The sequence below is a fragment of the Camellia sinensis genome, chromosome 5 (assembly GCF_055761805.1).
Source record: "Camellia sinensis isolate YWXY chromosome 5, ASM5576180v1, whole genome shotgun sequence".
In the NCBI taxonomy this organism is placed as follows: Eukaryota; Viridiplantae; Streptophyta; class Magnoliopsida; order Ericales; family Theaceae; genus Camellia; species Camellia sinensis.
In genome coordinates this window covers 200,303,243-200,375,331 of record NC_138965.1, presented here as the reverse complement: position 1 = coordinate 200,375,331, position 72,089 = coordinate 200,303,243, and the positions used below count along the sequence as shown (strand labels likewise).

The 72,089-nt window shown below is 33.1% G+C and overlaps 4 protein-coding genes across 10 annotated transcripts in view; 3 read left to right on the top strand and 1 right to left on the bottom strand.

Annotated features, from left to right (window-relative positions):
* Positions 1-30,423: 30,423 nt before the first annotated feature.
* On the top strand, positions 30,424-31,543 carry LOC145791143 (uncharacterized). 3 transcript variants are annotated; one of them, XM_082871153.1, is made up of 3 exons: positions 30,424-30,563; positions 30,707-30,787; positions 31,120-31,543. In XM_082871153.1, the coding sequence occupies exons 1-3, from the start codon at positions 30,550-30,552 to the stop codon at positions 31,283-31,285; spliced, it is 261 nt and encodes an 86-aa protein (XP_082727279.1). In that variant the 5' UTR covers positions 30,424-30,549; the 3' UTR covers positions 31,286-31,543. The 3 variants fall into 3 exon arrangements, with proteins under 3 accessions (XP_082727279.1, XP_082727280.1, XP_082727278.1); XM_082871154.1 differs by having other exon boundaries at positions 31,103-31,238; XM_082871152.1 differs by having other exon boundaries at positions 30,435-30,591; positions 30,681-30,787.
* Positions 31,544-45,000: 13,457 nt separating this feature from the next.
* On the bottom strand, positions 45,001-57,337 carry LOC145791142 (nucleolar-like protein). Of its 4 annotated transcripts, none has more exons than XM_082871150.1 (16): positions 56,999-57,337; positions 56,782-56,916; positions 56,345-56,489; positions 53,595-53,677; positions 53,412-53,471; positions 53,082-53,294; positions 52,821-52,949; positions 51,242-51,925; positions 50,645-50,837; positions 50,338-50,531; positions 48,994-49,098; positions 48,736-48,875; positions 48,280-48,561; positions 47,821-48,147; positions 46,616-46,706; positions 45,001-45,323 (listed from the first exon to the last, which is right to left on the bottom strand). In XM_082871150.1, exons 1-14 carry the CDS (start codon positions 57,239-57,241, stop codon positions 47,883-47,885), a joined length of 2,871 nt encoding a protein of 956 aa, XP_082727276.1. In that variant the 5' UTR covers positions 57,242-57,337; the 3' UTR covers positions 45,001-45,323; positions 46,616-46,706; positions 47,821-47,882. The 4 variants fall into 4 exon arrangements, with proteins under 4 accessions (XP_082727276.1, XP_082727277.1, XP_082727274.1 ...); XM_082871151.1 differs by having other exon boundaries at positions 46,637-46,706; XM_082871148.1 differs by having other exon boundaries at positions 53,589-53,677; positions 56,999-57,329.
* A 3,227-nt stretch (positions 57,338-60,564) lies between these two features.
* Positions 60,565-62,559, top strand: MRH6 (Adenine nucleotide alpha hydrolases-like superfamily protein). The gene is made up of 3 exons (XM_082871147.1): positions 60,565-61,051; positions 61,153-61,244; positions 62,113-62,559. Exons 1-3 carry the CDS (start codon positions 60,742-60,744, stop codon positions 62,395-62,397), a joined length of 687 nt encoding a protein of 228 aa, XP_082727273.1. The 5' UTR covers positions 60,565-60,741; the 3' UTR covers positions 62,398-62,559.
* Positions 62,560-69,473: 6,914 nt separating this feature from the next.
* LOC145791140 (E3 ubiquitin-protein ligase At3g02290-like) overlaps positions 69,474-72,089 on the top strand; it is a 5,156-nt gene continuing 2,540 nt past the window's right edge. Inside the window, exons 1-3 of one of the 2 annotated variants that reach the window (XM_082871145.1) lie at positions 69,474-69,684; positions 71,060-71,195; positions 71,825-72,089. The exon at positions 71,825-72,089 is cut by the window's right edge and continues 117 nt beyond it. In XM_082871145.1, the coding sequence (XP_082727271.1) occupies positions 71,076-71,195; positions 71,825-72,089 (385 nt within the window). In that variant the 5' untranslated portion in view covers positions 69,474-69,684; positions 71,060-71,075. Of the gene's footprint in view, positions 70,924-71,059; positions 71,196-71,824 lie in introns of both variants that reach the window. The other variant, XM_082871146.1, reaches the window with a different exon arrangement.

Genomic DNA, 72,089 nt, shown 5'->3' with positions numbered 1-72,089 from the left:
ATAAAATAAATCATAACTAATAAATATGGCGATAATGTAAGAGTGTATTCCCACCAAAAAATAAATCTGTGTTTTTGAAATTGTTTAACTTTATTGCCGACTAATTGTTTTTTGGTCACTAAAAATAAGTATTTTGCCGACCACATTTTTGGTCGGCAAAGATCAAAAGTAAAAAAATTTCATTAATATTTGGCGACGAAAATACTAGATTAGTCGCAGAAAAGTTACCTTCGCCGACAAATCTTTTTAGTAGCCAAATCTTAATCAACGGCGACTAAAATATTAGTCGCTAAATGTATTAATTTGGCGACTGATTTTTTTTGGTTGCTGAAAATAAGTTTTTGGCGACCAAATTTTTGGTCGCCAAAGAAAAAAATAACTTTTTATTTTCCATTCAGCGAGTAAATTGTTTTAGTAGCCAAAACTCAATATACGACAAGTAAAGTATTTTTTGGTTGGGGAAAATATGTTTTTGGCAACTAAAATTTTGGTCGTCAATTCCATAACCAACTTGTTTTTGATCTTCTGCGACCAACTTATTTTTTGGTCGCCAAAATGTGACCTTCCGCGACCAAATTTATAGTTGGTCGCCAAAAGCATATCACTTTCTGCGACCAACTCATTTTTTGGTCGCCAAAATATGACCTTCTGCGACCAACTCATATTGGTCGCCAAAAATAATGACCATTCGCGACTCCTAAATATTTGGTCGCCAAAAGGTAATTTTTAGCTACCAACTTTTATATTGGTCACGGAAAGTGGTCACTAAAAGTGTAGATTCTTGTAGTGTTTATATAAAAATAAAAATAAAATGATTTGATAGCCGATCACATTTGTTATAAAAATAAATAAAAAACTATACTTTCAAGAACAGAACTATTATTTTGCATACAAATGGTGGTGTGATGGAGCAGATAGGGTGGCAATGGTGGTAGGGTGGTGGCAGTGGTGACAATGGTGGTGTGAGGTGGTAAATCGGTTTGTCTAGTAATGTCTGGGAAAAAATAGTGTGCTCAAATTCTAAATCACAAGACGAAAATGAAATTGTTAAGTTTCCAAATGAGCCCGAAATGTCACATCTAACTATAATCATTTTACTTTTTCTCTCACAATCATCAAATGAACTATAAAAATAAAATAAAATAAATAAAAAAAAAAAGAGTCAGTTATCATGCCAAACATAATTTTTTTAGCCAAGTTAAAATAACTAAAAAATTATAAAACCCACTAAAATAATCAAATTCCCAAACGAACCCATTATTAGTTCAAATTCATCCTACAAAGCTCTTCAAATATTTAAATTAGGGCAGAATTCATTTTTTCCCCTTATAATTGAAGGCTAAGGCAATTTACCCCATGATTCAAATATAAACGTATTACTCATTGTGATTTTGAACTCATTTGCAACGGTTAAATGTTTTGTCTAAATAAAGGAAAAGTGTATTCTAACACCCTACCATCGCTGTGTAAGCTCCACAATTTTTTTTTTTTTTTTTGGGGGGGGGGGGGGGGGGGTTTGTGATAATGTTTTGTCTAAATAAAGGAAAAGTGTATTCTAACACCCTACCATCGCTGTGTAAGCTCCACAATTTTTTTTTGGGGGGGGGGGGGGGGGTTTGTGATAATGTTTTGTCTAAATAAAGGAAAAGTGTATTCTAACACCCTACCATCGCTGTGTAAGCTCCACAATTTTTTTTTTTTTTGGGGGGGGGGGGGGGTTGTTGTGATAACGGAGTATCCAGACATTAACCGAAACATCACTATGCAAATCACTCCACCAGCTCATTAATGGCATTCCGCTTGACCTCCATTGAAATAATAATGTTATATGTACCAATTAATATACTAATTAGTGTATCAATTGATGATGTGACATAATTTAAGAAATTTTTGAAATTTGTAATGTGATTAATAAGTGGGGTCAATAATAATATTATAACTAGTATTGATACACTAATTAGTATATTAATTGGTGCATGTAGCACCACTGCCATTGAAAACAAACTTTTTTTTTCTTTCCTATTTAAACTTTTATAATTATCTCATAAACCCCACAACAAAAATTATTTATATAAAAAATTAATTTCATCAAATAATTATAAATATGAGAATAAATCATATTTTATTTTATGAGGGGGCAAGCTGCCACAGTGGTAAGGGCGCACATGTGACTATGTGGGTAAGGCGCACGGTCACGGGTTCGATTCCCCACTGGGTGAGTGCTTGCAAGGGGTACACGGCTTCCCCGGGCTACTTACCCCGCAGGATTAGTTCTGGCTTCCCGAAAAACTAGAGGATTGGGGATACCTGCGTTATCAAAAAAAATCATATTTTATTTTATAAAATGAATAGTAAATACAATTACACTTAAGTCATTCATTTTATAAAACAAAATACAATTGTTTCTTTGTTTATAATTGTCCGACAAAACTAATTTTTACATAAATAATCTTCATTACAAGACTTATGAGATAGACGGTTCAAATTATCAATACAAGTCAAAATTAAAACCCATAAAAAAAGTATAAAAAAATATGAAAATAAAATAAAATATAGAGAAGAGCTTATAAAAGGAGAGTTGAAGCGAATCTATTTATTCCTCGTACTTTCCTTTTTATTCTTCCTTTCCCCCATGTTTTTGCTTACAGCTCAAGCTCACTATAAAAGGAGAGTTGAAGCAGCTCGATTCCTCGTACGTTTCTTTTCATTCTTCCTTTTTCCCCATGCTTTTGCTTAGAGCTCAAGCAACTTGGAAAGGGTTGCCATTGTTAAGGAGCATCCAATTCCAATCTATTACTATAGTTTTGGCATTTCAAAAACAGTTTTAAATCTTTTTTTATTTTTTATTTTTAGTAAATTTTTTTAAATGTTTTAAATAAATTTTATTTTTTATTTTTTAAATTCATTTAATCTAAATATACTTAAAAATTAAAATATTTATAAAAAAACTTTTAAAAAATTCAATATATTTTTATTTTTTTATATTTATTTATTTTTTTAATATTTCTTCATAAACATTTTACTTTTAGGTGTATTTAAAAAGTAAAAGAATTTCTTAAAATATTAAAAAATTCACTAAATAAGATCGAGAACAAAAAATTCAAAAACTATTTCAAAACCAAATCGAGTCTTGAAATCCCCCCCCCCCCCCACCCACCCAAAATATATGCCAACATTAACCATTGTGTCTATTGAGTGGTGGCTAGCATTTCCATAAATAAATTATATTTAGACTACAATTTTAATATAATTACACTATATTCTCTTGAAACATAAATCTCAATTTTTTTTTTTTGACTGTGAGTTAATTAAACAGATAGAAATGATCACATTATCTTTTTTAGATTAAAATGCCCATTTACCCTTTATTGTCCTTATAGGCATTCAAATACTTAAATTTCGTATTTAAATAATACACACTAGCAGGCGGCACACGCGATAGGTGTGCAATTTAGATAACTAATAATAAAAATAAATAATAAAGAATTTAATATCATAGTATGTATGTTGCTTAAGTAAAAAGTATATTCTTAATGATACCTAAGGTCTTGGATTCAAAATTTGCTTACGCTATGTCTAATAATTTTTTTAGTTTAGTATATATAAAGTTGTCACGTGGCATGAGAAGAAAAAGGTTTTACTAAACAAATTTAGGCCTTCACTTAATAATAATATAGATTACTAGTGGTAAACTCGTGCTATACACGGGACTGATTTAATAATGTATAAATTTTTTAATAATACATTAAGTTCTAATTTAAATCATAAAATTATATTATCAATTTCATAAGTAAAGACAATTTACTTATTTAGGCCTTCATCTTATCAAAATAAATTATAAAATTATACTTCAAAAATTATATTATAAATTTAGGCCTTCATCTTATCAATTTCATAAGTAAAGACAATAATACTTCAAAACAAATATTCACAAAATGTTATAATCATCCAACTGATATATTTTTCTTGAAATAATAAACTTGATTTCTAATTAATGAAACTGACAATAAATAAGATGCTTCTTAATGAACCTAATTTTTAAAACATATATATTTTAAAATAAACTAATAATAAACTGAATGTCATAAATCAAATCTATCTATATTTGACAAATATTTTTGAAAATATTTGGCATGCTTTTATTATTTATGTTAAAACTCAAACTTCAATTGTTCTTTCAAGTTTAATGCCCTACAACTTAGTAGGATTATGTTAAGCATAACCAAGCTCAAGCTCAATCATCACAAGCTTAAGTCAAAAACCACAGCTGAATCACAACTCAAGCCACAACACATGGCTTCCTCTGTTAAGAGCAGTTAGACAGTTAGACAGTTAGATGAGTTGTTGGAACTCTAGTTAAAGTGTAACTGTAGTTAAGTCAGTTAGTTAGTTAGTTAGACTTTTATCTTTATAAATACAGTGTAATCTGTAGATGAATTCATTGAATAAAATGAATCAAGTTCTTCTTTATGGTATCAGAGCAATAAACTCTAACGAGTACTGATCCTTATATCTTCAAAGATCTTCTAAATATCTTCAAACGATCTTTAAAGCTCACATCTTTCATGGCCAATCTATCATCATCATCATCAATTCCTTCTAATCTTTCTTTGCTCGTCTCCAATCTCAGTTCCTTCGTGACTGTGAAATTAGATTCTACAAACTATATAGTTTGGAAGAATCAAGTGCAGAACATATTGCGTGCAACAAAACTCATTGGTTTTGTGGATGGATCACAGGTTTGTCCTCCATCTGTGATAGTTGATTCTGCAAAACAGGAGGTCTCAAATCCTGAGTATGAAAAATGGATGTGTATAGATGCTCATCTCCTAAGTTGCATCACAACTACTTTGTCTCTAGTCATCTTCACTTCAGTCTTTCATTGTAAAACAAGCTGTGAGGTATGGATTGCTCTTCAATCTCGATTCACTTCTCTTTCTTGGTCGCATATTCATCAACTCAAGAACAAGATGAATAATCTCACCAAGAAAGGCTTAAACATGGATGCCTATCTCACTGAGTTTGAGACCATCGCAGATCAACTTGCTTTGGCTTGTGCACCAGTTGATGATGAAGACATTGTTTTATACACCTTGAATGGCCTTCCAGATGAGTACAATGCCTTTAAGACCACTATTCGTGCTAGACTTGGTTGTATTTCTCTTGACACATTGTGTTCCTTACTTTGTTCTGAAGAAATTCATATTGAACATACCACTAAATAGTCTTATACTTCTGAGCTGCCTTTTGCCTATGCTGCCACCACCAAACCTTACACCAATCAAGGTGGATCTGCTAGAGGCCGAGGGTTCCGCGGTGGTCGATATTCTCAAGGTGTTCGTAGAGAAGGAAGACAGCACCTCTCAAATTCTCCTTCCACATATCAACACTCTCCAATCAGTTCTGGTTCTGTATGTCAGATTTATGGTAAACCAAATCATACTGCCTTAGATTGTTGGCATCGAATGGACCAAGGTTTTTAGGCTTCTACCAGGCCATCCACACCTAAAGCCTATGTGGCCTCTACTCCATCTTCTTCTCAAAATTCATCTCCTACCTCGTATGTGGATTCTGCAGCTACTAGTCATATCACTAATGACTTAAATAATCTCTCCAATTATCAACCTTATCATGGCAATGATCAAGTTACCATTGGTGATGGTTCTACTCTTCCTATTCAACACATTGGTAATGGACTCCCCCCTACTCCTTCTCTTCCACTACGGCTTCATAATATTCTTCATGTCCCTCATATTTCCTCTAATCTTCTTTCTGTGCATAAATTAGCCTCTGATAATAACTGTTCTATTACTTTTTATGCTCATGGCTTTCTTGTTCAGGACAAGGTTACCAAGAACATACTATATAGAGGTCATCATTCTCAAGGTCTTTATCATGCTCCATTACCTACTCATTCTCACTCTTCTTCCATGACTTCTACAGTTGTTCCATCTCAGTCCTGTTTTAGTACCACAGCTGCTCTTGTCTCTGTCCCTGGTACAGCAGACAGTTCCAGTCCCAATTGGCATCTCAGACTTGGTCATCCCTCATCTAAGAAGCTTCAGCACATTGTTAACACTTTTCATTTGTCTTCACCTGCTTCATTTGGTTTGTGTACTGATTGTTGTGTTTCTAAGACACATAGATTACCATTTAGTTTGTCAAATTCTACTGTTGATAAGCCTTTAGCTCTTATTCACTCCGATGTTTGGGGTCCTTTTTCTGCCTCTCTATCTGGTTATAAGTACTATGTAGTTTTCATAGATGATTTTAGCAAGTTTACTTGGCTATTTCCTTTGTATTACAAAAGTGAGGTGTTCTCTAAATTTCTTGAATTCAAAGTGTTGGTTGAAAATCAATTTTCTACTTCTCTTAAGATTCTTCGCAGTGATAATGGAGGTGAATACTTATCTATAGAATTTCAAGCTTTTCTTAAAAATAAAGGCATTTTGCATCATCTTACATGTCCTCACACTCCAGCGTAGAATGGAGTAGCTGAACGTAAGCACAGACATCTCATTGAGACTACCATTGCATTAATGCATCATGTCTCTCTTCCTTTGCATCTTTGGTTTGAAGCTTTAGCCACATCAGTAATGCTCATTAATCGCCTACCTACTGCTAAAATTAATTTTCTCACCCCTTTTGAAGTTTTGTTTCACACTCCTCCAGACTATTCCTTTCTCAGAACTTTTGGTTGTCGATGTTTTCCTTGGTTAAGACCCCATACTCAGCACAAGCTTCAACCTAGGTCTATTCCTTGTGTTTTTATTGGTTATCATCCATTAGTCAAAGGTTATAGGTGCCTTGATCCTATTTCAGGTCGCATCTATCTCTCTAGACATGTCCTCTTTGATGATACTTGCTTCCCTTTTTCCTCTTCTTCTGCTGCTGTTCCGACCTCAGCTCCTTCTGTTGCTCAATTGCATTCTTTTTTCTAGTCTTCTCCTATTTTTGCTGTGTCTCCTTCTGCAGTACCTGTTGTTCCAGCTGTGTCTCTCCCATCTGTAACCCCAGCTTCCTCTGCTGCCCCAGCTTCATCTGTTGTGTCTGCACCTCCTGATTCTGTCTTGCCTCAGTCTGCTACTGTTGTTATTCCTACTGGTTTTGTCTTGCCACACCCTTCTACTGCTGCTCCAATTTCATCTGCTTTATCTGCAGCTTCTCCTTCTACAGTTCCTATTTCTTCTCCAACTCCCATACCTATTTCTTCTCTTCATATTGACTTACTCTTGTTACCATCTACTCCATCCTCTTCATTGAATTCTCACTCTATGATCACAAGATCTAAATCTACTTCTCTTCCTCATCTTTCTCATATTCCTACTGAGCCTACTTCCCATAAGGAAGTTACTTCCTCTCCTAATTGGACTTCAGCCACCAAGCTCAAGGTCAATCATCACAAGCTTAAGTCAGACACCACAGCTAAATCACAGCTCAAGCCACAGCACGTGGCTTCCTCTGTTAAGAGCAGTTAGATAGTTAGACAGTTAGATAAGTTTTTGGAACTCTAGTTAAAGTGTAACTGTAGTTAAGTCAGTTAGTTAGTTAGTTAGACTTTTATCTTTATAAATACAGTGTAATCTGTAGATGAATTCATTGAATAAAATGAATCAAGTTCTTCTTTAGATTATATTACCTGTCTATTGTTCTTTCAAGTTTAATTCCCTTTTTCCATTGTTGATTATGAAAACTTACAGAGCACTTAATTGCACTTAATTGCATTTGTTGATTATGTCCTTTTTCCACATGTACTGAATCAAGTAAGTATTTACCTCTCCTCGTGTTGGCACACATAGGCTCCAACCAATTGAAGTTTCTTCCTAATATTTAAGAAAGGAAAGGTAAACACGGGTTGTTTTATCTGACCTCCCATTTGACTGTTTAAGCTATATATATATATAATCCAACCCCTAGTTGATAGACTGGAAGAAACAGTATGAATTAGGCTTGATGATTATATTTTATGCTTTTTGATTATTGCATTGAAGTGTATGATTGGTTTGACTTTTATCTTGCAGTATTTACCATTATATAATTTTGAAACTCAAAAAATATTTTTGACTTCTTTTGCTAAGTGCTCTCTGCAGGTACTGTTTCAGACCCATTGATTATTATATAATTTATATTAGATCTGCAGCTCTTTTCCAACAAGTTTGCCTTATTGTACTGAGTGCTTGATACATGCACTATTTTTGATCCATTATTTGTAGATCTTCATGATGGATTAATGAAGAAATTAATTGTTGTAAACCAAGGTAGTGCCATAGAATTTTAGTAATTCAATAAAGGGGGAATTGCACTAATGACAGCTATTCATCATTATTTACAACGTGCCTTCAGGCACAGGCATACGCTAGTCTATCTATATTTGATAAATTAAAGCTCAATAAATATCGCTTATCATCTCCAAATGCCCCAAAAAGTACCTGTTTAAAAAAAGAAGAAGAAAAAAAAAGCGTAATCATTTTTTTACATACAAATAAACTTTTTTTTTAAAAAAATAGGTATATTACCTTATGAGGAGTGTTGATTTAACTGTTCTTATTTTTGCATTGTTGCTCCACTTCATTGCCTTCACAACCATTGTTTTGTTGTTGTTGTTGTTGTTGTTCCACTTTGTTATTTTCATTACCAATGAGTTGCTCCACTTCATCCAATGCTTGTAAACAAATCATATAATTTTCAATTTCCTCCAATGTAACTATCAATGCTCTCATGTCTGGAAAGTTTTTCTTTTTATTTTTTTATGAATATCTTGTCTAGGCCATGAGGTTCGAAATGTGTTAACTATAGCATGAACTAATATTATAATGTGAGGCTGAAAACCTTTTTTCCTAAGCTTATAAAACACTTGCTCTTTATATAACATATGCTGTTGTACTGTTAAATTTGGAGTCATCTGCTCTTACTCAAGTTCAATCCATAGAGAATAGACTCCACGCTCCTTCTCCATTAAGCATCCATTAAGTTCGAGGCATCTTTGATTTCATCCTTTTGAAAAATTGTTCTCTTTACTTTATTCCAGCTCAATGGTAATATTATTTCCATCAATTTTTTTTCACTTATTTTTTTTCCTAATTTTTGCATTGCCCAACATATTTTGATTTTCCAATCATCAATATTTTCTACTGGTAAATCCTCTTTATGCGGTATAGTTTGAAATTCATTTATGGCATTTTACATGGCCAAATGATGGCTACGACGCAAATTCAGGTGAGGCCGCATATTTATCTACATAACAAATTTAACACATTTGACTTACAATTACACAAAGAATAAGATAAGCAAGCTCGAAGGTGCCTAGAATACAAAAGATAAAGAGTAAAAAATCTCAATAAGTACCATTGTTTATTGTAGATATATTAAAAAAAAATTAAAAATCTACTATACAGCATCCATCTATTGAGGAGCTAATGTAACTCCTTGTAAAGAAAATTATAACACAATAATTTTAGAATAAGAAAAAGATAACGTAATCAAATTATTGTTTTACATGGAAAAAAAAAAACAAAACAAAACAAAGGAAAATGTGGTTTCTATTTTGATTTATTGTTAGATTTATTTTAAGATTTTTTTAAATTACAAAATCAACACAAAACAGTGTCTTTTGTGGATTTGTATTGGATTTTACATGATAGACATCTAATTGAGAGAATTGTAGGTGATAGATATGCATGAGTAAATTGTATGAATAAGACTTGTGGATTTATTTTTTTTTAAAATAACGTGATAGACATTGGGTATTTATAATTTGCATATATGTTTTTAATTTATTTAAGTTAGAGATATTTGAGAGTTTTTTTTAAATAATATGATAGACATTGGATAATTGTGATTTTTTTTATGTCATTATGTGATATTTAAGTTACAGATAATTGTGATTTTTTTTTTTTAAATAACGTGATAGATATTGGATACATATTTGTAGGTTTATATTCTTTTATTAATTTATTTAATTGAGAGTGAGATTTATTTTAATTTATTTAAGTTATGTGATAGACATCTAATTTTCTTGAATTTTAGGTGAACTACGTTTGATATGTAAAGGAGAGGGTTTATAAAAGTTGAAGAAAATATCGGCACTGTTATATGAGAAGAAACAAATCAAATATGATTAAATTGAAGAACAAATGCAAACCACAAATTAAAAAGTAAGTCCAAACTATGCAAAATGTAATAATGGAGAAGATGAAAAGATGCGTAGATGAACTAAAAAATATTGAGAAAAAGAAATATATACATAAAAAAATAATAAACACTGGGAAAATGCATATGAAGTAAGAAATAATATTAGGAGTATAAAAATGGAGATGAAAAGATGTGTGGATGAACTGAAAAATATTAGGAAAAAGAAAACAAATTGAATTTGATTTAGATGTGTAGATAAATTGAAAGATATTGGGAAAAAGAAATATGTACACACAAATAATAAACATTGAAAAAAATGCATATAAAATAAGAAATAATATTAGAAGCATAAAAATGAAGAAGATGAAAAGATGTGTAGATGAATTGAAAAATATTGGGAAGAAGAAATATTTATATACACGAAGATATAAAGTACGAAATAATTATATACACGAAGATATAAAGTATGAAATAATATTATACCGACCTTGTAATAATTTTTGCAGATCATCAAACTTAGAAAATGTAACAATAGAGAAGATAATATGATTTTTGTAGATCATCAAACTTGCAAAATATAATAATGAAGAGAATGAGTTAGTCTGAGTAAAGATAGGTAGACGAAAGAAAAAAAGATGTGTAGATGAAAGAGAATGATTGAATTTGACTGAAATATGGGATAAACTGAATACAGAAACATGTGTAGGAGTTGTAAGAGTTATAGGTGATGGATATGGATAAATATAGATGTGGGAGTTGTGGGTGATAAATGTAGATGAATACGGATATAAATGAATATTTTATTATTTTATTTTTATTTTATATTTTATTATAGGGAGAGAGAGTGAAAAGGCCTGAATAGTAAGAAGAGAAATAAAGAGAGGTGAAGATAGGTGCCGTGAATTTTTTTATTTTTCTAAAATTAAGAGAATTTAGAAATATGTTTTTGGATTTGAGAACACTACATTTGGTTATATATATCATCAAACTTAGAAAATATAACAATGGAGAAGATAATATGATTTTTGCAAACCATCAAACTTGCAAAATATAATAATGAAGATGATGAGTTGGTCTGAGAAAAGATAGGTAGATGAAAGAAAAAAAAGATAGGTAGATGAAAGAGAATGATTGAATTTGATTGAAATATAGAATAAACTGAATACAGAAACGTGTGTATAAGAGTTGTAGGAGTTATAGGTGATGGATATGGATGAATATAGATGTGGGAGTTGTGGGTGATGAATATAGATGAATATAGATAAAAATGAATATTTTATTATTGGAAGAGGGAATGAAAAGGCCTAAATAGTAGGAAGAAAAGTGAAAAGAGGTGCCAAGTATTTTTTTATTTTTCTAAAATTAAGAGAATTTAAGAATATATTTTTGGAGCCTTTTGAGAAAACAGTACATTTGGTTATATATATATATACTAGTGGTAACCTGTGCTTTGCACGGGTAAGTTACAAATGGTGGTAAACAATACAAAATATGTTAAAAATTAATAACAAAATTCTATGATATTAATTTAGATAGGTACTTAAATAATAGATTTGATTGATCTCACTAAAAAAGAAAGGTTAGAGTGAAATTCTATAAATATATGATAAAAATAAAAATAAATTAAGTTTTAATTTGAAGATAAACTATAAGAATATAGAAAGTGAAAATAAGATAAATCCTAGAAAAAGAATAAACTTAATTGAAAATTATGAGTAAGAGTAGATCTTGTACATATAAGATAAAGATTAAAAAAATAAATAAATAAGTGTAAATGTGAAGATAAATTATAAAAAATATAGAAAGAGAAATTTAGATAAATCCTAGAAAAATGAGATAGAGAGAAATTTAGTAAATATCAAATGAAGATTGAAAAAGAAAAAAAAAAATCGATGTTGAAATTTAAAATTTAAAAATTCAAAAATAAGATAAGATAAACTTGATAAGAAAAACAATGTCTAATATAACTCTAATAATAGAAGAACTGGAGAGAATAGTAGTTTAGAAATTAGATAAGAGTAAAATGTTATATATAATTTTTTAAAATTAGTAAGTTAAAAATTATATAAGAGTTAAATGTCATCTATAATTTTTTAAAATTTAAATTTTGTGTAGTTAAAAAATAAACATTTATGTTATCTTATTATACAAAATTTAACTCTATTTTTAACAGTTTTTGTATTCTAAAGCTATTTAATTACAAACAAAATTCAAGGATCCCTTTTTATTTTTTTAAATTTGTTTTGTGTCTATAACCTATAAATTTTAATAACTTTCATATTTTGAAGCTACTACATAAAAAAAAATAAAAAATAAATTAGTATCACTTTTTTTTTTTAACATCTTAGTTAATTTTATTTTTACTTTAGGTTGGGAGTTAGAGTAAAAAACGCCTTAAACGTAGTCGAAAAAGGCCATTTGGGGGGCAAAAATATAAAACAGCCCCTGAACCACTCTATGGATATCATCGGTAGCTTTCTCATGACAAATAGGACCTGTGGAGACAGACGGGATGTAATTAGCACACATAGGTTGGGAGTTGGAGTAAAAAATGCCTTAAACTTAGTCGAAAAAGGCTATTCGGAGGGGCAAAAATATAAAATTGCCCTTGAACCACTGTATTGATGTCACTAGTAGCTTCCTCATGACAAATAGGACCTGTGGGATATGCCAATCCTAATTTTCTAATTTTTTATTTTTTTAAAAAAAAATTAACCTCAGCATTTATTAACTTCTCTCAACCCACAAGACTTTTTGACTTCTGTCATAATTATTGCAGTACCTTTTCCAAAACAAATAATTTGTATATTAAAAAAATTTAAAACAAATATAAATATCTATATCTATATCTATCTATTTATTTATATCTATCTTTAATCCACAAGTCTTGTGGGAGTTCCAATATCTCAATCTAAATTTCTTGATTTTTTTATTTAAAAAAAAAAAAAACCTTAGCAATTATTAATTTCTCACAACCCCCAAGCCTTATCCTTATAATAACACTTTAATGTATTAAGAACAAGTATAAAAAAAATTCCTTGAAAAGTCCAACACATATGAATTCCTTGAAAAGTCCCAACACATGTGATTATTATCTCTCATAACAACACTTTAATGCATTAAGAACAAGTATAAAAAAAATTCCGTGAAAAGTACAACACATATGATTATTATTATCAAAATATTAAACTTTAATATAATATAAAAAAACAAGACATTTAATTCATTGAAAAGTCCAACACATATGATTATTATCAAAATATTAAACGTTAATATAATATAAAAAAGAAAAAAAAAAGAAGACATTTAAAAATCACAATTCACATATATATCCCATGATTAGCATTTATTATCTTTTTTCAAGCCATGTGTCTTTCCACATGCCTGCATTTATTGATTTGGTCAAAATTCTCTAATCAGCATTTAAAATCCCCTCATATAGATAATTATAGATACAATCCGTGCATAGTTACTGCAGTGCCCTTTTCAACTTCTCTCACACACTATGGTTAGTGATAAGATTGTTAAATTATTTTTATAAAAAATCTTAAAAAACATAATTTATATCTAAAACAAATATTAATATTTATAATTATCCCGTGCATAGCACGGGTGATAGGCTAGTAAAAATATAAGCAAAAATATTTTAGAGCTACTACATAATTAAGTTTATTTACGTCTGAATTTAAATTGAGTGTGCTCCTTATAAATTACAATAAAATCGAACACATAAATTAATATAATTGGAGAACAAAATATAATAAAAAATAAATGGGATTGAATAAAAACTTCTTTCAAACTTGTGAATGTGTTCAAAATACTCTTCTCGATTGGTACAATTTTTCTTTAAAAAAATGGCTGAACTCCAACTGCATCACAAAAATCACTCTTTATATTGGTCTTTTAGCCCTTTGTTGCCATTGCTACTATTTTCATGTACATTGTAGTTGTAAAATTTTAAAAAGATGAATAATAAATTTTGGAGACATAAGTGCATCTACTACATTATTATAATTTCAACAACTAATTTAGATTATGAAGAAAAAAAAATTAAATACGCCAAATAAACTAAAACTAAAACAAACAAAAAAATCTGCAAAAGAAAAAATAGAGCAAAAATATTTTAGAGCTACTACATAATTAAGTTTATTTATGTCTAAATTTAAAATGAGTGTGCTCCTTATAAATTACAACAAAATCGAACACATAAATTAATATAATTGGAGAACAAAATATAATAAAAAATAAATGGGATTGCATAAAAACTTCTTTCAAACTCGTGAATGTGTTCCAAATACTCTTCTCGATTGGTACAATTTTTCTTTAAAAAAAATGGGTGAACTCCAACTACATCACAAAAATCACTCTTTATATTGGTCTTTTAGCCCTTTGTTGCCATTGTTACTTTTTTCCGGTACGTTGTAGTTGTAAAATTTAAAAAAAATGAATAATAAATTTTGGAGACATAAGCGCATCTACTACATTATTATAATTTCAACAACTAATTTAGATTATGAAGAGAAAAAAAAATTAAATACCCCAAATAAACTAAAACTAAAACAGACAAAAAAATCTGCAAAAGAAAAAATAGAGCAAAAAACATAATATGAGATTTCAAATATATATTTCTTTTCACATAAGAAAAATCTTGTATAATTAGTTAAATCAACTATTTAATTTCTCTGCAGGGTTCTTCTGTTCTCCAATTTTTTTGCCTAATTTCATATTGTCATGGAAGTAATGTAACACCCTCAAAATAAACCCAAAAACAGACATCCATGATACAAGAAAGAGATATCACATTTCATAAATCAGAGTATTCTTACATAATGTATTACATGTTGACAACAAAAGTAAATGCTCTACAGGCTTACAACTTTCCAAGTCAACACTTGGTTACAAAAAAGAGAGTACTAACTCTACACAAAATATGCCCTTAGCTTGATATACATGTAATACAAAAAGTAATCAAAAAGGTCTCTCAGCCACTAAGCCTCCCAAGCTACGTCCTTGGAGGTGGCATGTCACCTGCACCTGAAAATGATGTCCCAAATAGGGTGAGCCAATGCCCGGTAGAGATATGCTAAACATAATATGAGCAATAACTAAAATATTAGCACTTGATAAATGTTTAACTCATATAAACCAACATACAGTACAATCCAGTTCCATAATACTTTACTTATCCAATTCTCAACTTATAAACACGGTCCAGAACCTGGCCAAACAACTTAGATGAGATTACATCTCATGCCAACAATACTCCAAACTACCATTTTTACGAAAATTTCGGCCACGGGATTTGGCACCCATGTGTAATTATTTTCTTGTGGCCATTTTACGGAAATTTCATCCGCGGGACTCGGCACCCATGTATAGTTATTTTCGAATTGCCATTTTACGAAAATTTCATCTGTGGGATTCGGCACCCATGTATAATTATTTTCGAATTACCATTTTGCGGAAATTTCATCCGCGGGATTCGGCACCCATGTATTCAAATACTCATCATATACAATGACCAATCAATATACATATTTGTTGTATTATTCCAATCGTCATACTCAATGACATACTCAAATTGATTAGTTTTAATTCACCTAATTATCATGCAGTGTCTACAACAATCAAGACTATCCTCCACCGATAGCCCAAAGCAGTTATTTCTAAATAGCTAATAAATGCACCAACAGATAAATTATCAATAATTCTCAAAGATGAGCGATTATTAAGTCCAACTTCACCATTCTACTACATAATGAGCCAATTTCATTATTCTCAACTCAATTTCATATTTCCATAACATTCCCAAATTAATTATATAAATTAATTCATAACAAAAATTAGTGCTTTCTCCCCTCTTTCTCAACATTGACCAAAAGGCTCAAATATCAACAATGACCTCACTTGAGACCCAAAATACACATGTATTGTCCCAAAGAACAAAACCCCTCTTTAAACAATTGAAACCCTAACACTCATAGTTACCCAACTTCAACATCATATCAAAATGACTAAAAGTTTATATCAAAGACCATAAAAATGAGTAGTTATCCCTACCTTAAATTCAAAGCTCAAAGGAGGAGGTGAAGAAAATCGAAAGTGCTCCAAACCCCAAGATTTTTGGATTGATAGATAGCACAAGCCAAGCTCTACACTTTTTACAAAGGGACAAGGCTAGAAACACACTAGAACTAGATCAAACCTTAGAGAGAAGGTGAAATGTAGTGAGAGAAGCTCTCAAAATAGGTTTTTGAAAAGTAAGAGAGAGAGTGAGAGTTGAGAAAGTGATCTAAAATGACCCAGCTGCCAACTGATATACGTATGACCCGCTCGAGCGGAGAATAGGACGCTCGAGCGTCAAACACAAAAACTGGACCCGTTCGAGCTCCAAGACACAACTGTAAAACTCCACCCGCTCAAGCGCAAAGGAAACCCGCTCGAGCGTAGATTACACTCTTCCAGTACTTTTACAGACATCGAACACCCGCTCGAGCGCAAGGATACCCACTCAAGCGTAAAGAAATCAGCTCGAGCGTGAAAAACACATCTGCAGTATTTTTGCAGACGGACAAACTACTGAAGGTATGCAAACTCCGCTCGAGCGCAGGAATACCCGCTCGAGCGGATCACTAAAAATCTGGGCAACAAGAGTTGGGACAAAAGCTCAACCAACCTGTTTGAAACACGCCCAAGACAATTCTAAACTCAAATGCAAAGAGTTAAAGAACGAAAATGAAGTACAGACAACAACAACTATCAACAGAACCGAGTCCGGAATACAGTAAACATAAGAGGGAAAACTGGGATCGCTATAACCTCCCCCCCTTAAAGAATTTCATCCCCGAAATTAGATACAAGTTTCAAATACATGTTTTTCTTTCTCAATTATCAACAATATTACAATTCAATATATATCAACCTGACCCATCACCGGTCATACCTTCCCTTCTCAAGGGGCAAATTACAACATATTCTACAACATGCATTATCAATATGCATTTCCTTGAAATTCACCAATTTCAACACATATTCCACAATTCAATTACATACCCAATGCCAATAATATATTTGCATTTCTAAAACAGAATTAACATATGCAATGTTAAAATAAACTTCCATTTTCCAAGCATATTCAACAATATTTCCATAAATTAAAACATATGCCATGTTTTACAACTTAAGAAATATTCAATACTCTTAAGGTTTATCAATACAAAACAAAACTCCCATTACATAATTAAATGCTAACAAACAAGTCCGGATATTTTTCTCGGACCTCCAACTCACGTTCCCAAGTGGCTTCTTCTACTCCGTGATGTTTTCACAAATCCTTTACCAAGGGTATCGTCTTGCCTCACAAGACATGCTCCCGCCTATCCAAGACCCGCACCAGTCTCTCCTCATACGAGGCATCCTCATCAACCTCTAAGTCGGTCCAATCCAATACATGCGATGGATCCGGCTCGTACTTCCGAAGCATACTAACATGAAACACGTCATGTACCCCGGACAACTGCGGTGGTAAAGCTAAACGATAGGCGACCTCACCAATCCTCTCAAGGATCTCAAAAGGGCCTATAAACCGAGGGGACAACTTTCCACTCTTCCAAAACCTCATCAAACCCCGCCTAGGTGATATTTTCAGAAATACATGATCACCCACCTCAAATGCCAAAGGCCTCCTCCTACGGTCGGCATAACTCTTTTGGCGACTCTGGGCTGTAACAAGTCTCTTACGGATAAGCTCAACTTTCTCCGTCGTTTCCCTCACCAACTCCGGGCCCAATAAAGGTTCATCACCCACCTCAGCCCAACAAACTGGAGGCCTATACGGTCGGCCATACAAGGCCTCAAACGGTGCCATTCCAATACTGGATTGAAAACTGTTGTTGTAGGCAAACTCCACCAAGGGCAAGTGCCTCTCCCACGACCCACTAAAGTCAAGAACAAAACCTCAAAGCATATCCTCAAGGATCTGAATAGTACGCTCGGACTGCCCGTCAGTCTGAGGATGATAAGCCGTGCTAAAGGTCAATCTAGTGCCCAAGGCACTCTGCAAACTCTGCCACAACCTAGCAGTGAAACGCAGATCTTTATTTGAGACGATCGTCACTGGGACCCTATGCAATCTCACTATGTCCCAAATATACAAGTCGGCAAGATGATCTACCAAATCCTTCACGCGCATAGAAATAAAGTGTGCCGACTTAGTCAATCAGTCTACAACCACTCAAATAGCATCACTACCCCGCTAAGTCTTCGGAAGACCTACAACGAAGTCCATGGTGACATGCTCCAACTTCCACTCGGCAATAGGCAAGGGTTGCAGCAAACCCGCTGGCCTCTGATGCTCGGCCTTCACTTGCTGACAAGTAAGGCACTTAGACACAAACACAGCCACATCTCTCTTCATACCCCGCCACCAAAACTGGCAACCCAGATCACGATACATCTTAGTGCCTCCCGAATGTACCCAAGGCGTGAATGGTGAAACTCTCGGAGTACTTCCTCTCGGCAAGACTCTGGCACAAACAGACGGTCTCGGTATCTCATACTCAAGTCGAGATACACAGTCAAACCCTTCTCAGCCTTCCCGTTGGAGATCTTCTCTCGGAGGGATTCTAACTCAAGGTCACCTCCCTTTGCCTCTAACACTCAATTCACAAGTGTGGGCTGAGCAACTACAGAAACAAGGCCGCAGCCTCAACGGATTCTCCTAAAAGCAAATCAAACTCGCCAAGTGCACCCAACATCTCCTACTCCCGGATGGCTATACAAGCTACATCACTAATGGATTTTCTGCTAAGGGCATCGACCACAACATTGGCCTTTCCTGGGTGATAGTGTAACTCGAAATCGTAATCCTCAATAAACTCCATCCATCTCCTCTGCCTCAAGTTCAAGTCTCTCTGAGTAAACAGATACTTCAGGCTCTTATGATCCGAGAACACCTCGAATCTCTCACCATACAAGTAGTGCCTCCAAATCTTCAAGGCAAAAATCATGGCTGCTAACTCAAGGCCATGTGTAGGGTAGTTCCTCTCGTGTATTTTCAACTAACGTAAGCCATAGGCTACCACTTTTCCCTCTTGCATCAACACACAACCCACACCCTCTCGTGAGGCATCAAAATAAACTGCATATCCCAAACCTCTCTCCGGAATAATCAACACTGGAGCGGTGGTAAGTCTAACTTTCAACTCCTGGAACAACTTTTCACAAGTCTCAATCCACACAAATTTGACCCCTTTCCGCATCAATCTAGTCAATGTCAAAGCTAGCTTGGAGAAATCCTTCACAAACCGACGATATCACCCAGCTAATCCCAGAAAACTGCAGATCTCAAAAACACTCTTAGGCTGTACCCAATCCTGCACTGCCTCTATTTTGGATGTATCAACAGACACCCCTTCTCCGGAGACCACACGGCCTAAGAATTTGACCTCTCTTAGCCAGAACTCACACTTCCCAAATTTGGCATACAGCTTATGGGCTCTAAGCAACTCAAGCACCACTCTCAAGTGTTCCTCGTGCTCCTCCTCAAAAGGTGAATAAATCAAGATGTCGTCCACGAAAACGACCACAAAGCGATCTAAGAATTCTTGAAAGATCCGGTTCATCAAATCCATAAATACTGCCGGTGCATTGGTGAGCCCAAATGGCATCACCAGAAACTCATAGTGGCCATACCGCGTACGGAATGCCGTCTTCGGAATGTCCTCCTCCCTGACCCTCAACTGGTGGTAACCCGATCTCAAATCTACCTTAGAGAAACAACGGGACCACTTCAACTGGTCAAACGGATCATCTATACTGGGCATAGGGTATTTATTCATAACCGTAGCCCGATTCAATTTTCGATAATCGATACAAAGTCTCAAGGCACCATCTTTTTTTTTTAGCAAAGAGGGCCGGTGTTCCCCACAGCGAAACACTAGGGTGAATAAAGCCCTTATCTAGCAACTCCTGGAGTTATATCTTCAACTCACTCAACTCGGCTGAGGCAAAACGATAAGGTGCCATGGAAATCGGTGCTGTGCCAGGCACTAAGTCAATAAAGAACTCGATCTCTCGATGGGGTGGCAAACTAACAAGATCCTCGAAAAAGACGTCCGAGTACTCACACACCACTCTCGGCAATACAGTCTGGGTCTCATCACACTCACTACTCATAAAGCTAGCGAGAAGACTACTAAGCTCACTCCGCCCTCGCGGGTTATACACCAATGGCAACACATTACCAACCCGATCTCCCAAGAAATGGAAACAATCCCCGCTCAAGGAACAAACAGTGACCCTCTGGCAGTAACAATCAATAACTACCCGGTATGACGATAACCAGTCCATACCCAAAATCACATCAAAACCCGACATAGCCATAATTACAAAAGAGAATGGAAGACGGCAGTCGGCGACCTCTATGTCACAACCTCTACATCCTTGTTTCAAAATCAAGTTGCCCCCAACAAGCAATACAACACAAATAGGAGATGCTAACTGTGCCAACTCCAATCCCAAAATAGATGCAAATGCAGCAGATATAAAGGAATGGGATGCACCCGTATCAATCAACACATTGGCAACCGAGTTGCAAAACAAAAAGGTACCTCTCACAACAATGGAGCCGGTACAAGATCCTGCGCGGTAACAGCATACACGCGCCCAGTAGGTCTCTGGTCAACCTGCTCACCTCTCGAAGCAAAAGACTGTTGCACAGACTAAGATGATGAAGCCCCCTGATTGGCCCTCGAGGCCTGAACACACTGTGCTGGCTGCGAACTCTGCGTCTGTCTCGAACCAGACGCACCGGGTGTACCACCCAACTATGGACAGAACTTCTTCAAGTGCCCCGCCTGACCACACTTGTAACAGGAGGACGACCGGCCTCTGCCCTGACTCTGGCTCTGAGGTCGAGCCGAAGATGAAGCTGCTCCATAACCTCCTCCCCTCTATGGGCAAGCTAGAGACTTGTGGCCCAGCTGACCACACTAGAAACAGGTAAAGTCTCCCTAGCTGCCTCTCCCAGAACCCGAACTCGGTACTGGAAAGGTAGATCTCACCAAAGCACTCTGGGACTGCTGAGGGTTAGAACCCCTCTGCCTCCTACCATCCCCCAGGCCATCCGAACTCCTCTTGGAGCCCCTCATCCTCTCATCCTCCTCCTGCATCATAGTCTCCATATGGGTCGCGGCATTTACAAGACGCCCATACTCCCGGGTCATGGATCCCCCAACTCTGGTCTTAAGCCCATACCTCAACTTCTTCTCGAACTCAAGACAACGGCATTCTTCCGACGCCACAAGCTTAGGAGCAAACCTGGATAAACTGGTAAAAGTGGCCCCAAACTCGGCCACTGGCATACTCAGCTGCTTGAACTAACAAAACTAGTCCCTCAGTTTCTCTCTAACAGCTAGGGACAGAAACTTCTCCTGGAAAGCGTCTACAAAGGCCTCCCATGTGGCATCAATACGACCTCTCATAAACTTCCACCACTGACCCGCATCCCCCTTAAGCTGGAAAGATGCCAAGGTCACCTTCAATGCCCCGTCTTCGATGCCAAGCATCTCAAATGTCTTAGTCATCTGTTCCAACCACTCATCAACCTTAAGTGGCTCTTTCGGATCACCGACAAACTCATCCGGATTTGACCGGAAGAACTCCCTCTTTAGAAAAGAAGGCCCTGCATCAACAACCTGGGTCGGGACTTGATTTTCAGCTCTGAGAATGCCCATGGATTCCCTCAAAGCTCCTGCTATCTCACGGGCTAAGGTGCCCATGGCCTACTGGCTCGGCCACATTGGCCTGACCAACACCCTCCTGCTGCGCCGGAATCTCATCCAGTATAGGCATCTCGTGCCTCCTAGGCCTACCTCGCCTACCACCACGTCCTCGTCCTGACATCCTAATAAAGGTAATGAAGAACATTAGCACATTCATAAATGTGCCGAAGCTATAACACTCGCGTCCTAATGCAATGGACAACTATAATTCACTCCACGTAAGCACATAATCACATAAGCACTTACGAATTTCATTTCTGGATAATGATAGTCCCAAGGCGTTACTAGAGTTCCGGTTAGAAACAGCATTGATCAAGTGCTTTTCCAACAAGACTCACAGAAACCCAAGGATCCAATCAACATCCTAGAAACTAAATCTCATACCCATATAGTCACATAAACATGTTATCACATAAGCACATAACACTACATCTAAGTCTCTAACAAGTGAGACAAACCCACTGTGATACTAATCACTTCCCACGTACCCAAAGTATTCAAACCCGGTACGCTCTGATACCAAGTTGTAACGCCCTCAAAATAAACCCAAAAACAGACATCCATGATATAAGAAAGAGATATCATATTTCATAAATCAGAGTATTCTTGCAGAATGTATTACATGTTGACAACAAAAGTAAATGCCCTATGGGCTTACAACTTTCCAAGTCAACACTTGGTTACAAAAAAGAGAGTACTAACTCTACACAAAATAAGCCCTTAGCTTGATATACATGTAATACAAAAAGTAATCAAAAAGGTCTCTCAGCCACTAAGCCTCCCAAGCTACGTCCTTGGAGGTGTCATGTCACCTGCACCTGAAAATGATGTCCCAAATAGGGTAAGCCAACGCCCGTGGAGATATGCTAAACATAATATGAGCAATAACTAAAACATTAGCAATTGATAAATGTTTAACTCATATAAACCAACATACAGTACAATCCAGTTTCATAATCCTTTACTTATCCAATTCTCAACTTATAAACACGGTCCAGAACCTGGCCAAACAACTTAGATGAGACTACATCTTATGCCAACAATACTCCAAACTGCCATTTTTACGGAAATTGCATCTGTGGGATTCGGCACCCATGTGTAATTATTTTCTTGTGGCCATTTTACGGAAATTTCATCCGCGGGACTCGGCACCTCTGTATAATTATTTTTGAATTACCATTTTACGGAAATTTTCTCCGCAGGATTCGGCACCCATGTATAATTATTTTCGAATTGCCATTTTATGAAAATTTCATCCGCGGGATTCGGCACCCATGTATTCAAATACTCATCATATACAATGACCAATCAATACACATATTCGTTGTATTATTCCAATCGTCATACTTAATGACATACTCAAATTGATTAGTTTTAATTCACTTAATCATCATGCAGTGTCTACAACAATCAAGATTATCCTCCACCGATAGCCCAAGTAGTTATTTCTAAACAGATAATAAATGCACCAACAGATAAATTATCAATAATTCTCAAAGGTAAGCGATTATTAAGTCCAACTCCACCATTCTACTACATAATGAGCCAATTTCATTATTCCCAACTCAACTTCATATTTCCATAACATTCCCAAATTAATTATATAAATTAATTCATAACAAAAATTAGGGCTTTCTTTCCTCTTTCTAAACATTGACCAAAAGGCTCGAATATCAACAATGACCTCACTTGAGACCCAAAATACACATGTAATGTCCCAAACAACAAAACCCCTCTTTAAACAATTGAAACCCTAACACCCATAGTTACCCAACTTCAACATCATATCAAAATGACTAAAAGTTTATATCAAAGACCATAAAAATGAGTAGTTATCCCTACCTCAAATTCGAAGCTCAAAGGAGGAGGTAAAGAAAATCGAAAGTGCTCCAAACCCCAATATTTTCGGATTGATAGATAGCACAAGCCAAGCTCTACACTTTTTACAAAGGGACAAGGCTAGAAGCAAACTAGAACTAGATCAAACCTTAGAGAGAATGTGAAATATAGTGAGAGAAACTCTCAAAATAGGTTTTTGAAAAGTAAGAGAGAGAGTGAGAGTTGAGAAAGTGATCTAAAATGACCCAGCTGCCAACTGATATACGTATGACCCGCTCGAGCGGAGAATAGGACGCTCGAGCGTCAAACACAAAAACTAGACCCGTTCGAGCTCCAAGACACAACTGCAAAACTCCACCCGCTCGAGCGCAAAGGAAAACCCGCTCGAGCGTAGATTACACTCTTCCAGTACTTTTACAGACATCGAACACCCGTTCGAGCGCAAGGATACCTGCTCGAGCTCGACCCGCTCGAGCGTAAAGAAATCAGTTCGAGCATGAAAAACACATCTGTAGTATTTTTGTAGACGGACAAACTACTAAAGGTATGCAAACTCCGCTCGAGCGCAAGAATACCCGCTCGAGCGGATCACTAAAAATCTGGGCAACAAGAGTTGGGACAAAAGCTCAACCAACCTGTTTGAAACATGCTCAAGACAATTCTAAACTCAAATGCAAAGAGTTAAAGGACGAAAATGAAGTACAGACAACAACAACTATCAACGGAACCGAATCCGGAATACAGTAAACATGAGAGGGAAAACCGGGATCGCTATAAGTAAGGTTTTGAAATTTATAGTTTTATTTATTTATTTATTTTGAAATATCTTTGAGTAGGATATAAATTTGATGAGGGAATTTGAATTAGAATCAAACTCATCTTTTATCTATAAATATTTTGAAAAAAATCCTATCCATATGATATTATATATATCCATGCTCTAAGTAATTAAAAAGTGAAATAAAATATATTTAAAAAGAGGAAAAAAATAGGAAAATAAAATGAGAGAATAATAGATGTGCCACCTAGGAAAGAGTTTAATGAGATGTTAGGATTGAGAATTTGAAATTTTTTAAGAGATCACTACACTTGGTTATATTATATATATATATATATATATAATATAATATATATACTAGCGTATGCTCGTACCTAAAGGCACGGTATAAATAATGTTAGGATTATAATATAATTGTATTCCCAATAGTATTTAAATTTATTTTTTAATTTGATAAATTCACAAATTTATTATAAAATATTAGAGTTCTCATAAAACTCCTCGCGAAAACTCGTTTTTGCTTATACAATATATAGCTAGATAGATAGATACGCCTGGCATACATACAATTTTTACGGGAATACATACAATAATGCGTTTGCTTATATAATTATATGAAAATTGTATGTCTACCCGTAAGGTCCTACTGTATTACGGGGCAAACATACATTGTATGGAAATATGTATAAAATATATTGAACAAATATGAGAAAATAAAAAATAAACAAATAGAAAGAAAAATAAAAATGGGAGAAAATAAAAAAAAGAAAAGAAAAGAGGGAGGAAGGTGGGATCATGAAATTATGGAATAATGGGTGAGAAAAGGAAAAAGTAAGAGAGAGAAGCGGGAAAGTAGAAAATGTACATGTAGGATATTTTTTGAAAAATATATCTCAGCCGTTGTTTTATAATTTGAATAGATCTGAGCCGTCCAAATGTCCTAGTAGGACAAATGAGTGTAGAACAAATTTAAAAATCATCCTGCTTTATTATATAGATGTTGAAGATTCATATGAGATCTAAATTTATAAAGTCTATCATGTATTCAATATATTTAAAAATAATAATTAATTGTTCAAATTCATTTAATTTGTGAACTATGAAATTCATTAATTTAATTTCCACTAACACAGTAAAATCTGGCTCTTAATTCTGGGATCGCAGACTTTTTCATATAATATGAATAAAAAATAAGTGAACAAAAAGGAGAAAATAAAAAAAAAACAAATAGAGAGAAAAATAAAAATTTGAGAAAATAAAAAAATAAAAAGAAAAGAGAGAGGAAGGTGGGATCATGGGATCATAAAAGGATGGATGAGAAAAGAAAAAAATAAGAAAGAGAAACGGGAAAATAAAAAATGTACATGCAGGATATTTTTTAAAAAATATATCTTACTGTTGTTTTATAATTCAAATAGATCTAAGCCGTTCAAATGTCTTAGTAAGATAAATGTGTGTATGACAAATTCAAAACTCATCCTGCTTTATTATATAGATGTTGAAGATTCATATGAGATCTAAATTTACGAAATCTATCAAGTATTCAATATATTTAAAAATAATAATTAATTGTTCAAATTCATTTAATTTGTGGACTAAAAAAATAATTAATATAATCTCCACTACACAGAGTAAAATTTGGCTCCTAATTCTGGGATTGCAGACTTTTCCATATAATATGAATAAAAATATGTGAACAAAAAGGAGAAAATAAAAAAAAAACAAATAGAGAGAAAAATAAAAATGGGAGAAAATAAAAAAATAAAAGAAAAGAGAAAGGAAGGTGGGACCATGGGATCATAGAAGGATGGGTGAGAAAAGGAAAAAGAAAAAACGGGAAAATAAAAAATGTACATGTAGGATATTTTTTGAAAAATATATCTCAGCCATTGTTTTATAATTTGAATAGATCTGAGCCATCCAAATGTCCTAGTAGGATAACTGTGTGTAAGACAAATTCAAAAACCATCCTGCTTTATTATATAGATGTTGAAGATTCATATGAGGTCTAAATTTACAAAACTTATCAGGTATTCAATATATTTAAAAATGATAAATAACTATTCAAATTCATTTAAATTGTGTACCAAAATATTCATTAATATAATCTCCACTACACACACTAAAATCTGGCTCCTAATTCTGGGATCGCAGACTTTACCATATAATATGAATAAAAATATGTGAACAAAAATGAGAAAATAAAAAAAAATAAACAAATAGAGAGAAAAATAAAAATGAGAGAAAATAAAAAAAATAAAAAGAAAAAAGAGAGGAAGGTGGGATCATGGGATCATAAAAGGATGGGTGAGAAAAGGAAAAATGAAGAGAAAGAAGCAAGAAAATAGAAAATGTACATTTACGATATTTTTTGAAAAAATATCTCAGCCGTTGTTTTACAATTTGAATAGATCTGAGCCATCCAAATATCTTAGTAGGACAAATTCAAAAACTATCCTTGTTTTGTTATATATAAATATATATAGTATAGATAGATAGATAGATAGAAGTATAGATATAGATAGATTAAGAAAATGAGAGTAGTTAGGTAAGAGGCTGCATAACTGTGCCATTTGATATCAGCACATATTTAAACACAAATCCTCTAAGAATAATATAATAGTTTCATCACTTCTATTAACACCGTTAAAGCTACTGATATTGTGTGGGTATAATATAATTTCATTAAAATTATGGAGCTAACTTCAATTTTTATAATTTCATTAAAATTATGGTAGATTAAAGAATGGTACCCGCCATAACTTAATTGGAAAATTAGCATTAGTGGTATTTTCGAAAAATTATTACAAATTTATAGAATAATTTAGGGAGACTTATTTATAAGTCCTTTTTTAGACACTTATGGTAGGCTAAGTCCTGTGTAATTTCTTATAAAGTCTCAAGTCCTATTTAGATATGAATGTATTCCACAATATCCTACATAAACGTAACGTGACGTGACACTTACATAAACGTAACGTAACGTGACACCTACATAAATGTAACGTGACATCTACATAAACATAACGCAACGTGTCACGTTACGTTTTGCAAACTTAATGAGTTTTTATTTTTTTAAATTGAATGTGAAAATATTACTGATTTATATTGGTGTCACGTTACGTTTCAGATAAATATGATCTATGGTAACATTCAATTTCCTATATAGGAAATTGAATGTTACCATAGATCATAAGTGTCACGTTACGTTTATGTAGGTGTCACGTTACGTTACGTTTATGTAGATATGATCTATGGTAACATTCAATTTCCTATAGGTGTCACGTTACGTTTATATAGGTGTCACGTTACGTTTCCTTTATATAGATATAATCTATGGTAACATTCAATTTCCTATATATGGTTTTACTATTATTTATGATATTAACAACTAACATTGAAAGTAAATATGTCAACAAACTTCCCATAGGACTTATGAGAACATAAGTTTTTTAGTAGAACCATATGTAGCATAAGTCTCCCTAATGGGACTTATAAATAATTTTCCCAATAATTAAAGATTTTAATTTATTGATGTTAGTAAAATTTCTAATCTATAATTTCTTTGAACAGTGCAACTTTAATCAAAAAATTAGATTACTTTTCAAACTCAATAATATGACAGTTTATTAAAATATCTAACTCAACTCTCATTCTCTTATGTCTTCTCTAATTTTCAACTAATCATTTATTTTACACATCACTAGATTTAGAATGTGGATTTTTTTTTTTTTTAGAGCTTACTAAAATCTTTCCTAATTTAATTTGGCAGTGGATATTCAGTAGACCTTTTTTAAAATATATATATATATATATATATTGCAAGGAATATTAATGTAATTTTATCAAAATTGTAGATTTAACTATAATTTATTCTAACTCAGAGGCGGCTTATATGGTAGAGTTTTGCTTTTTGTTTATAGATTAAGATTAAAGAATGGTTACTAATGACAGTCACATCCCACCATAATTTAGTTTAGTATTGGATTTAATTATTCATGTAATTTTTCCTAAAAATATCTAACATGTAATTTTCCCTAAAAGAAATTATTTCAAAAATATCTAGAATTTAATATATATATATATATACACAATATTATATAAAGTCGACATTCAAGTTAGTATAACTATCACATTCTTTTGATTTTCGAAAATACCGCAAGAACTATTATCTGTCTGTAAATACAACTATCTTTCTATAAACTATACTCTCATTTGGGTGTGAACACCGTCTAACAATATTATGCCCAACCTTCCCCCAAGTTAATTAGCATGACTGTCACGTTTTATTTTTTTTAATTTTATTTTAGAAAAAGTCTAGGGACTGGATAAATGTATTCAAAAATCTAGATTTGTAGATAACTGGTGTGAGCTTAATGTGACACCATAGCCTAAATAAATTTCGGCCATTAATTATAAAATTTGGACAAAATTCTATGTTTTTTTTTTTTTTTTTTCTTGAGACTGCTAATTATTTGAAGTATGAAAAAGTATAAAAGATCAGAAAAAGTCTCAGATTTTTACCATGAAAATAAATCAATGGTGTGTATTTAATGTTTTTGCTGTGAGACTAAACCTTAATCCAGACCATCGATTTCAATTTTATGGGGTATTTTTCTGATTTTTTTTCTTATTGCACAGTTTTTTCTTATTAGATGTTGCAGACAATCTCGGAATCCTTCAAACCCCAAAAATCAGTAATCTAATGAGCTTAAAACCTACTCTAAACCAAACCAAACCAAACCAAACCAAACCATTGTACATCATAGTTGGTGAGCATGTAAAACAAGAAATACAAACAAACTATGTAAGATTAATAAACCAAACATACACATAGTTCAAACATGTAATAATAGAAAGACTTATTATATGACAGAGTTCATTCATGTTTCATGATGACTTTCCACGGAGACCACGAAAGTAAGCTCTGGGATTACTTTCAAAGCCATCCCTACGAATCATCTTATAGCTCTTTCCAGGAGCTTTCATCATCTTCACAGCTAGCTTCCCTCCACCGGCAACGCCAAGGTAGAAACAATTAGAGATACCTTTTATCATATTAATAATTAGTTTCCCCACCGCGCCACCACAGCTGGGAAAATTGTAAAGGATGATGCCTACAGCTGCCACGGCCGCAGTGGGGAAGGCATAAGGTTTAGAAACTTGGATCAAATCCCCACCCATGTTTCCTACCACCATTGACAATTCCTTGGACTTCTCCACCACATTTCCACCCAATTTTCCTAGCTCCGGCGACAATTCCTTCCACTTCTCCCCCGCCTTACCCGTCAAATTCCCACCCATTTTCCCTAGCTCTGGTGACATTTGCTTCCACTTGTCCGCCGCGTTACCCATCAAATTCCCACCTATGTTTCCTACTGCCGCTGGCAATTCCTTGGATTTGTCTATTGCATAGTACACCGCAGTCTCTGCTCCGATCTCTTTCCCTTTTTCACTAATCTTGTCTACCACATAGTTCACCATTGAAACCGCTGCTCCCATATCTCTCCCTCTCTCTAGAAAACAACCACAACTCAACTTGGATTATTTTGCTCTGTTTAAAAGGAGAGGTTAAGCAACTTTTTCCTCTTTTCCTTTTTTATTCTTCTTCTTTTTCTTTTTCTTTTTCTTTTTTTCTTTTTTCTTTTTTCTTTTTTCTTTTTTCCTTTTTCCTTTTTTATTTGAGAAAATTAGTCTAAGTTCCTTATCTCATTTTTAATAATGAATAAAATCCACAATATTATTTTTTTATGTCTAAGATCCCTTCACCTTGACACCAATATATCACCGAGAAATTTGATTCTATCAAATTCAACCAGCCTCTCCCTCTCTGCCTCTCTCTCTCTCTCTCTGCTCTTCTCTCCACCTCCACCGAACCAATCTCTCGTTTCGCAAACTCAATTCTCTCTCTCTCTCTCGCACGCGCGCGAGCGTGCTATCTATCTACAAATTCGCACACAGTTAACCCCAAAGCCATCACAGTACCAGTGTCCCCAAAACTAGAGAGAGATAAACGAAATGGATGCTCCCAGGTATGTGGATCCAAATACGTATGAATTGGTACGCACTCCTTCTGGATGATTGCGATTTGGTTGTTTTGGGTCATTCAGAAATTGAATTCTATGATTTGGTTGTTTTGGGTCATTCAGAAATTGAATTCTATGTGTTTTATCAGCATATACAAGGTGTTTGACTTGAAAACCTACACGATGTTGTACTCCATATCAGACAAAAATGTTCAAGAGATTAAGATCAGGTAATCTTTCTGATATGTAATTGCATAGATAGACACCTGAACAGTGTAGACGACACGTGTTTGTGGTATTGTATCATGCATATGTTGTTGATTTTTTGGTTTCATTGAACAGTTCAACAAGAAGCTTCTCATCAAAATGAGAATCTTCATATTCTTGATGTAAGGATCTTTCTTGTGGTTTTGAAATAATTTGTTTTAATCTACGTTTAATATCTGATATTTGTTATTTGCAAGTTTGCAATTCTGAACTAACAGAAGTTTAGCAAAATTGAATTTATGATTCCATCTGCATTTATATTTCTATATGAGAACCAGTTGTTACCAACATTCAGAAACAGGACGGTGGCTGTTTGGAACTTCCGTGGGGAGCTCGGAACTTCATTTGAGGATCACCTCTTGTGGCATCCTGACTGCAACACAAACAACATATATATCACAAGAGGCATCCTGATTGCAACACAAACAACATATCTATCACAAGTGATCAGGATCTTATAATTTCCTACTGCAAAGCTGATTCAAATGATCAGTTATCAGAAGGAAATGGTAAATCACGATCACCTGATAAAAATTGATATTAGTACTATATTCAAATGAGCAATTCATTGAGAACAATGCCTACCAAGTGTTTTCAGAAAAGTACCAAAGCTGTGTTATCTGAAACACCTTGTCTGGATGATTGTGATTTGGTTGTTTTGGGTCATTTCATTAAAAGATGTGAATTTGTATGTTAAAATTTACAGTTTGATTAGTGATGACTGCACTTTCGATATTATTTCATAATTTATCTCACAACTTAAGTAAAATGATTTGGCATTTTGTTTGGTTCTTGGGAAAAATGTGCAAGTATGGATAAACGAAAAATTTCAAAACAAAAATTGGGCTTCAAAAAAATTATTAATTTTTTTGACGTAATTGCTCTTCATAATTTGGATATTTATTTTCTTTTGTTGGGGTTTGCCCTATTTTTCTTGACAACCAAACAAACTTTATACTTTATGGTTCACTTGAAATTCAAAGGAAATTTAGAAAAAATCCAAAGAAATTTTCTAGAAATCCAGAGAAAATTCTAGACAGGAATCCAGAGAATTTTTCTGGTCTTCCCGAAATTTCTTTGGAGAGAAATTATCTAACAAATCCAGATAAATTTTAATCTAAATCAGAGAATTTCTCTAGACCAAACCAGAAAATTTTTCTGAACCAACCTAGAGAAAATTGAGTTCAACCCAAAGAAAATTCAATCCAAACCAGAGAATTTCTCTGGACCAACCTAATTTTCTCTGAAGCAGAGCACTAGTCCAATCCAAAACCAAAGAATTTCTCTAGACCAACCCAGAGAAAATTGAGTTCAACCCAAGGAAAATTCAATCCAGACCAGAGAATTTCTCTGGACCAACCCAATTTTCTCTAAAGCAGAGCACTAGTCCAGTCCAAAACCAAAGAATTTCTCTGGACCAACCTAGAGAAAATTGAGTTCAATTAAGAGAAAATTCAGTCCAAACCAGAGAATTTCTCTAGACCAATCCAATTTTCTTTAAAGCAGAGCACTAGTCCTCATTGTTGTCCAGAGAAATTTGATATTTTCTCCGTGATTTGTCTAGAGAAATTCTCTGAAACTAATTTTCTCTGGATAAGCAAAATATTATAAAGTATAACTGTAAATAAAAACATATTAAAATATGCAGCGGATAAAATAATCAGATCATACCTTTCAATGATAGAACCTCGTGGATAAATCACGTGCTTCAGAAAAATGATAAACCAACCCAGCAGTGGAGTGATATCACAGATTGAATATCACCCACACAAATCACAGTGCAAAAACTTTGATCGTTGTTTTGTGGGAGAGAGTCAGTATATGGGTAGAAACAGACCATACGTTGTTTCTCACTTGATTACCCATAACCATATATCAGATATATAATATATTATAATATCTATCCATATCAGTTAAAACTGATAACATCTGTATCTTGAGTGGTTATCCTAAATAGGTTTGAATTCAAATTCAAAACCTATTTGGATAAGGATCAAATTTAAATTTAAATGGTCATGCCACATGGGCGCCCATTACTAACATCTCCCACTCGCACATGAGTTGGCATGACACTGCCACATCTCTATCTCAATCTCCCCAAAAAGAACAATCTCATACTAGCCAATGCACCGTGCGACCGCTGAGAACACCTGCAAGTGGGAGCTCTATACTAGAAACTCAATATGAGTCAGCATAGAGACATCAACCCAAAAAGAACAGAAATAGTGTCTCATGTACCCAGACCCATCTAGCTACATCAGTCCAAAAAACATCTCTAATCCCTCAAAGAGCATGTTTGACTCTCCTAGGTCCCGCATTATAGTCACACCCAATCAGCATCCTATAAAGAGCGATGTGAGTTGTCGACAGTGAATATAAAGCAAAGATGTAGAACTAGATGATCTTCCCTTCACCCTCATATCATTCAATTTGAAATTGACCGCTTTCCCAGTAATGTCCCTTAAAGCCGAATCATACATGACCGCAGGCAACATACCAAAGTAGCTGAACATCAACTCCTCATCTTATGACATAGTCAAAGGTCACAAAAGGCACAAAGTGAAGTCATTTAGGGAAAAAATGACTTTTAGGACTCACACGGTGAAGAAGCAGGGATCCATTCTTTCACCTCGCTAACGGGTCGATAAGCACATGCAGTATGAATGCATGTTATAGTGGAGTTACTCTTCCAAAGAGTGATGTTAAACTCACACACCATACAGATCTTAGTCTAGTCGCTCTTAAGCGCACGAGTCGCTTCCTAGCGTCTAACTCGAATTCTCTATTTGCTCGCCTCTCAGGCATCAAATGAGATCTCGCATCTGGCTATCCATAACAGACATATCATGGAAAAGTGGGTACTCTCATATCCATGGTCGGTCTCTAACAAGACCTCATCTTGGCTCTAACCAATGCGACATAGCTAGTGGATAATTTTAGCTTCTAGTCTCATCCTTACTCGCTACCAAGCGCTAAGGGCGATTGCTCGTGTGAGTGAGCCAATCTTGCCTGCTAACATCAATTTAATTGTTTTGTGTATGCTAATTCACAAACCATTACTAAAAGTAGTAAACATAAATGTGTAATAGAAACAAGTATGAATACTAATGGCATAAATATCCCCAAAAAATGAGTTCAACTGAATACACATAAAAAATATCACCACCTACGTAGTCCTAAAGCCCTAACATGAGTAAGATAAACATCTCTAGCAATGGGCTTAGTCAAAGGGTCCGCAACCATGCGACTCGTAGGGATGTGCTCCAGGATCACTTCTTTTTGCGCCAAAATATCTCTGATAAAATTGAACCTCACATCAATGTGTTTGGTTCTGCCATGGTATTTAGGATCCTTAGCGTAAGCGAGTGCAGCCATGCTGTCACAATGGATAGTCACAGGGTCTGAAGTGTGTGTGACAACATCCAAATGCTGAAGGAATCTCCTCAACCACACGGCTTCCTGAACGGCAGATGAACAAGCCACAAACTCAGCCTCCATGGTCGATAAGGCGATGCAGGATTGCTTCTTACTGCTCCAAGAAATAGCACCATCGCTAAGCATGAAAGCATATCCTGAAGTAGACTTACGCTCATCTAGGTCTCCTCCCCAGTCAGCATCACAATAGCCAACTAGATGTAGATCTGAACTCTGGTAGCAAATTGTGTAATCTGCAGTTCCTCTAAGATATCGTAATATCCTCTTAACTACTTTCCAATGAGCTGGTCCTGGGTTGGATTGGTAACGACTCACCAATCCGACTGCATAACAAATGTCAGGACGTGTACACATCATAGCATACATCAAGCTTCCAACAGCATTTGCATAGGGAACACGGGCCATCTTTTCATTTTCTTCTTGAGTCTTAGGACCCATATCAAGGCTTAGGCTCTCGCCTTTTGCAACAGGAGTGTCAATGGGTTTGCAGCTCTGCATCTGGAACCGCTCTAGAATAGTCTTAATGTAAGTCTCTTGAGACAAACCAAGAAGTCTCCTAGAGCGATCCCTGAGGATCTTAACACCGAGCACATAGCTCGCCTCACCCATGTCCTTCATTTCAAATGTAGAGAACAACCACATTTTAGTGGCGACAATCATCTCCTTGTCATTTCTAGCCAATAATATGTCATCTACATATAATGACAATATCAGAAAAATGTCCTTGGACCGCTTAACGTACACACAGTGATCTTCATCAATCATCGTAAACCCATTTGAAACAATGGCTCGATGAAATCTCAGATTCCACTGTCTGGATGATTGCTTTAAGCCATAAATAGATCGTTGAAGCTTGCAAACTTTGCGCTCCTGACCTACTGCCACAAAGCCTTCTGGTTGATCCATATAGATCTCTTCATCCAATTCTCCATTGAGAAATGCAGTTTTAACGTCCATCTGATATAGCTCTAAGTCCAACTGAGCTACTATGGCCAGGATTAGGCGAATAGAGGCAAACCTTACAACTGGTGAAAAAGTTTCCTCATAGTCCACACCCTCTCGTTGGGTGTAACCTTTCGCCACTAGGCGAGCCTTATACCTTTCTATGGAACCATCCGCCTTGCGCTTGATTTTGAGAACCCATTTGTTCCCAATAGTCTTGCGCCCTAGCGGCAAATCAACCAAGTCCCAGACATGATTTTTCTTCATAGACTCTATTTCTTCTTCCATTGCAGTACTCCATTCTTTACTAGCAGGGGATGAAAGAGCCTCTTTGAGATTCTTAGGCTCCATCTCATCACTCGGAGCAATCATGAATGCTTCCCCTTCAATCTCAAAACGACGACGGGGTATAGCTCCACGTTTGCTTCTACGTAGTTGAGAATCCTGAGAATCCTCATCCATTGGATCTAATCCATGGGTAGGTAGATCGCTCCCACTGTCCCTAGGAGCTTGAGGAATTATTTCCTCATTCTCTACTAAGCTACTAGGTGTGCCTTCAAGTAGATCCTCCATCTCGTAGAATTCTACTTCTTTAGTTACCTCACCTCTGCTAAGGAAATCCTCCTCTAGGAAATCCACATCTCGCGACTCAATTTCAGTCACACTTCCATCCGGATGCTCCCCAACAAACACATAGCCCTTAGAATGCTCACTATAGCGAATAAAGATACACTTCTTTCCTCTAGGGCCCAACTTCCCAAACTTATGAGAAGCGTTGTGTATGTAAGCTGCCGAACCCCAAGGCCGCAAATTGCCTAAATCAGGCTTTTTGCCAGTCCACATCTCATATGGGGTGAAAGGAACTGATTTGGAGGGCACACGGTTAAGGACGTAGGCAGCAGTCAACAAAGCATCTCCCCAATAAGAAATTGGAAGATTAGCTTGCGCCATCATTGATCTAACCATGTCAAGCAATGTGCGATTCCTTCTCTCCGCTACACCATTTTGTTGCGGAGTCCTAGGAATTGTCAATTGCCTGATAACTCCTTTTTCCTCACAGAGCACTTTAAATTGCTCAGATAGATACTCACGTCCTCGGTCAGTCCTTAGAGCTTTAATGCTCTTGTCTAATTGATTCTCAACCTCATTAACATACCGTCTAAAGCAATCCAATGCTTCTGACTTGTAAGAAATCAGATAGACATGACCAAAACGTGTGCAATCATCTATAAATGTGATGAAATAAGGGGCTCCATGCCTTGCCCTCACATTCATTGGTCCACATATATCAGAATGAATAAGTTGCAATGGGATAGATGCCCTTATGGCTTTTCCAAATGGTTTTCTTGTTGCCTTTCCAGCAAGACAGTGCTCACAAGTAGGCAAAGTGACTCTAGCGAGTGGGCCTAAAAGACCTTCTCTAGCCAATCTAGTCATCCTGTCTTGCCCTATGTGGCCTAATCTAGCATGCCATCTCATAGAATCATTATCACAAAAAGATGCAATATTAGAAATAGAGCCATTGGCATTTTTATTAATACTAGAATCATCCACATCCAAAACTAAAAAACCATCTGAAAGATAACCAAAACCATAAAAAATTGTTCCCAAATAAATGCTAACACTATTATTCTCAAAACAAAAGCTAAAACCAAGGCCCATCATGCTAATAACTGAAACTAAGTTTCGCCGAATATCCGGAGCATAAAGAACATCATGAAGATACAAGGTGCACCCTTGTCGCATTTCCAGCTTGAATGTGCCAATACCAAGCACCTCCACACTGGACTCGTTCCCCATGTAAACTTTTCTGCTCCCAGCAGGTACTCGACGATACTCAACGAACCCTACTCTGTCCCTCGCGATGTGGTCTGTTGCTCCGGAGTCTACAACCCAAAAATGAGGAGAATGAGCAATTAATGCTTGACTAGACACAAAGCATTGAATGCGAGAAATTAAGTAAGGGAGTACCTTCTTCTGCTCAGGGCAATCCCGAGCGAAGTGTCCTTCTTTGTTACAGTTAAAGCATGTCAATTTAGCCTTTGCCTTCTTACCACCTCTCTTGCCCCTACGCTTGAAATTTCTAGCGCCATTGGGCTTAAGCGCAGCCGCTGCTTGCTTCTTAGGGGCACCTTTTGCTTTTCCACGTTTGAACTGAGAAGTCCTACGTGAGCTTGACTCAACCACCATAGCAGAACCATCAGACTTAGCCACCTCAAGGCGCTCAGCCTCTAGCTCCAAATGACGCGATATGTCTTCGAATGTTTTCACACTCTCATTATGCATCATGTTCTGCTTCATCTGCTCCCAAGAATTTGGCAGAGTGCGTATCACAGCCTGTACTTGCTGCTCTTGAGTCAAATTATGCCCAGCAGCCGCAAGCTCACGTATCATGGCTGACATGACTCTCAAATGCTGCTTCATCGAGTGATGCGCCCTTTTCTGATATGAGTCAAACTTCATAGTCAGCCCACGTAGCTTTGCCAAAGAGGTAATACCAAACTTTTGCTTGAGAGCTTCCCACATCTCAAATGCAGTCGGGCAATGCTCAAACTCACTAATCAAGTCGTTGTGCATGCTGCTTAACATAGTAAAGCGCGCACACCGATCTTTGTTACGCCAAGTCTGAAAGGCTTCAAGATCACGACGATGTTGAGCTGTATTGCCCTGCTCTGGCTCAACCATCACTTGTTCAAGTGTGGTCAACACTTCTTGCTCATTGAGGAGGTATTGGATCTTACGGCGCCATATGTCATAATTGTCGCCATCCAATTTCTCTCCCTTAGTTAAGTCTGCCACCACTGTCTTAGCAGCCATTTCTACATACAGAGTAAATAAATGCGCAGGGGATATTAATGATAGCAACACAAAACAAAATATTTTGCAGCAAAAAAAGAATCTAAATTAAATAATGATAATTTTACACATGTCTCAAGATCGAAAATTTGCTATGCTCGTAATCATCTCTTGCGCCTCTAGTGATAATTATCAAAATTTAATTTCATTCCATGCGCAAAAAACAATCAAACAATCTCCCACTATTTATGGCATATACAAAGCATGATAAATTCCATACAATAGCATCTCAATATAAAATTACAAACAACTCATGCTATATTTATTTAATGATGGAATTCAAATAAATAATTAATCATGCTTCTTTAATTGCAACATATTAAAAAACCAAAAAATTGTATTTAATATGCAGATTATGCCATAATTAAAGTGTATATCATTTTTGAAATTTTCTGGAATTTTCTGGAATTTTCTGAAATTTTCTGGAATTTTAAATAACTAATTAAACACACATAAAATTAGAAATAAAAAATCCAGAAACTAGTAAACAGAAACAATATTCAGATTATGCCATAATTAAAATGTACATTGTTCTGAAATATTCTGAAATTTTTCTGAAATATTCTGGAATTTTAAATGACTAATAAATACACATAAAATTAGAAATAAAAAATCCAGAAACTGATAAAATGAGACAATATTACCAGTAAATAATAAAACCTTTCAGAAGTCTACAATAAATATTTCAGCCCCAGAAAATTATTTATGCAACACCAGAATCATTTTAAAGCATAAAAAATGAATTATTAACACAGGAAAAATAATTTATATTTTCTGAAAATTTTCAAAATTTTACAGAATGTAGAAAAATTAATTCTGAGTCTAACAGTATAAGCCACGCATAAAACAAATATGTAATGAATTAATTATGACCATTTAACGCAATTCAGAATTAAAAACAAAACAAACAGTGCCTAATCGCCAGCAACCAAGCCAGCCGAGGAAAACGGCGCGGCTCAGCACGCGGCCCAGATCGCGGCTCGGCTCGCGGCTCGACCCGCGGCTCAGAGCACGGCCCGCGTGCGTGGCGCGGAGGGCGCGCGCGTGAGAGCGCGTGCAAGCGCGTCGGTTGAGCAGCTGGCGCGTGGAGGCGCGTGGCTGCGCGTGGTGGCGCGTGGAAATGGCCCACGGAGTCAGGTGGCGCGTGCAGACCACGCGCCGCCTTCCAGGGTGTTTTCTGGTCCGATTTTTGTACTGCCGGGCTCCTTTTTTCAAAATAAAACTATTTATGATATGAAAAAAGACATTAATGAACATAAAAAAAAATATTTTTATGCTCCTAATCTGATAAAAAAAATTTTCTTCCTCTACAAATATTCATGTGTATAATATATATACATATACATATAAAAGTATACACATGATTAAAGGAAACACGAAAATATCCATAAACAGGCTCTGATACCAATGTTAACTAAAAACACAGAATATGCAGGGGATAAAATAATCAGATCATACCTTTCAATGATAGAACCTCGTGGATAAATCACGTGCTTCAGAAAAATGATAAACCAACCCAGCAGTGGAGTGATATCACAGATTGAATATCACCCACACAAATCACAGTGCAAAAACTTTGATCGTTGTTTTGTGGGAGAGAGTCAGTATATGGGTAGAAACAGACCATACGTTGTTTCTCACTTGATTACCCATAACCATATATCAGATATATAATATATTATAATATCTATCCATATCAGTTAAAACTGATAACATCTGTATCTTGAGTGGTTATCCTAAATAGGTTTGAATTCAAATTCAAAACCTATTTGGATAAGGATCAAATTTAAATTTAAATGGTCATGCCACATGGGCGCCCATTACTAACATATCTCACTAATGATATCTGTTCACCAATTCGGACCTTTTGCAAGCATTCGGAAGTGTTAATTTTGAATTTAGGAACAGTAGTTTGAGGCCACCTGGTATGGAGAAAAAAAGTGCATAATGAAGTGTGATTCCACATTCCATGTTCAAGTTACTAACATTTCTTCCCCAAATTTAGTTACCAAGACTAAAATAAATTTTTTTTAATTCATTTACTATAAGTATCACAAACAAGTATATTTGTGCACACGTGACATACATCTATCTACTTATTACCATGGTTAGCTATGCATAATTTACACCAGACCCATCATAACACAATGGCAATTAATGATGGCATAGAATTTTAAAGGTGTGAACTGTTAGATTTGAATCTAAAAGATAAAAGAAATAATTTCTGCTCTTCTTTCCCTTTCCCTCATATTCTGTGCTTTAATTAGAATATTGCTCATCACAAATAAATAAATAAAGACTCATTCCCTCATCAGCTGATACAACTTCAACCTTATAGCAATGCATTATTTCTAATTACAATGTCTGTACATGTGTTCATATATAACTTTGACAATGCAAATAATAAAGTGAGAAAGGTTTGACATCATATGAAAGTATTCATTTTTCACCCACTAATTGTCTTCTATTTCTCAATGTAACAGCTAATCGGTATTTTAGTTTTTCCTACTCCATTTAACTTCATAAAGATCCCACTAAGCAATTATAGGAAGTTCGATGAATAACATTATCATCACATTTAACCCCTACTTAATATGCTACACTTTATTATGAAGTGTCCTCATTATAATTTGAGAACTAAAAAATGATTAATATGACCAAAACTACTACCTAAAGAAAATTGAGTCCAAACCAGAGAATTTTTCTGGACCAACCCAATTTTCTCTGAAGCAGAGCACTAGTCCAGTCCAAAACCAAAGAATTTCTCTGGACCAGAGAATTTCTCTGGACCAACCCAATTTTCTCTGAAGCGGAGCACTAGTCCTCATTGTTGTCCAGAGAAATTTGAAATTTTCTCTGTGATTTGTCCAAAGAAATTCTCTGGGTCAAATTTTCTCTAAATTGATGTTGAGGGACCTTAGACATTATGAAAATATTGACATTATGCTATAAAATCTTAATACTAGGGACCTTAAAAAAAAATTCCCTTTTTATTTTTACGGGTAGTGCTATCATAACTCAAAAATTATATTCATTTTTAAATCCAAAAATGTAGTAATCGATAAAATATCTAAGGCTATTTTCTCTCTTATATATTCTCTAATTATTAGTCAATTATTTTTTTTACATATTATTAAATTTAGAAAATGAACTTATATATTATTTTCTTTTTGTCCAGAAATAAAAATCAAAAATTTGTTCAAAATTTATAATGAATGGTTAGGATTTATTTATGTTGTGATTCTACGTCAACAAGTTTAAACATACATCATTGATCTAAAAGTTGGGTAATTTTCTTGGCACTTTTTGGGTGCCTAAATTTAAATAATAAAAAAACTAATAATAATAAAAAATAAAAACAACAACAACAACAACAACTTAGCAATGATATATACACATAACTGGTACACGAAATATACCAAAAAAATTAGTGTTGCTAAGATTTATTCTAAATACTGGTCTCACGATGCATGAATTGAATTTGACCACTAAAAATGTGTCCAATCATTAAGTTTAATATCCTAAATTAATCGAGATGGACAAAAACTAACTTGATGACCTAGTTATTGTAATAATAATTATTATTATTATTATTATTATTATTAAAGAATAGTATACAAATGCAGATAGGGGGTGCTGCTGTGCCTTAAGGCATAGCAATTATTGTTGTGCCTCTGGGGGGAGGTTTTTCTGAGTGTTTTTCGTTGATCTGAACTATTTATATTGTAGGATTTGTTAAGTAGATTATCCATACAAAAAATCAAGTTAATTGAATATCTGTAACCCTATAGCCAAAGTACATTTGTTTCGATAAAAACTAGCAATCACCCGTGCAACGCATGTAATTTTAGAAAGTCAATAATCACTAAAAAAAATTTGTTATTTGATTGTATTTGTTAATATTTTTATTTAGTTTGTGTATATAAATCTTATATCGCATCATTAAAAATATTAAATATTTCACATTATTAAAATTTTTTAAAAACTATCATACATTAAGTAAATCATAACATATATAATAGATAATTTACCTAAAAATTACTTCAGACAACCAAAAATAGAGTAACAAAGACATATTATAATTAATCAAAATAACTAATATATTAAATAAAAGTAACACTAATTTTGTTTAATCAATAGTAGATATTACATTAACCATCCCATATAATATAATAAATTAAAATAAAATTAATTTTAATTCCCATTATATTCAGTTACTGGTTAAAAAAATTTTACATGCTATTTGTTTTTTGGTTATATTGATTCATTAAACACAAATAAGTTTGGAATGATTTTAAAAATAAAAATAAAAAAAGTTTGGAAACGCGTCAAACTTGAATTGACAAACATAAAGAATATAAATATTTAAATTATTCAAAAAAAATTAACATTTTAAATATAAGATATTTTTCATTTGCTCAAACTCTGAATCTAAATAAATAAAAAATTGAAAAAAGAAGAAATTTGTTGTTTAGTTCTCAAAGAAAATGAGTTCCTAAAAATAAATTTAATGATGAGTTATTTCAACAGAATAATCAATAATAAAAAATTAACTAATGAATACATTTAAAGTATAAACCCATATCCAATAAATTTTGATGTGTTCTTCATTTTCAATCTAACATCTACACCAAAAAAAAAATTTTAACACAAATAATCAAAAAGTGAGAGAGTTACAAATTAATAGTAGTAGCGCTTTTATAAATATATATATAAAAAAATCTCAATTAAATGACACATTATTAACAAAAAGAAAGAAATAAGGAAAAATACAGATTGTAACAAAAAAATTTAAAAAATAATAATATCCAATTACATAAACTCACTTTCTCACAAATGCAAAAACTTATGCAAGTACACAATTCAAATGTAAAGCAAATATTGAAGATTTTTAGGCACTGAAAGGGATCAGAAATGGCTCAATGTTGATTGTTTTCCTCTCAATCTTCTGTTCATGGTTTCTTTTGTATGAACTTGTTTTTATATTGAAAAGATTATGCTTAAACAAAATATATATATGAAATTCTATCATATTTAAAATCTGTATGGATAATTAATTGATGATTTTAAAAGATAAATATTATGTTCAACTTGAAGATAAACTTTAAAAAGATTAAGTTGAAATATATGAAAATTCTATAACAAACTAACAAAAGATAAATATAGATCGTTAAAAAAAATTTCTTCTTTTTGAGATATTTATATCCCAATCTTAATATTTTTTTTATTTAAATATTTTTTATCATTTATTTGAATTTTCATTTTGCAATTCAAATCTAAATAGTTATATTTTTATTTTTGTATATTTTTCCATCTCTATTTTTTTTGTTATTCATATATAAATAATTACCTTTTTATTTTAAAAATTATTTGACTCGTAATATTTTTTTATTTAAATATTTCTTAATTGTTCATATGTAAATAGTTAACTTTTTATTTTTAAAATTAATTGACTCGTAATATTTTTTATTTAGTTATTTTTTTATCTTTTATTTCACTCTTTATATTATTTTTTGGTTGAAATTTGAATAATTATCTTTTTATTTTATTTTATTTTTTATATTTTTATCTCTACCTCTTTGTTGTTCATATCTAAATATTTATCATTTTATTTAAATATATATAATCCTTTTGGCTTTTGAGATTTAGATAATTGACAAATAATTAAAAATTAGGAAAAGTGAGAGGTGAGACTTGAGAAGTGACAGGTATGAGAGAGAATTCATAAGAATTTAGTATTACGACTTTGGAGATTTCTCATACTCCACTACATTTAGTATATAGATTCAAAATAAAAAAGGACAATATGTGATAGAAAGAGAAAAAAAAAATAAGTAAATCAAAACAAAGATTTTTTTGAAAGATACTGATTTACAAATCATATCTTTATTTTAATTTTTTTTAAATCAGTTATTTCACCTTTATCTTTATCTATAGACCACGAAATTAATTTTTATGAATTATTTATCAATTTTTATATGTTTATTTATCTATAAGTCATGAAATTGATTTTTTTTTTAAATAATTGTTTTAATTTATTTTTTTTTCTTTATCTCTAGGTCATAAAATAATTTTTCGTAAATTATTTATGAATTTTTATATGTTTATCTATAATGAAATTAATTAAAGTACAAAATGAAAAGCAAACAAAAGGAGTAATTTCATTTTTTTAAATCAATTTTTTAAACTTTATCTGTAGGTCATGAAATTAATTTTTTATAAGTTATTTATCAATTTTTATAAGTTCATTTATGAGAAGAAATTTTAAATTATCTATAAGTTATGAAATTAATTTTTTTAAATTAGTTATTTAATTTTTATCTTTATCTGTAGACCATGAAATTAATTTTCATAAATTATTTATTAATTTTTATATGTTTATCTATATAGAGGAATTTTGAAATTCAAATCTTTATCCATAAATCATGAAATTATTTTTTATTTTAATTAATCAAACAAATAGAAAATTGAGAAAAATATAAAACATGAAAGACAATCAAAAAGGGTTGCTACGTAAAAAAGAGAGAGTTTTAAAATTATGAGAATTTAATAATAAATATTTGGGGCCTTTTAATCTCTATTTTTAATCTCTATCTTTATCTGCAGACCATGAAATTAATTTTCATAAATTATTTATCAGTTTTTATATGTTTATCTATATGGAAGAATTTTGAAATTCAAATCTTTATCCATAAACCATGAAATTAATTTTCATTTTAATTAATCAAACAAATAGAAAATGGAGAAAAATAAAAAACATGATAGACAATCAAAGAATGTTGCCACATAGAAAAGAGAGAGTTTTCAAATTATGAGAATTCAATAATAAATATTTGGAGACTTTTGTCAATATAACTACATTTGGTTATATATATAAACAGATAGATAGATTAACGGTTAACAAAATTTTCATAAATTTTTAAAAACAATTGGGATCTAATTATGGAGTTATGAATATCTAATTAATTTAATTTTTTTTCAAAAATAATATTCTTAACAAACTTTACAATACCAACCGTTCATATTATCGAAAAATACCCGGAAAGACCTCCCGGGGGCACCCCCTTATCCATACAAATGACGGTCCCATTCCACCTAAAAAAAATTTTGTTGGGAAAAGCCATGAGGCAAGTTACAAAGATTCCGAGGGAACTAAATCAGCCAAATTTGAGGGAACCTCTTCAATCCACACCAGCCAGCCGTTGGAAGCAGCCGCCATTCGATCTGACCCATGTGCCATTCGAACTGACCCCGCCGAACTAACCCCTGTGCCATTCCACCCAATTTAGTTTGGTAGTAGATATCATTATTACCATTTTTTATCATAAAACTTGTTTTCCAAAAGAAACATTGTTAATCATTGATTATTGGTTGCTACTTTTAACTCCATTAGGAATAATCAGTCGTAGGACTCAATGCTAGTCCAAGAACTGTTCTATAGTCTTTTATATTATGGTTGGATGATAAATTTGGATAAAAATTTAAAAAGAAAAAGAAAATAAAAAGAATAATTAACTTATATTTCATTTTTTTTTTATTATTATTTTCTAAATTTCTATTTAAATTCATGATTTAAAAACAACCTCCTTCATAATAGTAAACAACTTGATAATGATGACTTCACCCATCTATGATTCCAGCCAATGCGCTGACGCAAGCCCTTAAAGATATTTGGTTTGAAGAAAGATCCTTTCCTATCCAAATCTATATAGGACGATGTTAGTTCAGGATTGTGGGAGTCAACACAGGCCCTATTTATAAATTCTTATATGTATCATCTATTAAAAAATTAGGGCAAATTACATATACCTCCCTTAAAATTTGACTAAATTATAGATATCCCCTGAGGTTTCAAAAATTACATCCCGTCCCCTAAGGTTTGTATTTTCATAACAATTTGCCCCCTGAGGTTTAAATTTCATAACAAATTAACCCCTAATTTGTTATGCAAATATAGCATTCAGAGAAAAATTTGTAATTTCTCAAATCTCAGGGGAGTATTTGTAATTTGGCCAAACCTCAAGGGAGTATATGTAATTTGCCCAAAAAATTAATTAATTTGATAATAATAACCAAATGATTTTTTATGCAGCATTGGCATATGAAATAGTAAATAATAAAAGGATGTGTTATTTTAGTATTATTGATATGTAAGGCATTCTGATTCATTTATATAAAAATAAAAATAAAATAATTTGACAACCGACCACATTTGTTATAAAAATAAATAAACTGTACTTTCAATGGTACTGTTGGTTGTAATAGTGGTGGTGTGATGGAGCAGAGAGGGTGGCAATGGTGGTGACGGCGGTGGTGTGAGGTGGTAAATTGGTTAGTCTCGTATTGTCTGGGAAAAAAAGTGTGCTCAGATTCTAAATCACAGAAACATACAATCGACTACTGTCAAAATTCTTTTATGACATCTTCCAACCCATAAAATTCTTTAAAATATTTTAATTGTACATATACAGGGTCACCATTGGATGGTTGGTTTCCCTTCTTTGCAAAAGCTTCAGAGTAAATTGGCAAATTTCATTGAGATTAGAGAGGTAATTTACCAGGTTAGAGAGGTAATTTACCCCGTGGTTCCAAGACAAATTCAGAAGCAACTCCCCGGGAAGAAAGGAAGGAAGCAAGCAAGCAATACACCTAGCATCAGATGATGATTAAAAATTAGCTTAAGGAAGTTGCTAGAACAAAATGCAGTCATCGCCAATATGATCCATTGAGTAGTTGATAAATAATAATCCTCCTAAGATTTTCATTTAAGAACGAGAAATAACACTTGTTCATTCACAGATTGAACAAAATCAAGTGTTAGCAAGGGGAAAGTTATTTGTGTCCAGGGAAAAATGGCTTTATCTAGTTTAGCATGTGATAAGATGTAAAACCTTATTTTGCAGCAATTCCAAATGATATACAGAAATGCCTTGATGAAATGAACAAATCATGATGTCAAATATGCCTACATCTACATGCAACGAAATGCCTCAGTAAGGAACAATACTAGAGCATTATCGAAGCCACAAAAGCTCCCTATGGCATTGATTAGTCTTAATCATGAACAAATGTGCATTTAAAACAATTGAATGTAGTTGCAAAGATGGAAAGACAATATACACTATCAGAAATTAGCGTCCTTTCGAAAACCTGAAATGATACAGTGATCATGCCAATCATACCACAAAGATCAAAAAGGACCAAACTGGCAAGTATGTTTTATTATAAAAAGGTCACCAAGAACATATTCAATTAGGTGAGAGACTGTTCAGTAAGGACATAAAAAGAATGCATGTTCCTCGCTAGAGAAAGAACAGAAAAACGATTGAAGGACAGTCCAAGCATAAAGCAGAAAAGACATGTAATTGAGTTCATTATATTTAACCTTTTTCCCTTTTAAGAAGACCTTTCAATGAAAAACAATTGAAAAAAAATTGTGGGATCGCTAAATTAACCACTTTGAACAAAAATGTACACCATGTTTTGGAAGGTTCATTCCAAAACGTAAACCACTAGAGTGTTAGCATTTTCTGATAACACTGATCCAAGCATAAAGAAGAAAAGACACTCTAAAGAATTTTTCTCTCCTTTTCTTTTCTTCTTTTAATTTTAAAGGGAGTTTCAAGGAGAACAGGCCAGGGGTGTCTGACAAAGATTTTAAGGGGAATTTTAGATATTCACCAACAATAATTATAAATATATATATATATATATAATAGAATAAAGAATGGGAAGCAATGGCACTAAAAAAAAAAAATCATACCTAAAGTGGTATGGACATTGAGGGAGGAAAAGCCTCTAGTATTGCACCATCCAAAGCCAGCATCATCTCCTCCTCTTCCTACCTTTTCCCAATTGCCCAGATTTGTACGCATGTTCTTGTTCTTGGAGGAAAGCTTTTGCTTTACCATATTTCTCAGCTCTTTCTTCCTCTAGTAGTGCCTTGTCTTTTTCCTTCACCTCAAATAGGAAATAATTATCTTTTCGCAGTTCACGTGCTGCTCCTTTAGCTTCCCGTTTTACTAGTTTCTTCAATTTTCTCATCTCAGCCCGTTCACGATCTGGATCATAATCTCTACCCTTAACAAAGCTGCAGAATGAAAACCATTACTAAGCGGCCAAAGCTCAGCAACTCAATATAAGATGCATCACCTAATGCAATTGTGAAATACACTTTGAAAATATAACAGAAGAAACTTAAAGAAAAGAAAACATGGATTACTTCTCCTCAAACTTCGGATTGAGTAATCTAATAGGCACTGGCTTTTGTTTTCGCATCTGTAGGGGGCGACGTAACATGTGGTGATGTTCATGGGCTTTCTTCTCTATAACCAGGGAAACATCCCTGATTTTATCTTGTAAAGCATTAGGCACGTGTTCTTGTGCTGCCAATTCAAGTAATAATTTTGAAATTGGTAAGAATATTTCAGGGAAGGAACTAAATCCCTCGTAAATGTTAATAAATCCTCGAAGAGTTTCAATCACAGATGCAAGCATGCTGGCCCTGCATACAGAAAGCATGTAACTATCATGCACGGAACAATCTCAGAACAAACATATTAAAGAAAATTGTAATAACAGGAAAATCAAGAATGTTTTAGGAAACAAAGTCCTTCATAAAAGTTTACAAATTGTGGACTTTTATAGCTACACTGAAAGAGCCCCAGCAACTACTAACCTGAAATTATCTGAGCTGAAGAAAGGGGAATCCTCAGGCATGTCCATTAACTCGAGGAAATCCAGAGGACTGATCTCTTTTACACAGCTATGTATACAAAGCAGAGGCCCGAGTGCTTTAAGTTCCATAAAATAGCATACCTGTTGCAAGGGGAACGATTGATTATTTATTTATTTTTATTTTTTTTGTGCAAGAAAAGAAAAGCTCATCCGACCTACAAAGAACGCTGAAAGCCACAGAGAAATGGTAGAATCATACCTGAGAATCCTGAATTTGTCCAGGTTTTCTGTCCATAGCTGCCATCAGCAAGGTTTGAATAAAAGTAATGACCTCAGGACAAAACTTCTGTGATTGTTTAGTGACCTGCAGGCAACAAGTCTCAAAACAAATAATATTGTGCTCACACATACAAGTTCTAATGACAACGAAAATTGTAATCAGAAGTATACTACTGCTCACTTTCAATCATTGAAATCAAAAGATAAAGCTATATTTGTAAACAAAACAACGCCTACCTATTTCAGGCATTTACTGTAGCACATATGCTAAACTTACAAGAAGATACTCTTCTATCTTAGAATTGCATACACAAATAAACAGAAGGCAAACATATGTCATGGGAACTTCTAAAACTTTGTACTCCTTTGAAAGCTCTAATACTTGTATGGAAAAATCACCTATTACATAAGGCATGAGGATGATTTCATGCACCAATCTCCTCGGTTCATTGACAAAAATCATCCTGACTTTGTTTGCGAAATACACATCTCTCTATGGTTAAAAACAAGCACCCACAACAGCTTGTGGTTTGCTCGTGTCTAATCCTAGTCTCTATCGTCATGTTGTTGGCACACTCAAATATCTTACTCACAGGGCCAGAAATCGGTAATAGATCCCCAAATTAAATCCAACTACAAAGTAGTAATTAGCTAATATCAGAAAATACTCTCAAGGTTCAAACAAAATTTTATACTAGCATTTATTTCATTACCACAAATAAAGTAAATTAAGAAATTTGAGCTTGTATAATACAACCCAAATTCGCTTTAAATCAAATTTGGATTGCCAAAAATAGTAAATCAATATTTTCAATCCACATCCTATAAACATGGTAAATCTCAATAATAAAATTCCAAAATTCAATGTTAAAATTCTATGTTCAAAAGAATAGAAGATTTATTATATCATAGGATTCAAAGTCATGATTATAAAATTTCGTTCTTTGTCAAATCCTATAATTTTACATTCTTGTGACAAGAACACAGCAGGAATGTACAAAGTATAAGCAAAGGAAAAAGACCACAGCAACATACCAATTTTATCATGATTTAAAAAAAAAAAAAAAGCTGAAAAAATTAATGAATCTTGACATGAGCATACACACAAACTAAAGTAACTAACAGGCAGTAGAAGTGTGCCTCAAAAGACTTGGGCACAACCCATCATCATCCATAAATGAAGAGTATTTCAAAAAAGAAACGCACACTACACGAGTCGCAAAATGCTCTTGGAAAACAAACACCTTGTAGTTGAAACGTTATTGAGCATGCAATTTGACCAACTTTAGAAGAAAAAACTGTGAAGAGTCTAAAGTGCACTTACAGAGAGGATCATAGAGCACAAGAAGGAACCAATTGCAATGTCCTGCCCAGATGTAATTGGACAACGCATTAGATATTCACTCATCAATAATATTGCTGGGGTCATGACAACATGTCGAAAATCAGAACATGGAAATATCATGGACCACAGTCTCAAGAGAAACAATGTCTTCAGAGATGGCCAACAGCTTTTCTCTGCAGGAAAAAAAAAAAAAAAAAGGACACTAATTAGAGGAATACCTCAGCAACAATTGTTTCCAAAAGTATAGTGAGAAGTACCAGAAAATCTTAACTATATTACAGACAACCTGGATTCTTGATATCCTCACAGAATTGTGTTCGAGTCCGGAGAAGCCGTTGACGAGCACAAATGGCTGCAAAGTATGGGATCTCCCAACTCATCTCCATTAGTGGCTTGACAAGCAAATTTAACAGCTTGAAATTCAATGGTCTTCTATTTGCTGTAACAGCAAAATACTGCAGTAGCACACCGTAAAACACCTGGAAAGGAATGGACATTCTGATCTAAGGACAAAAAAAAAAAAGGTGCTGGACTGTAGACATCACTAATTCTGATTCAAATACACAAATGCTTCCCATATAAACTCGCTAAATGTTAGCCTTGAAGAAGTGAAATTAAGTTGCAAAGCAAAAGATGGTAACTTAAAGCTTTATTTTTTTAACTAGCAGGCTTCTTTTGAGAACTTATACCATTTTTCATCTAATTAACTATAGCATCACTGCATATTGATGGTGTAGTTTTGAAATTTTCAATTTCCATCATGCTGAAACAAATGCTGACACATGCCACCTTTTCATTCTTGTATACAGAAATTGAAGGGGCCCTTTACAAGATATCAATGGAAATCACAGCAAGAAGCTTAAATCAGTATAAAGTGTCTTACTTGCATTTTCTTTCGATTTTCGGCCGCTACACTGATTGCATTACACGTACGTATTCGCCTGATTGCTTCAACAATTTGGCTATCAGAACGTTTCTCCAACAATGCAGACAATTCTTCCAAGCTTTTAGGAGCTGCAATGACATAGGGAAGCTCCCCAAGTAGAGCTGAAGGCAGTTTACCATCTGCTTTTGTTTTCTTGGCATTTAATGGCTCTGTTTGTCTTTCCTTAATCTCAGATGCCTTTTTATAGCCTTCTGGTTTTGGCTCCAGCTCTTCATCACCTCCATCACCTTTCTCTTCTTCCTCTTCTCTATCTTCTTCTTCTTCTTCCAAATCTGTACTAAGATTGTCATCATCACTCTGTTCCCAGTCCTTCAACGACTGAGACTTTTCATATTCATCATTGTCTTCGTCAGTTCCTTCTTCATCACTATCATCTTCAGAATTTTCTGAATCCTCAGAAGATGTATTATCTTCACTCCCACCGTCATTCACATTTTTCCTTTCCAGAATATCATCAATCCAAACCCTTTTAGTTTCTCGCTGTTCATCATGAGAGAAGGAATCACCGAGATCATCCCCAGAAATGGACCTCAACCTCTGGGCATTATCAACATCTTCAGAATCATTTCCGTCTTCATCACTTAAGTCATCAGTACCAAGCATCCTCTTCTGACGCTCTTCCTAGAATTGTGGACCATTACAAAAGTTAAAAGAGCATGAAGGTTTAATTTCAACCAGAAACTTTCTCTAATATTCTATATCTCCATAATTACTAATATTTACTTGGGAGATCAAAAGAGGATACCCCTTTTAAGGGTATTAGGATTATAGTAACTTCCATTTTTCCTCAAATACAACAAACACAAAGGGCATAATGTAGATGAAGGGGTTGTTTGGGATGTTCTAAATAAGTGCACTTTTTGACTTTTTATGAAATATGGGTTGGGTTTGAAGTGATGTGACTTAAATAAGATGATGTGACTTAAATAGGATAGTGATTTTTTGACTTTTTGACTTTTTTAAGGGATGCCAAACCTAGCCTAAATTTAAGAAAGAAGCTAGTGACAATATAAAACGAAAATCTAAATACGTAGTGATGAGCATGTTACCTGCTGCGAAATTATATAATTAATACTAATATTGCATGTGACAGCACTAGTAGTAAATTTATAAAAGTCCTCACTAGAATTCTATGAAGAACTAAACCCACAATATATTGAAATAGTGTAACTATGTAATAGCCCACCAAAGTTGCACAGTATAGTCCAACATAATACCGATTGATGATGAAAGTATCAAAAGGACAAGAATAAGGAACAAAATACAAGGGCTGAGGCAGTGACTAGTGAGAACAACACGAGTGCCATGGTTGTAACTAAAGTTCTCTTGGACCCCTGATAGAGCTCAAAAACAAAGAGTTGCCCAAAAAAAATTCTTGCTGCCAACCGCGACTCCTCGATATTTAAAATTTAAAATTTTGATGAGTTGACTTGACTTGGATTGAGTGACAGCAAATATTAATGTCTACTACAATCAAGACGAGCAAGACTATATTTGTGTCCACATACAAACATACCTCCAATTCCTCTAGTCGCTCCTTCTCCTCTTGGGCAATTTCTTCAGCTGTTTTTGTCCTGTCTGATGGGCGAGCACGCATATCCAATGCCATCTCTTTGACAAGTTTGTCATAAGAATCAGGTTTATCCTGCCAAAATGGGTCAAAAAGACGACCCCAGTAAAATGGACCATTTTTAAATTAAGGAAAAAAATTTATATCAGATTTAATACATAATTAAAAAGAGTTTCAACTTTCAAGGAAAATTTGTCGAATCTATACCAGCTGAAGAGCATCTTTGTTCTGTGAAGAGAATACCACATCTTTCTTGACATGCTCACTTGAAATGCTCTTATTCACAAGAGCCTTCAAAGCATTCATCTTGTTTGGTTGAGTCAAAGACAACAACGCCTCAGACTGCACCAAGGATGTGAAGTTTTTGTCCAACTGTTCAATCATCTCATCATTTTCTTCCTTATCCTTAGCTTTTTGAGCCTGGAAAGTTATGACAGCAGAAGAAGGGAAAAAATAAAGAAACAAAGTTAACTAATTCATTAATAGCACAGGCTCAAAATATTAAAAAGAAAGAAGAAAAAAAAAATCACAGATCACCTTGAAAAATTTACTCTTCAAAATTATCTCCTCCATCACTTCTTTCTTGGTTTTCTGCCTCTGATATAGAAAATCCACAACATTCAAAATACATACAGGAAAATGAGTATACATCAGCAAGAACAAATGACAAATTCATATGTGACTGTAATGCACAAAAAATGAAATATTACTCACACTCACATTTTCCTCTCCTTCAATCAAACCTGACTTCGATGAAGTCTGAGCATTGTTAGCACCAAGTTGTTTTAAAATTGCTGACTTCTCTGCAGAATAAAGGTAAAGCGCAGTAAATGTCCACAGAACAAATGAATGAAATAATCAGTTACAAGTGTTACCAAACTATCATATACACCAAATTAAGAATCGTATCACTGAATCTTAAGAAATTAATGGATAACAGTGCACAAGCTGAGCCAACTACAAGTTTTTAAAGGCAAATGCACAATGCAAGGCATTTCACACCTCATGAGGCAAGGTGTAAGCCTCAATGTGTCAAGGCATAAGCATTTTGAATTTTTATATTTAGTAAATATAAAAAATATTTTAAACTAACAAAGAAATATTAAAAATTAAATATAAGGGTGTAAATATTTTTCTTCTCAAGGCGTTGAATATTTCACTATAGAGAAGAAAGCTTGCTCTCATCAAAGGTGAAAATAACATTCTTAGCTTCAGCTATCAAGTTCCTCACTTAAGCTTTTAACTTTGTGCTTTTTCTTGGTTTGTTATTTACTTGATTTTTACCAGGAAATATATTAGACAAATTTTAACTACAGTCCATGACAAGCTACGAAAAAGGATCTTTTTTTTATTTATGTTGAAACCATGTATTACACAAATTTTAAACTACAATTCAAGACAAGACCTCATATGTTTATGTGCAAAAGGTGTATAAGGCACAACTGAGGCGCACGCTTTAGACTGACGTGCAAGACTTTGGAAAGTGTTGCCTAAAAATCAAAGCCTCAATGCATTCTTCATTACCCTCACATTGAGATGAGCCTCAACGTGAGCCACAATAAGCATTTTAAAACTGTGAGCAAACTAAGCTTAGGATCCTAGAAGACTTTTTGTGTGTTGTTAGCTGGATACAAGAGGGCAAGCTCCTCTTAATATTCTTATTTGATCTTTTTGGATAATATGGTAAGTTAGGTAGTATTTTTACAACTAGGTGGTCCTGCTCTTGCATACCTTTGGGTGTGTTTGATTGGACGGATTGGACAAGGGGAGATTAGAATCCATCGGACTTGAGTCCTGGGACTGTGAATCTCCCTGACTATTTGGTTGGATTGGATATGTATCCCGTGTTTGTTTTTTCATGGGATTAGATGTCTGGAAAGGACTATTTTTAGTGAATCCAATGTTTGGTTGGACGGATTGGATAAGATAAATGAACAAAAGACTATTTTACCCTTTTTCATTTGTTTACTAAGTAATAGCAATATTAAACATATCTTTAATATTTTAATTATTTTTAGCTAGATTAAATAAGAATTTATTTTATTTTATTTTTTACACAATTAAATAAATTTATTTTTTTAAATAAATAAATAAAATATCAATAAAAATTTATATTATTTTTTTAATTAAAATTTTAAATAAATTTGTTTTTAAAAATAATAATAATTAAACAATGAAATTAAATAAAACATCTATTAACATTTAAATAATGAAATTAAATAAAATATAAACAAAATTTTAAAATAAAACATCAATAAAATATCTATAAAAAATTATTTAAAAATAAATAAATAAAACATCAATAAAAATTTAAATAAAATTATTTTATTTTTAAATTGAGACATTTAAATTTTATTGAATTTTATTAAATATAATACATAATTAAATAGTAGAGGGTCAAAATGGTCATTTCACCACTTAATCCTAACAGTAAATAATCCCCCCAAAATTATCCCCCCTAGGATAATATAATCCCCCATATGGGGGATAAGGAGTCTGGCCGGACTCCATGTCCGGCGGACTAAAAAAAAATCAAACGGCGGATAAGGAACACTATTTGGATTACAATCCAAATAGTGGATAGTCCCCCTAATCCAGCGAATCAAACACGCCCTTTGTGTGGTTGGGTTGTGCACCATTTCGGCACCTTTTGAGTGAATTTTACCAAACAAGAGAGAGAGATGGGTAACATATGAGTTTTCTTTCAATTGAAACAACCTAATAAGCAAAACCTTCTGAATGGTGAAGATGAGGACTTCTGATCCCAAACTGCTTTAATTTGAGAATGAAACTTATTTTTCCAATTCTACTGTAGTATATAGATATCTATAGTACTATTGAAAACTATATTTTTTATTTCATAGTGAATGTACTTCATAATCATTTTGTTTTTGTAATGAATAAATAAACCTACAACTTCCGTTTTAAGATGTGAAATTTTCAGTGCCAAAACCCGAAAAGAAATTTCCAAAACTCAAATGGGTATCTCTAGTTTGTGCAAATATTTGGATCTGAAGCCTAAGCTGAAAGATAAAATTACATATATGTTCTAATGTTGGTATGCTGGTGAAAAGTGCATTGAAATATGTAAGAAGTATATAGAAATATATAAAAGTGTACAAAAATATGTGAATTGTGTATTAGAATCCTAACCTTTTTGGTACTATTTGATTCTTATACACTACATATGTATATATCACATCCGTAGGAACATTATTAACTCAACCAACATTTGATTGCTGAGAAGACTTTTAATGAATGACAATGGACCAAAAAAAACATGTTTTATTCCCAAATAGGAAATGCTTGTGTGAAAGCTTTATTTTCTTGAGAAAAAAAAAAGCTTTTCCATGATTTAAAAATCTAATCGTCAAAACATTAAGTGTTTTCTCATCTAAGATTATTTCAACAACAAAGAGACCATTAATTAAACGATATCAAAAACATGATAAGAGAAAATGCATGCATACTCTCAGTATCAGCATCATTGTCGTCATCGAATGGTATTTCATCCTCAAAATCATCCCTTTCTGGAAATGACTGCACATCTTCATTCCCAAATTCATCTTCTTCCCCATCCGATAAATTATACTTGCTCTTCTTACCCAATTTCAGCTACAAAAAAAAAATAAAATAAATGGAAGGACAATAATATTGAAAAAAAGTCACAGAAAACTAACTCAGACAACATTTGATTACTTTTGATTCAACCAAGTAAGAAACTTGAATTATGCTCAGTTAAGTTTCTTTAGAAATATTTTCTCTGTCAATCACATATTAAAAGAATCAAGATTGAAAACTTGCTTCTCCCCCTCCCCTCATTTTCCTACAATTTCTCAGCAACCAAACGAAGAACAATTGAACTGAATTTCTCAAAAAAAATCTAAAATTTGGCGTAGAAAATCACCTGGCGCTCGCGCTGTGACCTCAATATTGCCTTATCGAACTCACCGAGCTCATCATTTTGCTCCCCAATACGTTTATCCTCAAACACCGACGACTTCCCACTCTGCTCATACTCCTTCAACAACGTCTTCTTCCTCTGTAATTCAACACAACACAACACACCAAGTCAAATTACAAATTCACATAAAGAAAGAGAGCAAGCGAGAGAGTGAGAGTGCCTTTTGGATGGAGAGAGAGCGAGCGAGGCCGATGCGGCGTTCTTCGCCCTTGCGCTTTTTGCCGAGAATGTCGAATTTGCGACGGGACCAAATGGTCTCGAATGGGTTTGGTTTGAGGGTTTTGTGCTTCATGGCTACGGCGTTGGGACCGGACTTGTTCTTCTTCTTGCTCTTCTTCTTACCATTACTGTTATTGTTACTAGTCTTACTGGTATTGCTCTTAGGGTTTGATTTCTTCGCCATTAGAGCAGCTCAGAGAGATTCGGAGAGACAATACAGAAAGAGAGGGGGCTTGTTTTAGGGTTAAAGAGTGGAGCTGGTTTGTTTTGTTCTCTTGGGCCTCTGTTCGTTTGGGTGTTTTTTGACCCAATAAAAATCAAATCCCAAAGCTAACGCGAGAAGGGAAAAAAAAAAAAGCCCATAGAAAAATAAAAGCCCATTGATTAAAACTTCGGTTATGAGACTGTTGTGAAGTGATTTTAGTTAGTGTTTGGTTATGAATCGAATTGACGTTAACTATGAAATTTTGTGGTATTGTATTTCGTTATAAATGGGAGTGACTTCGGTTACGAGGATTTTGTGGTATTTTTTTTTTTTATTGTGGTTCATTTTTATTTTTTTTATAATTCAAATTGATAAAAATTATAAATTGTTGTGGTAAAATTTTAAATGCACATCTTTCGAGTGTATAGCAACACTTTCAATCGAGGCTTTTCTCAATATAAGCCTTTTTTCCATTGTATTTCTAAAACTAGGTCAACTTCTGACGGAATTCCAAAACTAAGCTAAAACGCCATTACTATTCGCGTTTTTACTGTTAGGAGGCCAAAAGTTGATGAATAGTGAAATCGCTATTTGAAATCGCGATTTTAATTAAGAAAACGCTGTTCCAAATCGCGCTTTTAACATAAAAAAAATTTATGAAGAAAACGCTATTTAAAATAGCGCTTTTACTGTGCATATAATAATTTTTTTTTTTTTAAAAAAAAACGCCATTTAAAATGGCGTTTCTACTGTTGAATCACCAACCAAAGCCAACCCACACACTCTCACACACACACCAATGGGCACACCCACAACACTCAAGCATTGAAATAATATAATTTTTATATATAATAATAATTTATAATAATTAATTATATAATTTTTATAATTTTCGTAAATATAAATCATTTTTAGGTTATGAATGGTTTGATTTATAATACGTATGTATGTAAGGATAAAAATTTTTATAATCAAAAATAATTTTTATAATTTTTATAATCAAAAACAATTTATAATACGTATGTATTATAAAAAAATTTATAATAATTTATAATACGTATGTATTATTTGAATCTTTACATTTTTTATTTAAAATTTTTCACAGTAAACCCATCTTCACATTTTATAATACGTATGTATTATTCAAAAATAATTTATAAAAATTTATAATTAATACGTATGTAAATAATTTAATACGTATCTTCACATTTACATTTACAGTAAACCCATCTTCACATTTACATATGTATGGTTTAAGGGTAAATTTTTTGATAAATGACTTAAATGATAAATCAAACCATCCATAACCTAAATTTTTTTACCCTTACATACGTATGGTTTAAATAATTTATAAAAATTATTGTCATACGTATGTAAAAATCGATTATAAAAATTGCAAAAATTATTCAAAAATTATTGCAGTAAATCCATCTTCACATTTAGATTATTTATAATTTTAAAAATTGCAAAATATAATTTTCGTAAATATAAATCATTTTTTTACCCTTTATTTATAAAATAAAGGGTAAAAAAATTGTAAAAATTGTAAAAATTAAAAAAAATTTAAAAATTATAAAAATTATATAATTGATTATTATAAATTATTATTATATATAAAAAAATTATAATAAATTTTTGCAATTTTTATAATCGATTTTTACATACGTATGGCAATAATTTTTATAAATTATTTAAACCATACGTATGTAAGGGTAAAAAATTTTAGGTTATGAATGGTTTGATTTATCATTTAAGTCATTTATAAAAAAATTTACCCTTAAACCATACGTATGTAAATGTGAAGATGGGTTTACTGTAAATGTAAATGTGAAGATATGTATTAAATTATTTACATACGTATTAATTATAAATTTTTATAAATTATTTTTGAATAATACATACGTATTATAAAATGTGAAGATCGGTTTACTGTAAAAAATTTTAAATAAAAAATGTAAACATTTAAATAATACATACGTATTATAAATTATTTTTGATAATTTATAAATTATTTTTGATTATAAAAATTGAAAAAATTATTTTTGATTATAAAAAATTTTATCCTTACATACGTATTATAAATCAAACCATTCATAACCTAAAAATGATTTATATTTACGAAAATTATAAAAATTATATAATTAATTATTATAAATTATTATTATATATAAAAATTATATTATTTCAATGCTTGAGTGTTGTGGGTGTGCCCATTGGTGTGTGTGTGTGTGTGAGTGTGTGGGTTGGCTTTGGTTGGTGATTCAACAGTAGAAACGCCATTTCAAATGGCGTTTTTAAAAAAAAAAAAAAAAAATATTATATGCACAGTAAAAGCGCTATTTTAAATAGCGTTTTCTTCAGAAATTTTTTTTATGTTAAAAGCGCGATTTGGAACAGCGTTTTCTTAATTAAAATCGCGATTTCAAATAGCGATTTCACTATTCATCAACTTTTGGCCTCCTAACAGTAAAAACGCAAATAGTAATGACGTTTTAGCTTAGTTTTGAAATTCCGTCAGAAGTTGGCCTAGTTTTAGAAATACAATGGAAAAAAGGCTTATATTGAGAAAAGCCTCCTTTCAATCTATATATGTTTATTTTGTAAAATTAATGATTTTGCAATTGAATAATTTTCATCAAATAATTATTCGTCTACCATATTAGCACAAATCTTAAGTTAGGAGTCTATACATATAATAAAATAATAATAGTTAAAATGTGTCACATTACACTATAAGATGCATTTGTCATGTCACAAAAAATAAGGTTATCATAATCAAAGTACGAGATACGCTTAAATTGATCCGAATATTCGATTGTCAAAAAAAAAAAAATACCACATTGCCAATGTTGTAAACTTATAGGTTGAATCCCAACAAAATAATTTATCTTACTTATACATGACAAATAGATTCCGAAATCAATTATCCCAAAAAAATACCACATTGCCAATGTTGTAAACTTATAGGTTGAATCCCAACAAAATAATTTATCTTACTTATACATGACAAATAGATTCCGAAATCAATTATCCCAAGTCACAAATACAAGATAATTTTATCTCGTGAAAAGTAGTCTCCTGTCTCTTTTATCTGCCAATCAAACATCACCTTAAGAGTCCTTACACATAAAATCCAACCCCACCATCCCATTAATTTACAGAGACATTACCAAAAGTTTCCAATGGCTTCACAACCACTCCATGTAGGAATGGCCCTACACCTTCATGACAAGCACGTTGAGCAATAGTCCCACACAACAACCACAAAAATAAAATAAAATAAAAAATAAAAAGCAAACAAAGAACCAGAAATGATTAACCAGCAAAAGAGAAAGAGAAACTATGGCCCAAAAACAGACTAATCATATCATATAGAAATTAGCTTTACGCTTTAATAGTACCATACACAATGCCTGTAATTCTTTCCTTTCTCTTCATATCTCTATAAACCCCCAACTTCTTCTTTGGTGTCCCCGGCGATGGGTCGACAAGGGGTGAGATTGCCCAGTTTCTGCCTCAATAGGATTAGGCCTCATGCCCGGGTTCGTTCACCACCTGTACAGTCTAAAGACGATGCAAAAACTGAAAAGAACACTGAGGGAAGTGGCGGCATTGGTGAAGAGAATTCTGGTGATGTGAAGAAGCCCGGGGCGGCGATTGGGAGGAGAATCATGATTGTGGTTGATTCAAGCTTGGAAGCTAAGGGAGCTGTGCAATGGGCATTGACTCACACTGTTCAGAGCCAGGATGTAGTGATTCTTCTTTATGTAAGCAAGCCTTCTAAACAAGGTTGGACCTTTTAATATAATTTATTTTTATTTTATTTTCTTGCTTCAATTGTTTTTATGTATGTATGTAGAGAAAGTATAAAAATGGTTTGTTTGTTACAGGAGAAGAGACTAGCAAGGAGATAGTTCCAAGTCCAAGGGTTTCTGAATTTCTTCAATCCATGAAGAACATGTGTCAAGTCAAGAGACCTGAGGTGGGTAGAATTTATAGGAGCTATTATGTGATCATATATAAATGCCAAAAAATTTCTTTAATTTTATGCTTAGAAGGAGAAAGTACTGACTGACATGTTTGGTGGATTTTCTTTTTTTTCTTTTTCTTTTTCTTTTTTTTTCTCGATGTTTTTAGTTTCATAGGAAAATGACTTGAGGCTTTTCCTTGAAGGATCATTGTGACTATTAATTGTCTAAGAATAAATTCAGTAGAAGTAACATACTTTTGCTCCTATATGAAAAGTCATTGGTTTGACCAATGATTAAGAATGTGTTTGGATTAAGGATTTAAGAAGGAATTTGTTGAAGAAAATCAGAAAAGAAAAGAAAAAGTGAATGAAATAAAAATATAAAATAAATCTTTTATTCCCTTCATTATTTTCCCACTACAAATTCATTATCAAATATTTGATCAAAACAAAGTCTAAAAGTACTATTTTTCACTCTCTTAATATATGTGGGATAAGAAAACCACATATTGAAGTCACCCTCATAAGCAAAAAAGCAAAAACTCTAGTTGGCTTTTATTGCTTATTGAAAAGCTATGGTGACCTACTACATACCCATAATTTTTACTAAGAATTTTATTTTGAAATATTAATGTGCAGTTCAGATTTATTTTATGCGTAAAATCTGCAAGACAATCATTGAATTTCAGCCCCACTAATCAATTCTTAGTAATTTTCTTGTTAACTTTTTTAGGAGTGTAACTTTTCTGTTTTAAATAACTTCAAATTTTAGATTAGTAATTTTTAAACTTGTCAAAAATTATACCAAACACGAGAGAGTATTAAAGAGTATGTGTAAATAATCATTAATCAAATACAAGAGTTTGTTTGAACATGACAGGTTCAAATTGAGGTTGCAGTGGCAGAAGGGAAAGAGAAAGGTCCAACCATAGTGGAAGAAGCCAAGAAGCAAGGGGTGGCACTGCTGGTGTTAGGGCAGAAGAAGCACTCGATGACGTGGCGGCTCCTGATGACGTGGGCGGGTAATCGGGTCGGAGGTGGGGTGGTGGAGCACTGCATCCAGAATGCCAGTTGCATGGCAATTGGAGTGAGGAGGAAAAGCAAGAAACTCGGAGGCTATTTAATCACTACAAAGCGTCATAAAGATTTCTGGCTCTTGGCCTAATTAAATATATATATGATTTTAAAATTTGTTTTCTTGTGATTATGGAGGGTGGTTGTAATCTTGATTACTTCATAGAAATGTGATTAATATTGTATTGTCTGTAAATAATGAGATTGTTTTTTATTTATGGAAAGAGAATTTGGGTATGAATGAAAAGTGAAATGTGTGTGTCATGATTAAGGCCATGAGGTGCTATAATGGGGGGTGAGGGAAAAACACTGAGGTCCTAACTATGATCCCTTTTAAGGACTCTTTTGATGATGTACACTTGCTCAATTAAGGGCACATGGTCTCTGATGGGTTCTCATTGTTGACAAGGACCTTGAGTTAAGGCATGTTGTGGGACACTGGTATCCACCTGGAACAGTCCTCGCTGTCTCTTCCTCCAACCATTATATAGGTCATACGTACCTGCGATACATACATATATATATATATATATATAGGGTGCAATTGAAAAAATTATAACTGTGTTGTGTTATGAGATAGTTGTGAATCTCTATGTATGTCAATTTTTATAGGTCTTTTTGTAAAATTGACATGTTTATTTTGAAGTTTATATACATATACATCTCTATTCTATTAGGTAAAAAATCATTTTATTATGATCGAGAAGTTCAACAATTAGCTTACACTAAATATTTTGTATTTTATGAGAATAGAAGATAAAATCTTCAAGAATTACTTCATAATGGAACTCCGTTGTTTAATCGCTTAAATTATACTGACACCTCTTGAGATTTTTGTTTATTATAGTTTCTCCCTTTACCTTTTGAAAATTACATTCTCTCCCTGAGATTTAAAGTTTCATTACATATTACCTCCTCAATCAGTTTATTGTTAAGTCAACTAACAGATTTTACTGATGTCAACAACAGTTTAGGGTAAATTACACTGACATCCCCTCGGATTTATGTTTATTACAGTTTTTCCCTCATATTTGAGAAATTACACTGACCCTCATTGTTAGTGTAATTATTTGACAATGTTAACTTTTAAGTTAAAATGACATATTTACCCTTAACCTTTACATATATTTTAAAGGGTAAATTGCAATGACACCCCCTGAGATTTCAATTTAATACGGATTCCCCCCTGACATTTTAGAAATTACGCTTCCCCTCACTGTCAATTTTTGTTTAACAGAACTAATGGAAAAAGTGTACTAACATTAATATCCTCCACTAAAGATATTAATTTATGGAATTACCATCATCCCTTCCACTTTCATTTTTCTCTTCTACTCTCGATGCTGCTGTCACAGTGACTCTCTCACCGTTACACTCTGGGTTTATATTGGTGACCCACCTCTGTAATCTTATAAAGAAAAAAATATATATGTGTCAAATTTAATATTAGTGGTCTAGATTTATTTAAAGTTTGGGCTCACAACACTTAAGTGGTATTTGATAAAGCTGAAAACTAAAAACTAAAGACTGAAAATTAAGTATTGAAAACTGAATGCTTAATTTGTTAAACTAAAAACTGTTTGATAAAAATTTAAGTGCTGAATTAAAAATAAGTTGTTTGATATGCATTAGATCAAATTTGAAATTTATTTTTTTCAAATTGTACATTTTAATTTTTAGATTATGATGGTGGTGGTGGTGGCAGCAGCGGTGGCTGTGGCGGTGGTAATGGTGGTGGCATAGTGGTGGTGGAGGTAGCGATGGTAGTGATAGTAAAATAATCGTAGTGTTCATGGCAATAGTGATGAAAGTGATGGTGGTAGTGGTGGTAATTGTAGTGGTGGCATGGTGGTGATGGTGGTGGTACTATGGTATTGATAGTGGCAGTGGCATGTTAGTGATGGTGGTGGTGATGGTAGTGGCATGATTTGATATTCTTGATTTTTTTATTTTTTTTCTAATTCCATTTATGAGACTGTAAAATTTTTTATTTTTGAATGCATGTCAAGTCAACGTTAGGTGGGGTGCAATATTTTAGATTTCTCTTTCTTTTTTAGGGATTGTTAAGTAGTTGGTATTGTTAAAGCAGGGGAATTAAAGCATTGTAAGGTTGTGATTGGTTTATGTAATACAAAGTGGTTTAGAAAGAATGAAACAAATGAAAAAGAAAATGATAGATAAAAGATCAAGGGTAAATATGGTACTTTAAAAAGAATTATTGCTAACATAAGCAAACATCGTATGTTGGCTTAACAGTCAACTAATCGAGGGGTCAATTGATAATACTACTTTAAATCTTGGGAAGGGGATTATAATTTTCAAAATGTGAAGAGAGAAATTGTATTAGTTGCAAACCTCAAGGGGTGTCAATGTAATTTACCCAATATAAGGGAAATACAGTGAGGACAAAATTGAAATTTAAAATATCAGCAAAATCTGTTAGTTGACTTAACAGTCAACGAACTGAATGGGCAATCTTTAATGAAACTTTAAACCTCGGGGAGAGGGATGTAATTTTCAAAAGGTAAGGGAGGGAATTATAATAAACATAAATCTCAGGAGGTATCAGCGTAATTTACCCTAACTTGTAAAAGTTAATACCGTCAAACAATTACATTGACAAGGGAAGTCAGTGTAATTTCCAAAAAGTAAAAGAGGGAATTGTAATAAATATAAACCTCAGAAGATGTCAGTGTAATTTACCCAAAATATAATTATACATAACATTTTCTAATCAAACTTTATGTTGTTCCAACACAAAAGCACAAGACATGCCAACTAACATAATGGAACTTATAAATTGTAGGAGTGCCACACCATTACCAATTCTCTCGTTCTCATTCAATACTTTCATGAAATTATAATAAACAAAACAAATAAATCAATAGTCCTACGTTGAGTCATTTGGACTAATGATCTCGTGTTTATTTTTGAGTCCTTGCGAAAGAGCACATCTCATCAGCGCTGAAAATTTTTGGCTTGAAGGAGATTTTGACGGTCAAGTTAGTGAGATGTATTTTTTATTTTTATTTTACTATTATTATAGGAATGTGGAAAAGAAATTCATTTATGGTTATGGAGATTATTCATACCTCTTTCTTCTCCATACATTCCTTTTTATATAATTTTAAACACATTTTAAAATTCATTAAATTTTTAAATTAAACTTGAACAAACTATTACTCGATTTAATAAACATATATAAAAATAAAATTAGTTCATTATGTAAATACACACATAGGTTTTTAAATATATTTTGAACACATTTTAAATTCATTAAGTTTTTTAAAAAATATATAAAAATAAAATTGTCACAAATATCATTTTCACCGAATAAGTGTTAAAAAAAAAAAAAAAAAACTTGTTATTTTGGTCCCAAAAAATGTGATCTTGTCATTAATTTTTTTGGTGATTTTGTCATTAATGATGCCTCATGTATGGATCTTTAAATTTATCACCAACTTTTCTTAAAAATATTCCATCAAAAAAATAAAATAAAATAAAACTTTTCTTAAAAATAAATGCTTATTCACAAAATTAATTAAATGATATATGAAATTAAGAAAAGTATCATGTAAAAAAAAAAACAAATCTTTCCATATTTTTACTAATAATATGGCATACAATAAAGAAATATTTTAGAATCTAAACCCTAACAAACTTCAATAATTCCTAATTGTATATGTGTCACATCAATAAATAATATTTTTATAAAATTTATTAATTTATTTGATATTAATTGTATTGGTAGAGAGAGATAGGAACTCACGATTTATGTTAGGAATGGAAAACAACATTAAGGCTAAATAATTAGTGATTGACTTAGAGTATAGCCATGTGGTGTTCTGAGATAAATAAACAATTTCCCTAATAAAAGATAAATTAGATTAAAATAGTTAATAGGGTAAAATATCGGGTGTAGGGTGGCTGTTGTGCAGCGAAATGAGCTCATTTCGATAATCCGAACAGTTTAGATTTTAGAATACATTAAGTAGAACATCTCTGTAAAAAATTAAATTAATTGGATATCGTTTGCCTATTCATCCATTCACATATGTATCTACAAAAATAAATAATAATTGTGATTTAAAGTATGAAAATGAATACAAATATAAGTAGATGAATAGGTAAACGATATCTGATTAATTTGATTTTTTGTAAGCATCTTCTACTTGATATATTCTAAAATGTGAATTGTTTGAATTATCGAAATGAGTCCCGAAATAGGCCCATTTCACTGCACAACAGCCACCCACTAGGCTTTGCTTGGAAAGCCAAGTTCGGGGTTTTTTTTTTGCTATTTTAGTTACAAAAAATAAAATAGACTTTTTAATCTAATAAGACAAAACATCACATTCAACCTATAATTATTATATTTTTCTTCTCACAAAAAAGTTAAAAACACTAAAAAAGTCAAAAGTCCTTTCTAAATAAGGCTTTTTAGTCCTAAGCTAAAATAGTCAAAAAAACCAATCCACCTCCCAAACGAACCCTAATAATCAAAACATTAAAAAAAAAAAAAAAATCAACTAAAATAGTCTATTCAAACAAACACAAATAATTTATTTACTTATTATCACATCATTTTTCCATTTTTTTATATATTTTTTAATAAAAAATTAAAAAATTATTGGGCTGTTTAGTAACCATTTCGTTTTTAGTTTTTTGTTTATATTTATAAAAATTAAAAAAAAATGTCATAAAAACTTGTTTAATAATTTTTTTAGTTTATAAATTGTTGTCTTAATTTGTAAATTTGAAGGAAAAAAACATAAACTAAAAAAATAAGTTTATGTTGGTTTTTAAATAGAAATTTAAAATTTTGGTTAACAAAATTTTTTTCAAATACACTTTTTTTCAATTAATTTTTTTTCAAATAACTTTTTTTTTAGTTAATTTTTTTTAAATTAATTTTTTTTTAAAATAATTTTTTTTCCAATTAATTTTTAAATTTTTTTTTCAATTATAATGTGTATGATCCCATTGTTATAAATAATAAAAAAATAAATATTAATATTTTTGACCTAATCAAACATATTTTTTTAATGGGGTATTTTTTTTAAGGTCCCTGATATTATGATTTTATAGTAGAAAGGACATCAAATATTTTCATGATGTCTAAGGTCCCTCAACATCAATCCAGAGAAAATTGGTCCAGAGAAAATTGATCCAGAGAAAATTGGTCTAGAGAAAATTGATCCAGAGAAAATTCAAGTCAGAGAAAATTGGTCCAAAAGAATTTCTCTGGACTCTGAACTTTCCTAAACTTCCCACTGTAAATTTCTCTGCCCTTTTTTTTTTTGAACATAAGAATTTCCCTACCTCAACTCACTTCCTTGCTTCTCAAAGGTGAAGAAGAAAGGCAACAATACAATATTATATACATACTTTCTATTATCAGAAGAATTCCCATTGAAGATGGAACTTCATTTACTGTGAACAGCCGAATCCAGACCAGGTATCTCACTCCCTAGATTCCCAACATCGAAGACTTCAGGTGGAAGAGCTGAAAAACCTTCCTCCATTAAAGATGGAACTTCATCAGGAGAAGAAACTGGTAGAGATACCAATCCTTGCTCAAGCTGGTCCATGCATATGTATATATTTTTCAAATCCGACACTGCAGAGAGAGAGAGAATTGATCAGAAGCTTGCTGCCATGCTTGCGCGTGGTGTTGAGGTTGGTGTTGAACTGAATTTTCTCTGGGTTGAAACCAGATAAATTCTCTGGATCAACCCAGAGAAATTCCTGGGAGGACTCTTTTCTTGAATCACTGACCAACAACATAACTAGACCAGTACCATGGAAATCCTTTAAAACTAATCCTTTAGAAGTTGAGAGCAAAGCCCTTGTTGCAGTGAAGGAAAATTCTAGAACTCAAATCCAGAGAAAATCCCCCTCAAACCCAGAGAAATTCACTCAAACTCAGAGAAAATCTCACTCTAACCCAGAGAAAATTGCCAAATCCAGAGAAATTCAACACTGTCAGCACACAATTAATCTGGTTTGTAGGAAATATTATATTCAACACTGTTAGCACATTTATCTGGATTCAGAGAAATTTTGAACTTGAAAGTAATAAAAAAAGGTGCAAGTAATAAAAAAAAAAAGGTGCTAAATTCAACTTGAAAGCATTATACTGACAAATGTTAGCAAGTTCCAGAAACATTGTGCCTTTGGACTTTCCTACATACTTTACCTGGGAACAATCAGATTTGGTTAATTTTATCCTTTCATTGATGTTAGCCGAAGACCAAATTGCAACCAATTCACCATGACTTCACAATGTGAAAATCCAGACTTACATATTGACAGTACAAGCTTCCTTAGAGTACAAACTTGATTAAACAAATGTATGATCCTGTTAAGTCACCCACTTCTCTCAAAACAAACATATGTTTTAAAGAATTCATTGGACAAAATCTGTTTTCAAGTGGAGTTTGTGTCAGTTTCCTATGCTGCTATTAGAGTTCGCATCTTCTCTCTTCTTCACAACAAAATTCAAACACACCATCATCAGAAACAAAGACCGCCAAGCTCGAATGCCTCGCCGGAGTCTCAGCGAATGTTTCTAGGGTTCCGGTGTACCTCCTGTTGGCAGCAGCGGCAGAGTTGATAATCAACTCCGTTGCTCAAAGCAAGCAATTGCATGGCTTCGAAAGAGCGAGAATTGCGAACGAAGCATGTGGCTCGTAAGCCCTAGACGAAAGACAACAATGCAGGTGGGTGGGTTTATAGATCCATGAAATCAGGTTGAGAGATCTAGAAAGTACAGAGAAAAAACAAAAAAAAAAAAAAGAAGAGAAAGAGATTGGAAGGTTCTGCTAGAGAGAGAAGAATCAGGCAATGAGGTTTTGAGGAAGAGGATCAAACCCAGTCAAATTTCTCTGATATATGTTTAGGGACCTTAGACATCAAAAAATAATTTTGTGGATCTCTTCCATTACGAAAAGTGGGAGAGGGACCTTAGACCAATTTTCCCTTTTTTAATTTATATTTTTAAAATTTTCAAATATTTTATTTAAACCAAACACATTTATAATTTATATTTTTTTTTAAAATAAACAAAAATTAATTTATAAAATTTTTATAAACATTAAAAAAAAAAAAAAAAAAAAACGTTACCACACACTACCTAAATAAACAAACCCCAAATCCGTCATAATTATACTTATGAAGGTAAAACACACCAACCAAAACAATGCTTTATGGTATTGTTTGTTTTGCATTAGCTAATTCCTCGGCGAAGAATCTTTTAATCGTTAAAAACCCAATCCAACAACAGACAGGAAAAAAGAAGATTCGAAGGTCTTCGTCAGTCTGGAAAAATTCAGTCCAACGTTGAACAACAAACATCCTCAATCGCCTCTCTCTCTAGGTTCTCTCTCTCTCACTCTCTCTCTCTCTCTCTCTCTCCATGTTTGTATATGGGTTTTTCCCCTTTTTGTCATATACAAAATACTTTCATATTTATGTGTTCATATATATATATATATATATATGTATGTATGTTTGTATATATAAATAATTTTGAGAAAGGTTTTTTTTTTTTTTTTTGGGTGAATTTTTTTTGAGAAAGGTAATTCCACAGTATGTTTTGTTTTTTTCTTTGATTTTCCAAATATATATATATATATATATTTGACAGTTTGGGTAAATAATATCATATCTGGTTCTTAGTTTTTTTAGTTTTAATGTTAATTTGTGTTGTCAATTTCATTCTAAGGTACTTTTCTTTTTTCTTTTTTAATCTTTTCTGGGTATTGTCTTACAGCTGTTAGATGATCAAAAGGAATATGATTAATGACTCTCTTATGACCTTGGATGATCAATCTCATTGTGGTTTAACTTGCTAGAGTAGAGGGAGGGTCTCCTCTCTTATATTTTCATATTGGGTAGTTTATACTAGGAAACTGCATTTTGTCTCTTATTTCAATTTTGTCTCTTATGTCAATTTTGTCCATATAATTTTAATTGTATCAATCTTACAATTGAATTTTTGAGTCCAATTAATAATGCTCCTTTAAAAAATACTATTGAAATCAATTGGCAAATAGTTTATTCACTCTCTTTCAAAGTGATTGAAGAGTTGATCTCTTCCCCTTTTGAATGGACAATTTTTCCCTTTGATTTTTCTGCGTATTCTTAATGGATATTATTAATTAGACTAAATTAACACAATATGAAAAATTAAAAGAAAAAAAAGTAATATAATTAAACTATATTGACATAATAGATAAATTAAAAGGCCACAGATACTAGTTGCCTTTCACAAGTTATTCACTTATCTATGAAAAATTCTAATGATTGTGCCCAATGAAGTGGTTGTTAGTTTAGTTTTTATGTATATATAAAGTGTATAAAAATATATAATAAAAGTTTTAATCGTACTATGAAATTATGTAAAATTATTTTAGAATTATCATTGTTTTGGTTTTTTTTTTTTTCTCACCTTAGTGACAGACTATGAGGGTATGTTAGAATGATTCTTTATATATTAACTTTAATGTTAACTTTGACGAACAGGCTAATCTAAGCTCTTGCACCTCATTAAGAGGTGGAGAGTTCAAAGGATATCCTTGTAGTTGGGTCTTTCTCCCACTTTGAGATATTATATGTAATTGTCATTGATACTATAACTACTGATTCATTATACTTCATTGTATTACGGTATATTGTATTAAAAAAAAAAATTCTATTTGTTACTTAGCATTGCTTATTTTGTTGTCCTCTTGTTGTTGTATTTAATGCAGAAATTGAAGCTGCATTATGGGTTCTCTCTGTTCTTGCTTTTGTGTTCCTGATGCTGAAGAAAATGTAGAATCAAACAGTTCCAACCATGGAAATTCCATTTCCCCCGATGGTTTCATTCAAAACTTAAGAAATAAGGTATGTCAGAGAGCTTCAATCGTCTCTCCACTTTTAAAATTTAGTTCCAATTCTCAGTATGATTTCATTTTTTGAGTTTCTGTTGGGAAATCTATTTCACATATCTATTGCTTGCACCTTTGATACTTTTTGTAAATCCAATGTGTCTGTGTATGTGTATTTTTTTGCCACATTCTGAGTTCTATAATATGATGTTTCATAAAACTAAAACTACTATAAAAACATGTATTTAGTCTCTCCTTTTAAGTATATATCATGGTGCATTGTCAACATTGCTCTTGATGTGGATGTGTCTTGAATTTGCTATGGACAATGCTTATAACTTGTTGGCAGCACACACAACCTGGTATTTGTTTTGGGGTCTATTTTGACCTGGGTTGCTATTTTCGGATAAATAAATTGAGTTATTTCTGAGTTCTAGGGATATGATGATTTTTTAAGCTTCTGTAAGCGGGTTCGTTGAGAGAGTGTAATCTCTACAATAACATACTTCTCCTTCATTCTTTGCCCACCAATGTAGTATTAATAGTCGAACCACGTAATTGTTGTGTGCTTTTGTGTTTGTTCTGTTTTAGCTTTTCTCATTTTCACCTTTGTCACAACAATTCCCTTTGTTCATTTGTCTGTAGTGTGGAGCTTTATTTGGCAAAGTGGAAATGCATGCTCCTCTATCGATTCAGGCGGCAGCCTCTTCGAGTTCTGTGGTGGCACCCATCAATACACAACTTGACACCAGTACACATTTACCAAATCATGTGAATCCCCAAAATTCTCAATTGCAAAGACATGGTAAAGGCACGAGCCGTTCTCATTTGGGGCAAGAACCGCTTAGAAGAAGCAATGTTCAAATAAGAGTAGACAAACAGGATGGTTCTTATTATGAAGAGGAATCAA

Bases quoted from the DNA above. Each gene is read 5' to 3' on its own strand.
- MRH6 (XM_082871147.1), top strand. From the start codon at position 60,742: ATGGGTCGACAAGGGGTGAGATTGCCCAGTTTCTGCCTCAATAGGATT. The intron at 61,052-61,152 runs GTTGGACCTTTT...TGTTTGTTACAG, and splicing joins AAGCAAGCCTTCTAAACAAG to GAGAAGAGACTAGCAAGGAG. The intron at 61,245-62,112 runs GTGGGTAGAATT...TGAACATGACAG, and splicing joins GTCAAGTCAAGAGACCTGAG to GTTCAAATTGAGGTTGCAGT.
- LOC145791143 (XM_082871152.1), top strand. From the start codon at position 30,550: ATGGATGCTCCCAGGTATGTGGATCCAAATACGTATGAATTG. The intron at 30,592-30,680 runs GTACGCACTCCT...TGGGTCATTCAG, and splicing joins ATCCAAATACGTATGAATTG to AAATTGAATTCTATGTGTTT. The intron at 30,788-31,119 runs GTAATCTTTCTG...ACCAACATTCAG, and splicing joins GTTCAAGAGATTAAGATCAG to AAACAGGACGGTGGCTGTTT.
- LOC145791142 (XM_082871148.1), bottom strand. From the start codon at position 57,241: ATGGCGAAGAAATCAAACCCTAAGAGCAATACCAGTAAGACTAGTAAC. The intron at 53,472-53,588 runs GTGAGTAATATT...TTTCTATATCAG, and splicing joins AAGGAGAGGAAAATGTGAGT to AGGCAGAAAACCAAGAAAGA. The intron at 53,295-53,411 runs GTGATCTGTGAT...ATAACTTTCCAG, and splicing joins TGAAGAGTAAATTTTTCAAG to GCTCAAAAAGCTAAGGATAA.